We start from the raw sequence: 57,031 nt of genomic DNA, 5'->3' as shown, positions 1-57,031 counted from the left end.
TCTAACTTTTTATGTAGCATAACTGGTTTCTAAAAAGTTATGACCCATTGTTGAAAAAAAGAAAGAAAAAAACAGATGACTTACTCCTAATACTAGTCTAAACAGTTTATGCCACATGCCACAAATTATTATTTTAAACTTAAAGTGCAAAAACAGTCATTGGAAAAATAAATGTCAAGTCACCTTTATTTATATACCGCTTTATACAATACAGATTGTGTCAAAGCAGCTTTACGGTGTCAAACAGGAAAATAGTTTGTCAACAATGCAAGAGGACAATAACAAACAGTGACTTTTCCAGTTAAAGTCAGTTCATTGATGATTCATTGATGTCACCATTCAGTTCATCTCTCTTCCAATAGGCTTTGTATGCAATTAAGCCACCAATATTGTCAGAAATTAAGCATCCCCAACTAAGAAACCAGGCTCATTCTGGGGGTCTGTTCTCCTCTGTCCAGACAAGCAGCAGAGGTTCCCGTTGTCTTGTCCCAATGGCCATCTAGTTGACAAGGTCTTTGCAGGGTATCTGTCTCTCGACCTCATCTAGTTGACATTGTCTCTGCTGACATTCAGGGTTGTAGAGGTCATCTCTAGGTGCTGATCCACCAACTGGTCTTGAAACAGACTGGATCTGGTGGTTACGGTGACCTCAGAATAAGCATGAAACAGATTAATATTAGCGTAGATGTCATTCTTCTTATGATGTAGCAAGTACATCGGGTGTTTTGGGAAGTGTTCCCGGTTCTGGTTGACCTAATTAATGCAGCATAAAAATCCTTTAACGGAATTGAAATACAGAAATGTGACAGTGTTTTATGTTTAAACCAGATTAAAGAGATGGGTCTTTAATCTACTGTAAGTTAAAACTGACAGAGTGTGTCTGCCTCCTGAACAAAGTTAGGTAGATAGTTCCAGAATTTGGGCACTAAATAGGCAAAGGATGTGAAGGACTATAATGCGATATAAGCTCACTCAAGTATGGAGTCGCTAAACCATTCAGGGCTTTATAAGTAATAAGCAAGATTTAAAAAAAAATCCTTACAACCTTAAATAGGAAGCCAGTACGGAGTTGACAGAACCGAGCTAATATGGTCACACTTCCTGGTTCTAGTAAGAACTTTAGCTGCTGCTGCTTTGGACCAACTTGAGTTTGTTTATTTAAGCGCGCAGAGCAACCACCCTATAAAGCATTACAATAATCTAACCTTGAATGAACACTTGAATTAATGTTTCTGCATTTAACATTAAGAGCATAGGTCGTAATTTTGATATATTTTTAAGATGGAAAAATGGTTTTTTAAATGCTAGAAACATGGTTTTCAAAGGAAAATTGCTGTCAAATAGCACACATAGGTTTCTAACTGATGATGAAGAATTGACAAAGCAGCCATCAAGTGTCAGAAAGTGTTTCTAGATTATTACATGCTGTGGTTTTTGGTCCAATAATGAACACATCTGTTTCATTTTGTTTTTGTTTGTTAGTTTTTTTTCAGAATTTAACAGTAGGAAATTATTAGTCATCAACTATGCATTCTGTTAGTTTTGCTTATTGGTATGTTTCGTCAAGGCTGCAAAGAAATAAAGAGCAGAGTATCATCAGCATAACATTGAAAGCTAAAACCAGGTTTCCTGATGGTATCTCCTAAGGGTAACATGTCAAGGGTGAAAATCAGCGGTCATAGTTCTGAGCCTTGTGGTACTCCATACTGTACTTACAATCGATATGATATCTCATTATTCATTGCTACGAATTGATGACGGTCAGATAAGTAATATTTGAAACATGCCAATGCAATTCCACTAATGCAAACATAATTTTATGGTCTACTCAAAAGAATGTTGTAGTCGGTAGTGTCAAACGCAGCACTAAGATCCAGTAGCATTAATAGAGCCATACAACCACAATCAAATGATAAGAGCAGGTCATTTGTAACTCTGATGAGAGCAGTCTCAGCACAATGATGCAGTCTAAATCCTGACTGGAAATCCTCACAGATACCATTTCTCTCCAGGAAGGAACACAGCTGAGAGGATACTGTCTTTTTTTAGTATTTTTGACAGAAAAGGGAGATTTGAGATTGTCCTGTAATTTTCTAGGATCAAAAATTACATTTTATCTGTAATAGTATCGATCTTGGAAGTAAAGAAGTTCATAAAGTCATTACTGCTGTGCTGTTGGGAAATGCCTGCACCTATTGATGCTTTATTTTTTTTGTAAATTTAGCGGTTTTTAATAAATGCCTGGGGTTGTGTTTCTTTCTTCTAAAAGAGATGAAAAGTAAGCAGATCTAGCTTTTTAAGAGCTTTTCCATAAGAAGAAGTACTTGCCCTCCATGCAATATGGAATACCTCCAATTTTGTTTTCTTCCAGCTGTGCACCATTTTCCAAGCTGCCCGTGAGTATGCTCGTTATACCATGGTGTTGGACTGTTTTCTTTACACTTCTTTAAGTGTAAAGGAGCAAACATATAAAAAAGGTCTAGAAAAGAGAGTCCATAGTTTCTGTTACCACATCAAGTTTTTCTTAATGCTAATGGCTAATGGTATTTTTCTGTAGAAGTGATGGAAGGAGTCGAGTTTGCAGCTTTAGCTATTTGGAGTACACACAAGCCTAAATAATGATCAGAAATATCATAACTCTGCTGCAGAATTGTAATGCTATTAACATCAATTCCATGTGTTCATTCTTATTGAACTATTCATTAGTGCCACAAAATAATTATGAGATTAATAGTATTTAAATTAATCAAAGCCAAAATTGTCTTATCCCCCATAATAATTAATGATTCAGCTGCATTCAATTGAGTATTCAGGTAATATGGTTTAAAAAAAAAACAATAATAACTTGTAATGTTATTGGAATGTACTGTAATAACTACTTGGAATGATGCATTTCCCCACATATCCCAAAAAATACAATAACAATATTTTAAACAATATAACATGTTTAGTCCTTGAGGCAACATCAGTTTTAACAGAAATCAAAAAAGAAAAACAGATGTTTTTACATCACATGAAAACAAAAGGTATTTTTATCATTAGAAAGAACTATAATGGTACCATGACAATGGACAAAAAATAACTGAAATAGGCCTAAAGTTCAACTTGCTTTGTAAGCATGGTTAAAAAAATTAATGTTTTCAACGTTTTTAAGTCAATTAAATAATTTAATTGGATTGATATAGGTTCATACAACATGTGTCATATTAATAAAACATATCTCATTCACATTGCTAGCAAGAAAGAAAACAGCAGTAAGACAAGATCCTCAGCTTTACAAAACTTCGATGTCACTGTTTGCCCTGCAGGAGTTGTTTATTGTTGAGAAATCCACCATAACCAAAGGTCCTTGTCTTTTTTGTTGCAGCAAAGTCTCTTCTTAGTCATCATTTTAACTAGTTTCAAATAGTTAATATGTCAGTGTCACAACTTCATGAATACAATTTGCCTCAGCATTCACTGTTCACTATAAGTTGTTACTTAACGATTTCAAGTTAAAATCTATTATCCAGTTAAAACAAAATGTACAATACATTAGCACAATTCTCATAAAAAGTGTAATAGACTCTTTGCTCTGAAAAAAGCTTGCAGAAAGCTCAAAGTGTTTGATGTTCGTAATACATTTTTTTTTTTAAGATATGATGAATCAGAAAAGAATTAGCTTATTTGGTTCAGTTCTCTTATTTTTGCCCTTAAGTGCCTTTTACGAATTTTGATTGTCCACTTAATGCTGAGTTTGGCAAAGTCTGCTGCTTTAAACAGAGCCATGAAGACGCCACACAATATGGCTATGGTGTTCCACGGGTTTGCTGTGACTATCTGTTCAAAAACATAAGGCACAATTAATTAGACCCTCTATAAAGCACTGGAACTAAACGTTCAGACAATTTGATAAGCAGTTTAATATTTAATAATGTGCTCACTTACATCTTTTACTTGCTGTATAAATGGATCTCGCCATTGAAACACAACAAAGAAAAGCTCATTGGCTTGCTCCTGTGGAGGCCTCTTGTCGATGTACTTCACAACACTGGACTGAAATAAATATGGAAAATTAACCAAATATTCATTATTTGTGGATAAGATTAAGAATCAGCTACTAAAAAACCTAAATTGGTTGACCACTAATCTAATAATTATGAAGAGCATGATCTCTACATTTTCTATGGTGGTTATGAATCTGAATATTATGCTGAAGTTGACAAAGACTACCAGCCAATAGTCACCAATAGTCCTATAAATAATATATTACCTCCTGTCTAAATTCAACTGATTCATTTCTTCTGCCTGACGTCTTGACCAAAGACATTTTGACCCATGTCCGAAAGCCTCCAGAAAAGGTCCACATTGAGTAATTCCTTTCACAGTTCATCATAAAAGCAGCTTTATCTGAGCTGGTAAGAAAAAATGTATTTTACAGAAACAGGAAAACAAATCTGAGTCATGGTAGACATTTCAATATAGCTGTACCTTTCAAGCATGTCACTAAATTTGGCAAAAATCATGTAACTGATTGCGCTGAAATCCTCTTCCGTTTCATTCCGGCTGAACTGGAGGAATATAAGTTCTCGGTTCCTCACATCAGTCGGCCCTCTGACAACTATGGCTCGCTTCTGCCACAGACATGTTACGTAAATGGTTATTTACAGTACAATTTCTTTTAAATACATTCGAGAAAGATCTAAAACATACTTGTGTCTGGTTTGAATATGGCCCGTGGTAAATAACCTCCTCTTTTATACAGTTTCTTTCCTCTAGTATGCCCAATGCAACGAGAGGTGGAATGTTGTCATGATAATGATGCACGCAGCTTAATAACTGTGCCTTCCCAGGATACAAAGCTATTCCTGTTTGCAAAAGAATCATGAAAAATACTGTAAATATAGATACTGAGAGATACCATTAATAACAGTGTATTATAGCTCACCTGGTGCAGTAAACTCCTCAACCTCTTTGTATGAAACAGACATGACTGGATGGTTGAGCTTCTCCATGAAGTCTGAAATGGTTTGGTAAGCCAAGAACACAGCGACCGTAGTGAGCAGCAAATAAATGAGGACAAGGATGACTGTGAAAACATTCTTCAGGCAAGCTTTGTTGAAACCAGTGGGCATTAGATTGTTGTCCACAATGTCCTCATCTGCAACATTTAATAAAAGTTTATTTTAAAGCAATGTCTTTAATAAAACACACAATAAATGCATTCAAATAAATAAATAAATAAATACAGACTTTATTGTAACAGAAAGGAAAATTTGTCCTAGAAAATATCTATCTTTGCAAATTAACCTTAAATGAATATCTTAATATATAAAACTCAATTGCACCAACTAAACCATCACACAATATAACTATAGCAGTTTGAGAAAACGAGGAAAAAACAAATCCAGTTAGGTGCAGTTAGGTGAAAGCTGTTTATTTTGTGATTATTGTGCTGGCAGTTTTCTTTTATTTCAGCAACTTAAGACAAAGTGTATCATACAATCAAATTTTGGCAAATTAATTCCTGAAGATGATGATATGAATATATTAATGCATGCAATATAAATCAATCAATCAATAATCAGCAAAATATCTCAAAATATAACCATAGGTTTTTTGTCTGCATACATAAATCTAAATTTAAATCTTGATCTACATAAACAAAAAACTTGTATGTATTACTCTCATATTTTTAGGAAATAATTTCAGACCTGGTGAAGGGTCACAGCTGGCTTGATCTTGCTCCACTTCAGAAACATCATTGTTCTGGTAAGACCCAAGTGGCCCAGCACAGTCTTCACCGTTAAACTACAATGCAACAAGTTACATTAAAAAAAATATAGACATACATATATATATATATATATATATATATATATATATATATATATATATATATTCGCTCTACGCCCAGTTGCTGTTGAAATGAAGAGCTGCGGTCAGCTGTTATCACATGACTGCAGATGTTCATATGCACTTTCTGCGTTACTACGATCGCAAGCAGAAACCCCGATGATATGAGTCCTGCAGGATCTAACCGCATTTCACACTTCAGTTTCATTACCTCCTGATAAGATCGCGAGTTTTCCCTCCTCAGCATTCTGCTTCGCCTCCGAATATTTGGGGCATTTATTTTATAAATTTGCCATCAACTTTCAGGAGCAGGATCCAGGTTCATTTCTTACGGATCGTCCCGAGGAGCTGGAACGAGGCACAGAAAAATGGCCAAAAAACATGCCAAGCGTGACATCACAGTTAGTTTGGGGAGGGCTTGGGATACAATCCTTGATATTTTTCTTTAAAGTTTAACGTTACTCAGAATCTTCCATAGGTTCTGTTTTGCAAATTTCTTTCGCATTTGGTTTCCCTTAATGTTTTCTCTTATGATTAAAATCACACTGTCGTATATTATAATAACAATTAATATCCATATCCTTTAATGAGAGGACAGTTCTTTCTTGCATAAACAAAGAAAAACTATTTTCGCATCAGTGCTGGGAAACTTTTATTTATCTATTTTTTTTTTACGCAGAGTATAACTTCTGTATGTTTTAAGTAAATGAACCGTTGTCATTCACTTTCGCGTGACTGTAATGTCATGAAAGACTGACAATGGCGCGAGCCAATAGCATTCGACAGCGAGCTGTGACGGAGCATTTCATTGGTTGAAACTTTTAAAGAAATACGCCCCTTTTAGTGATCGAGTCGCGAAGTCATGTGAGTCTGACAGTTAAAAAAGATTCAGTTATTATGGGATGAAGGATAATTACATTTCCAGGTTAGCATTAACACAAATATATATATATATATATATATATATATATATATATATATATATATATATATATATATATATATATATATATATATATAAACCTATAGGAGGAAAGATGATGCATCTTCAGATGTCTATCACTTCAACACTGGGCACACCATTTGTGACAAAATTTGACACTTTTTATTTTAAGTATAAATCAGTTGAAGAAATGAAATGTTAGGATGAGTAAGCCATGAAATTTACAGCTTTTGTATAGGTCTAAAACAATTAGCATATAAACTGAAAGAAGGCTTAGCCTACATGATATCCTAAGCAGCTAGCCTTGTCTGAAATATAAAATTACACAGTTTTCGCTCTATCATTTTTTTATTTGTAATTGCATGAGTACAGGCTAAATGTACAAAGGCATCATAATAGAACAAATAAGCTACAGTAATAAACTGACGGTAGAAATATATGTCAGTTGCACAAATTTCCATGTTGCAAAATGTTTTGGGGTTCAGTTGTTTCATTTTTCCATATAAATATTAAGATACTTCAAAACATAACCTGCATAAGACGTGGTTTGGATTTGTTTTTTTCTGATGCATGGACTTTACAAAAAAAAAAAAGATTTAATGTTGTTGTAAATGTAGAGATTCATAAACTTTGTGGATAATACCCTATGAAACTTGGGGAATGCACTCTTTTAAAGTCCCGAGGAGGACCGTGCTCAAGAGGAGAAGTTTCAGTAGTGCGCGTCACTTCCGGACCATCTCACGTGAACGGAGAAACAGAAACTCGCGGCTGGAAGTTTAGAAAATTCCGAAGCAGAAGTTACAGTGTTACAATCTAAGTCTCGGACCAAAAATAACGATACATTAAAATGTAAGACCGTAATGTCCTCAAGCACCTCTCACAGAATCTATTTCAAAACAAATTAAGCATTTACAACTCCGATTGTGAAAGCTGATCCAAGATCAGCATAAAATAGGCTGGATGGAAACCAGAACCTCCTATGACAACAAGGAAACTGCCGCCGCATACTCGGTTCCTACAACATATAAAACTCAACACGACAGTCCACGATGTTTTATGCACCTATTGTTGTATTATACAGCTTACTAAGTATTTGTTCAACAAATGAAAGTAAAATAAAACACGCATCAAAACCGGTGCGTCTGTTTACCGAGGAGGAGTTACAAAGATACGATGGGAGCGAGGTAAGCTACGTGTTGTGTCACACAATCACTGAACTTGTCGATATTTCTTCAAATCTTAAATACAAACTGCATTTACTAAACATCTTTTTAAACGCCCCCCACCCCCACAGGAAGGACAACCAATTTACATGGCCATTAAAGGTGTTGTGTTTGACGTCACAGCGGGAAAAGGTTAGATGTTTTATTCAACATAACATTCTCCAGGCTTTTGTGTGCTAGAGGAAGTTATCAACGTGTTAGAGGAACTACATCTATCAGTTTGAGAGATCAGTGTTTATTAGACAAATGCTTTGTTCCTTATTTTGCTATTTGTGTAAACCACTTGGCTACTAACTTTCCAACAATGGAAAAAAATAAACTGGGATTCCCAGGGCTATTTAGCATAAAGTTCCAGGAGCCATGGGAATTCTTATAGTGAAAATGTGCGGTTATGTTAAGTTCTACTCTCTTTCATCACCTAGAAATTGTAATTCATGATGGCAGTCTGTATAGATTTACGTAATCAAGAATGACATGGCCGTTTCTTGTTCAAAGTGTGTGGAAACCCTGTTGTGTTTCTTTTATTTTTAGAGTTTTATGGAAAGGGAGCACCTTATAATGCCCTTGTTGGCAAAGACTCAACCAGAGCTGTGGCCAAAATGTCCCTTGACCCAGCAGACCTCACTTATGACACTGTAAGATGGGTATTTTAACAAATTCACAACTGTGCCACAGAAGAAAAACATTTGTTTCAGTTTCTTAATATAAACCTGAATTCTGGATTCCACCAGACTTTTTTTTTTTTTTTGCACTAACTTTTTTTTTTTTTTACACTATTTCTATTTGTTAGACGGGCCTCACTGAGAGTCAACTACAGTCTCTTGAGGAGATATTCAAAGGTACATACAAAGTAAAATACCCCATCGTGGGATACACCAGCAGACGCGTTCTCAATGAGGACGACAGCCCCAATATAGACTTCAAACCTGAAGACCAACCCAGTTTCATTAAAGATGAGTTTTGATGCATATACTAATTGTCTTCTAATAAAGCTATCTAAAAGTCCAATCAAAAGTCTGAATCATAGTTGTTTGTGACCTTTGTCTTTACTCTTAAGTGGGCATGTGTACATTTGAGGTTGTCTGGTGGTCTTTCAGCCTACAATCATAGAAAACATTATGATGCATACTGTCCCACGTGGGTTTTTCCCTGGTGGGCTGCTGTGAATGTCATTCAAAGTGGCCACCTACAGGTGTGATTAAAAAAAAAGACATAGGCTTTTTTGTTTGACACATTTACATGTATTAAATGATGTTAAATAATCATTTTAAATGCTCGAGGCGTCTAAGAAGTGTCTGTAATTGTAAACGCATTAAATCTCTTGGTTTCTATCACTGTACATGAGGGGAAAGTTTGGTGATTCACTTCACTTAGAAATTGAAATTGCTTGTGGTGAGAGGTTTTTATATTACAAATTAAGCGTTAAAATATCATTTCACAACAACATTTTTAGTCAAACGCCAGCTCAGTCATAATTATAGTGTTTGTGTCTAAGCTTTAAGAAATGCCCTCAATGACCAGAAATGTTTCCCGTGAATCTGAGAGAGAGAGATAGAGAGAGAGTTTGTTATTTCAGTTTGTCGGACTGTCATATTAGTGTCATATAAGAAATCTAAATGCAATGTGTTTATGAATTTCTGAAGAAACACACAGGCAGGTGTCATCTGGTCTAAAAAAAAAAAGAAAAAAGTTTAATGTGGGTCAGGCAGTTGGAAAACAGCTGTTAAAAAAATTAAGTGTATATTCAATGTTTTTGTATTTTTTTTTTTTTAGGATTGAAAAAAAAAACAGTATTTGAAAAAGAAATCTTTTGTGACAATTATTTATACTGTGAATTTAATGCATAGATTGTATTTGTTTTATGAAATACATATTTTTTGACTGAGGTATGTGCCTAGGAAAAAACAAAATCAAACCTAATGAGAAGTGTTCACTGGTATAAAAAGTGTGACAAGAAATCTAGTTCTGCCCAGTAAAGATGAACTTCAAACTTAAGATATTGATTTTTGTAAACTCCACATGTTTGACTTTTCCAAAACATCAAAAAGCTCCTGATGAGAAGGCAGTGACCTACATTTCTGAGGAGACTGTAAGCAGTAGGTGGGAATGCTGAAAACCATTTGGTCAAATGCAGTTTTTTTTATTTTCATAATGAATTGACCTATTATGCATATCATGTAAAAACATGGGGGCTGGACGTTTTCATGAACGATAGTGAGTCAGTCGGCAAACACTGTCAGATTCAGAGTCTCAAAATGATAGTTTACTTTTTGTGACTAAAAATCCCCCGGATATCATTAACATTTACAGCAAAATAGTGAATCATTGTAAAAGCGCCTTTACTGTAAACACTGGCCAAGATTAATTATATTTCTATTTACCAGAAAACCTTCAGAGACTAAAGAAAGAACTCTGAATAACTGTCCTGCATTTTATCTAACAAGTTAAATGCAGCTGTTAATGATTGCTGCCTCCTGTCATAGACTTCAGGAGGGTTCGCCAACATCACCATCTCCCTCTAACCATAACCAGCTCCATCTGACAGACAAGCTGACTACCAGAGACAACACATCAGCTGTCATCAAGAAGGCCCAACAATGCCTTCACTTTCTCCGAAGGCTGAAGAAAGTGGAACTTCCTATATACTAGCCATGACCCTGTTTAACAGAGGGACACCTGAGAGCCTGTTGACCTATTGTATCTTGCCTGGTTTGGCATCTGTACAGTGGAGGAGAGACACAATCTCAGCTGGATTGTGAGAACAGTAGAGAAAATGATTGGTGTCTCATTACCACAGCTACAGGACTTCTACACAGAGCGCTATGTGCAGAGAGCTGGTGGCATCCTGAAAGACTGACTGTACACAGCCATTTTATGGATTGATTACATCAATGCAGTCAGGAAAAATATACTGCAGCATAAAAACTCGGAACAACTCGGCTGTTAAACAGCTTTCTTCCTACAGCAGTCAGGCTGCTAAATCAGCGTTTGTGACTTTATTGTGGTTATTTTTTATTATTATATTTTAATACATTTAAAGTATTTTAAATAATTTTACTAGAATATTTATGTTTTAGTATTTCTAAATAATTTTTACTGTTTTACAAGGCACTGAACCGTAAGCTGTGGACGTGTGAAACACAATTTGACAAATAAATGACAAATAAAGCATCTATCTATTTAAAGATATTAATCTCTATTATTTATGACTTCACTTCCATGTCTGTTTTATTCTAATACAGAAAGATGTAACATGATATACATGTTTTTGAGCCTGTTGATCACGTAATTTGATATGAACTTTCTCTCACTGCCGTAGACTTTGTCACCCGCGTGCTACATGCTGCATTCATGCTCACATGAGTGACGTAGATATCACACTTTCCACCCTCTGCCACAACGGCTTGCCATTTGTAGCTAAAAAGGTGTTGATGGTGGGAGTCCGTGATGCTGCTTCCTGTCTCCATTGCACATCAGAATTTCCCCTCTGCCCGCCCACTTTCATTTTGTGTAGAGCCTGGGCTGTTTCACTTCAGTCTGTCCGAGTCTCTTGATAGAGTCTGTTCTGCTCCTGAGTCAATGTAGATCGTTGCTTTCTCCAGCCACCCACACCGTTTGACCCCTGACTGAATAGTTTAGAGTGGTGAGTAACATATTTATTTACATGTATTTTATAATATAGTGATGTGTTATTGGTTATTTTTTTCAATGTTTTGAAACTGTTAGCTATAATGGAGTTAAACATTTTATGCATACATTTTTTTTTACTGTAATTTATATTACAGCTTAATATTTTACTAATAACTGTCATGTTTTAGAAGACTAAAATGTATTTAATTTTATTTTTTAATGCATTATTTGTGCCATGAACTTCATGTGTTGATTTGAAGTTTGATTTTATCATTGCATTCCGTATTTAAGTTGTTATAGTGCTATAATAATAAATAAAACCCTTTTCACCGATCAGGTAATCTGAGCTAGAGGACTGCATCTGTTGGTCATCACAATACAACAAACCTATGACGGTGCTGAGTGGTCACGGCGTGGTAAGTTATCACCTTCTCCAAACAGTTTCACACACCTATTGTCTCTAATGTCATCATGGAAACTGATTTCTACGTATTTGAATTGACTTACTTCCCTAAATCCCATTGACAGGCTTTTGTTCTTTCTCTTTCAGCCTATTGTCAAATCGTTGACCCAAAGCAGCATGGACGTAATCAGCATGCCAGCCAAAGATGTAAGTATATTGATCCCAAGATCTTGCGCATACAGCATTCCTTAAAACCTTCTGATTGATAGATTAGTGCAATTATGGATTCTTTTGAGGCTGAGTTTTGAGAACAAAGCCTACAAGAGGATGCTACAAAGTCCCGACCTGTTAAATGTCAATAAATCTCACTTATACATGGTTTAGATGTGATGTTTACAAAGCATTTGTTCTGTTAAACTCTTGTTGCACCAACCCAGAATCCCCCAGTTACTGTGTTTAGTTCTGTTTTTTATTAGATATACATCTTAAGTGCTTTGCTTCATCTGATTGATTGCTTTCATTTCTATTAGGTTCCAGTGAATATGGGATTCTCCCTTAGTCAGCAGACTAAAGCCAATCTGACCAACACCTCCCACACTGGTAAGCTAAAAGTCTCACTTCTGTTCTTTGAAATGTCATTGCTCTTTAATAGGTTCTTTTGCAATCTTTATGTTGAGAAGAAAAAAGAAGAGGAAGAAACAAAAATAAAACTAAACTAACAAACGAAACAAAAACAAGTGTAAATGCAGCTTACTGTAAATTAGAATATCAGAATATGTTGGTTCTTTTTAAAGAATATAGTGATTTTTACTGTCTGTTCATATTTAGCAGGAAACATCAACCAAAGGCGCTGGAAGAGATTCTTCCATCAAGTACAGAAAAAGAACATGGAACATCCCCAAAACACACTGTTTGGGCGACCCTTGTCTGATGTCTGTCAAAAAGATGGGTGTCCTCCCAAAGCAATTATGGTAAGAATTGTCATTTTGTGATACCATAGAACTTCAATGCAAAATCATACACAAATCTGGTATTATGTGTATATGGTTTTAGTATTTCAAATGTCTTAATTTCCTTTGCAGGATATCTTTACATTGCTGCTGAGAATGGGTCTGTACACTGAGGGGGTGTTCAGAAGGGCCGGGAATGCTAGGGCTCTCAAAGAGATCAAGGCGCAGCTCAACGAAGGGATAGAAGTGGATCTGAAAGAGCATTCGGTCTTTTTGCTTGCAGATCTTGTCAAGGTAAGGGACAACCTTGTGCACTATGATTTAATTTGATGTGATTAACAGCAATTCTAAAGTCGAGAATATGCATAATTGATCATTAACACCTGTCTATTATGTGTATTTTGATTTGCAGGATTTTCTTAGACAGCTGCCTGGCTGTTTGCTAATGGTGGAGAAGTACAAATCCTGGAAGACTGCAATGGAAAAGGAAGGTCAAGAGCAGAAGTGTGCTGAACTTAAAATGTAAGTTATCTATATATTTGAATAAAAAGTGTTTAGTGTACCGGTAAATAAACTGTAATTGTGACCAGGTTTCCTTCATATTTTTCTTTAGGGTGATCAACACACTTCCTGAGCCGAATTTTCAGCTCTTGAAGCACTTTATGGTTCTGCTCTACCACATAAGTGAGAATGCAGATAAGAACAAGATGAGTTCCTCCAATCTGGCTACTTGTGTTTCCCCCAACTTGCTCCAAACAGACACTATGGAAAAGATGGAAGAGGTAAGTGTAGAGATTTCTGAAAATCTTGACCTTAAAGACTTCTCAAATGATGTGGCTAAGAGCCAGAAAACAACAAGAAGAAAAGCTTTAAAACTAGTTTCATATGCAGACTTATTTTGACCTGTTTTCATGAGATTTCATAACCCACGTGATCTTTTATGTTGCTGATGTGCCCTTTGATTAATTCTTGTGTATCTTGTATTTGCAGGTGACGAAACTCACTGAGTTTCTCATTGACAACTGCCCTCAAATATTTGGTGAGGATGCACTGACACTCTTTGGAGACTCTGATGAAGATGAACTCAGCGATAAGCAAGGTACATTTTTTAATATTTTGTCTTTGCCTATGCACTGGAGTTACCACTGCAGATTCATTTCAATGGGGATGAAGAATTAACTTGGTCTCTTAATAAAATAAACACACAGAGATAGTTATTGTTGAAGTACAGTAAAAGTATAGAGCTATGAAAACAGTATGGACAGTATAGCTCATTTGATCTTGAAATATACAGTACATTGGGAAATATGCGATTGTTGTGAATCGTAACTAAGATATCTTCCGAACTCTTTTTATCAAGAGAAAACATGCAGGAGACTTTTACTGAAACAAACTGTAGACATCCATTGACCAATGAAAATTTGATAGAGGCGGGTCCAGTTGCACCTTCCAAAATCCAATTGGCTATCCAATTCCCACTTGATTTCAAATTGAGGAAGCTATTTCCACAGCCTCAAAACATCTTACTAATTCCCATCTGTCCAGGTTCCGCCAATGCATAGGCAGTCTTTACATACAATGGCACATATTTAGCAAGGCAAATGTAAGCAAAATACTTGATAATTAATTGAGTATAATTAATTAATAATTGAGTATCTATCCTTGGTTTCTCCTTCAGACTCTATTTCTTCGCAACGTCACGACTCTGCGTACGACAGTAATGACCCTGATGATGACGTGGACTCTATCAAATCCGCCACTGAAGAGAAATCCCAGAAACTTTCCAGCGCAGAGGAACTTTGGACAAAAAAACTGATTCGCAGACGTTCAGAACCAGTAATCAACCTCAAAGAGGGAGTTCATCAGCACCTCGCCCTCTCCAGGAGCCAGACAGAAACAGACTTTTATGACAAACTCTTAACAAAGCAGATCTCTGATGACTGTATTGTGGTTAGAGCAGGCAACAGCTTGGGGAAGACCTATGGGGCCAGGACATCCTCTAAAGACTCGTATTGCTCTTCAAGTTCACTTGAGAGTTGTTTCTCCAGCTCTTCGGAGAGCTCTATCCATAACAGTCCTCTTATTGGGTCTTCATGCAATCAGAGAAAAGCCCTTCAACGCAAACATTCCTTCCCCACCCGCCAATCGGCACCTGCACCTAATCGCTCAGAGACCCCCAAAAGACGCTCCCAGTCCATGAAGAGCGCACACATCAGAAGCAGGACTGTCTTCGGGCGAAGCGGCTCCACCAAACGGGCCATCGAGAGAGCCCTACGCCACAGCCAGACCCTACCTGAGGTACTGAAACCTCAACCGGAGCCGAGACGCTTGTGTAGCAAGGAGGTTTTTCAGCAGGTGGACAGCAGGATACCAAGCGATCCTCCAAGTTATCAGCAAGCCGTTCAGGACAATTCCCACACCGCTCTCTCGAGCCGTAGCTCATTGACTGTACAGGATGCCAGATGTCTGTCAAAGAAAACGTGCAGCTACTCAAGATCTTCAAGTGAAGAGACATTGGGATTGTCTTCTGGGAATGAACATTTCGATATCCACAAAAGACACAATAAAGAGAAATGTTGTGATCGTATGAGTGGATTCTCCTCAGAGTTGAGACAGAGGACCACATCTGAACCTGGGTATGAAGCATCAATGCCAGTTTGGTGCAATCAGGAAGACCTCAGAGAGACATATGTCTGATGTACGGTTCATTTTTATTATTTGTTTTTTACTTTTTGGTGGAGGGGAAATGTCTTTTGCATATGACCTCATAATGAGGCGTTAACATTTCAGGGCTTCAGGTACAATTCAGTTGTGCTGAATATGTTGAATTTTATTCTTCATTTTTGTCCAGTCTTTTGTGACAATGTGTTGTTTATGCCCTCTGTGCTTTGATTCTACAGCACCCCAAAACCAAAAATGTGACTGAAAGGCACTTTGAGGAAATTTCACTACAAAGATTTTAAGTTTAATGTGCAATGTTTGCAGAACTAATCTGCATGCTTAAAAACAATGCAAATGTATGTCTTCTCATCTTCTCATGAAATAAAGACAACATAAAGCTAAATTCACGTTGCCATACACTTTATGAGTAACTAAGAAAAAAAGTATTTAACAATCATTTTATTATTATTATTTAAGAAAACGCAACTTATAAAAAAAAATATTTAAAAAATTCACTTTTGTCCACAGTGAACCCAAAACCTCACACACAAAATTAGTTAATGTAATTGAAGTAGATCAGGGGTTTGCAAACTTTTTCATGTCAGGACCCACCTTGAGAGCCAAAAACTATTTAAAGAAATGAGAAGAAACATTATTTTAGGTCACAGAATTTCCTTTGGTTGGCTGATTTATCCGTTTCAATTGCATTGTTTCAAGACTTATAAGAAGGCTATAAAAATAGGAATGTACATATAAGGCATGCTGTATACAGATAAATCATAGGCTATGTTGTGTTCTTAGTCAAGTAACCTTTATTTATAATTTTTTATACAATACAGATTTTTTCTTCTTCACAGTATTAAACAAGAAATTAATAGAATCAACGATTCAGCATTGAGATATCTAGTAGGAGCAGTCTAATGATTATATTGAAGTGATGATTTATTTACATGGATCAGTTCAGTGAGTGAGTCACATGTTGATTCAGTAGCCGCTCTAAAAGATTCACTGATTCACTGATTTAAACCAGTGTCTTGTGTCCTCTTAAATGAACTGGATCATAAGAGTCATTTGTCGAGCCCGATCAAAGGTTGAATTTACAGCTGCTGGCACGCTTTAACTCGAGTGGTCTAATGTTAACTCATTTATCGTATCTATCGCTGGGACGAGACTTTGCCACCATCAATCGAAAATGACTCACAAAAGAGTCTAGTGCTCACTGTTCAGATCGCTCGCGAGCACAGCGCGCGTCTCTGTTTTTTTTCTTCAGCTAATCCTCACACAAGACTGACAATGCCTCCAAATCCTGCAAGTAGTTCTTTTCTTTTTATTAAAAACATAAAGGTTAAGTACATGAAAAAAACGAGCCTACAGTTTCATAAATGGGAACAATTATGTAAAATGTCTGTATTACTCAAGGATTTTGACAATGATCTTTCTAGGCTACAATATCCCATATATTAATCCATGCTTATTTCTAGAATAATGTTATGTTTAATGTTGATAAATTTGTAGAATCCTGTCTTGTTTTGAGGTGTGTCTTACAATAGGCCTCTGTCATAAAGACTCCCACATTAAAAATAAGTTTCATAGCTTAACATCAGTTTCATATTTTATTTAATAGTTTTGTAATGTGTTCTGATTAACAAAATCCATGATGTTAAAACAAAAGAGAGTCTTAAGTATATATATATATATATATATATATATATAAAGCTACAATTTATTACTATATTACCTCTATATTATTATTATTTTGAGAAGTAATTGTTATTTATGCCTATAATTAGTGTTTATTCTTGAAATTATATTATAATTTTTATATTCCAAGTATAGTGATTACCTCAAACTTTAGAAGGATACTACTATTGATTTGATGGTTAACATGAATGAGTCTTTATACATTAACTAGACTTAATGAGGATAAGAACATGCTGCGTGTTCATGCTGCGAAAGTAAAAGATTAGCTAGATGCAGAATGTGCTGCTGTAAATATATTTTTGACTTTAGTATTTGATTAACAGGATTTGATATCACTCTAATTATTGTCCTTAACATTCAAGATCGATAACTGGTAAACCAGCTTATTCATCAACTTTTTAAAATTCTTTATTATTTGTAAACATTTTTAGATCTTTCAGCGAATGCTGAAATGTATATTTTATTCTTTACGAGAAAGCAGTCTAAAATATATAATAATAATAATAAAAATACATAAAACATACTATAAATTTTCTGCCAGGACAATAATTTCACAGACATTTGTGCTAACTTTTTGCATTTCTGAAAACATAATAAAAAACATAATAACATTTTATATGGAATAATCCTTATCTATAAGATAAGAGAAAAATACGGTAATAAAGCATTGCCAAATTTGTTCCCATGGTTGAATAGCACATTATTATTGTAATAATTTATGAATTATTTTGTTAAAATGAAATAAAAAACTCTGTCTATTATCAAACAATACACTTTTTTAGAAAAGATGTATTTCATTTAAATTTGATTGATTGAATTGTAAAAAAGACATCATCCTCAATACAGGATGATCACAGACATACTTTAAACCCTAACTGTATGATTATTGTTTATTCAGCTTTCATGAACTAATGAAGGGACTCATGGAATATTTGTACTTATGCTTTTTAAAATTATTTTTAATTTGAAAACATTACAAAACCATTAAAATTAACTAGAGAAAAAGGGTGATAAACAGAAATTGTGACTGGATATAGCATATAAACACATATTTTCTCTTATACAAACGCATACATTTTAACCAGAATGTTCATGTCCGTTTCCATTTGTGAATTATCCAAATACATTTAATAAATCTAATATAGGCCTAAAGCTTCTTTCAGCCTATGAAGAATTACTTGAGCACAAACACTTATCTGTGATTTGAGGGCGGTGGGTTAGCACCCTTCAGGCAAATGAGACGTGGAGGTTTAGCCGTCACACTGTGTTATGACGTACTTTGAGTCTTTCCTCCTGTTAGATAAATTTGCAGTCCTGATGGTTGCTCATGGAGGTGGCGACTGCTGGATTAAACACTAGCACTCACGCAGTCGCAGCCATTGTTAGGCCAAATCCAACCGAGAGGACAAGCTTTGAAGATTAGAGATTATATCTGCCATGCTGCCATTGGGATTACTGTTTATTTTCTATAAGGACAAGCTGAAGTTGCCAGGAATAAGCAGCTTTTTTGTCACTTAGAGACAAAACCCAAAAGATTTTTGAAAGCATGTGCTAATCAATCTATAATGCGAATTGTGCATGTAGTATGGTTATCATATTTAGAGTAGTGGCAGCAGTCATAAACTCCTTCGACAGAGTTGCAAGCCTATTGTGCCTTATCTAAGGGCTTGCTGATAAAAGTTCATTTTCATTAAGTAACATCGTACTCTACTCAGAAGATCAGAGACCTTGTACTTTCAAATTTATTGCAATTTTTTATTTACATTGCTATACGTGAATTCTAACTAAAACTGAGATTGAGAATCTAAGTGGACATATTCACTGGTTTGTTGATTTTCACAATAAATTATAGTGAATTGTATTACTTAATAAAAACATCTACATTTGACTGTGAGAGCACCATAGATTTTCACCATAATTTCAGTGGTTATTCCCAATTAAATGTCAAATGTCATGTATTGTTATTTTTTGTTGTGAAATAAAATAAATATATATAATGGTAATAATAATGATAATGTAGTGTGAAATATTTAATTAAATGAACATTAAAAAAAATCTGTTCTGCTGTAATGGGATATTTAACATTTCTGTACAAATACCAACACATTTTTGTCTTAATTGATTCCACTGCTTGATTCAGTGACGATGGAAAAACACTCACTTATATTTGTTCTCTGCAGATCAATGTCCGTGTCAACACAATGGACAGCGAGCTGGAATTTGCAATCCAGTCGGCTGCAACAGGCAAACAGCTCTTTGAGCAGGTAAGCAACAGCCAAAGGCTCCTGAAATCCTCCAGAATGATTTTTTTTAAAGCTAAACCGGTGAGACGATGTGAAGAATCACCTGTCTTATGTAGTTTTTAACCCTATACCGATTACTGTATCGTACACACATTTCAAAGGCCTCTGAATCCGAAACATGATAAAAACTTTACTTCAAAGGTTATATTTCACTTACTGGACTTTAGCAGCTTAAGCTTTACTTGATTATTCATACATTATTTATTTATTTATTTATTTTTAAATGTGAGTATCAAATATGATATATCAGCCTTTGGTGGAACATTTATTTGGACGTGTATTATGATATTTTTTGGAGGTATATTAAGGATTAATGTGCATTTTATATAGGTAGTCAGTTATACTCTTGTAAAGATCTCACTGATTTACTTTGCAAGTAATTTCAACTTACTTTTCTGGTCATATACTGTAAATATCAGCAGATTCACCAAATTGCATACTTTAACTAGGTTTGGTCCTCTGAATAAGAATGTATCAAATATGATACTTTGATTTCATAAGTCAGTCTTTACAGGGTTAAACCAAAGGCTTAATTCCCTCCACTTGGAACATGTTTAGCTTCATTCTGCATGCTGGGAAATAACTAAAAGTAATAGCAAAATATTAAGTAGAGTTCCTATTCTATTCAATTAAGACGAGACTCCCATTGCTTGACCTAAAACACAACGTCATGGTGTTTATCAAGGGTGATTAGATGTATGTTTTAAATGTATGACAGTTTGTTCTCATACATTTAGAATTGGGTTAGTCACTTTATCGTCTGTGTTGATCTGTTCAGGTGGTTAAGTTGGTGGGTTTGCGTGAGGTCTGCTTCTTTGGCCTGCAGTACACAGACACCAAAGGCTTTCTGACATGGCTGAACCTGGACGACAAGGTATTATTGATTTTTTTGAAAAAAATATATACATATTTTAAAACCTCTTCCTGCACTATATTGTTAGACGAGGAAAAAAATCTTAATATTAACAATGCTCGGATTAATGTTAATAATACATTAATAATATATTAATAATACGTTAATAATGCATTGATGTTAATGGTATTCACAGAAAGTTCTACGATTGTCTTAATAACAATTTGCAATCTGCTAATATCATACATGGCACACGTACAAGTATTTTATTAGTGGCATTGCTAAGACAACCAAGCATCAGTATAATTATCATCCATTTACTCATAAGTATTAAACTTTGGTGCATAACTGGTCTTGCTCCATTTGATATGAATGATACCAATAAATTGTGTAGCGTAATGAGGAGGGAATTGATATAGCTCTTGATTTTTGCATGGCAGACGATAAAACAGACAAAAGAATCCTATAGATTTACTGGCATCCAACTCATATCAACAGACTAAAATATCATAAATGTAGGAGTGGGCTTTTTTGACTTGAGTAAGCATTTAACCACCATAGCAAACATTCAAAATACCCTAGAAACTGCACAGGGATGTTTCTAAGTATAGGTTATCTATAGGTGGAGATGTAGGTGTTAGCCTTATTTTACTACTCTTACATTTACTACTCTGAAGGCTCACCTTCTGACATGTGATTCAACATGTTGCTGAATGCTTACAAAATTTGATTAAGACTGTTGCTTATAATGCAGTAGGGGGACTGAAAATTTGTATTTGTGAAAACTGGCTTTTGTGAGCAAACACATAGTTTCTTGGAGGAACCTAAAATTATTTTTACCTACCATTTCATATTACTTTCATCACCACTTTTGGATTCGCTGAGTTTTGTGGGCCACATCCCAACATTCATTCTTCATTCTGATTCTGTAGGTGTCCTCTCAAGAGGTGAAGGAAGAAAACCCTCTGCAGTTTGAGCTTCGGGCCAAGTACTACCCTGAAGAGGTGTCTGAGGAGCTGATTCAGGACATTACGAAAAAGCTTTTCTTCCTGCAGGTGAAGGAAAGCATCTTGAGCGATGAGATCTACTGCCCCTCAGAGACAGCTGTTCTGCTGGCCTCCTATTCTGTTCAGGCCAAGTTTGGAGACCACTCACCAGAAGCCCACAGACCTGGATACCTAACGAGTGAGCGGCTTCTGCCTCAGAGGTGAGTGGGGAGACTACTCAAAAAACATTCATTCACTGCTTTCTAGTGCTCAGAAATTACTCGCATACAGCAAGTGGTGCTTGTTCATGTTCCTGGAGGTCTAAAGTTCAGTTCTAGCCCTGCTCCAACACACCTGTTTGTAATTATCAAGGGTTCCTGAAGATCTTTATTAGCTTGGTCAGATTGGGGTTTTGATTGGGTTTGGTGCGGCACCTCGCAGGAAAGTATGCTGAAGATCTCTAGGAATATAACATCTCGGTTACGTATGTAACCTTGGTTCCCTGAATAGGGAACGAGATGCTGCGGTGACGTCACCACGTATGGGAACACCTTCGGTGTGACGAATGTCTGAAGCCCTATACCATCTCGCCAATCCTATTGGCCAAATAGCGCGCGGCACCGCCCAACATGCGTACGCATATATATACCTGGTGCCGCGGGCCATTTACCTCAGATTTCATGAATAAAGAAGAAGAAGAAAGCTATCAAGGTACGGCACGGCCAGAACCGCAGCATCTCGTTCCCTATTCAGGGAACCAAGGTTACATACGTAACCGAGATGTTCCCTTTCATAGGTCACTTCGATGCTGCGGTGACGTCACCACGTATGGGAACGCTATACCATAACGCCTGACGTACCTGATAGGTTGGATCCAAGGAAGCATCTGCTCAAGCGGAGAGAACCCGGGAGCCAGGAGCCATCCTCACATCCAGACTGTAAGACCTGATAAAAGTGCTCGGTGAGGACCAGCCTGCCGCAGCACAGATATCATCCATAGAAGATCCACTGAGAAATAGGCCAAGGAAATAGTCTCCACCAGCCAATGGGACATGCGCTGTTTCGTAACTGCATGGCCTTTATTCTTATGTCCAAAACAGACAAACAGCTGGTCAGACTCACGCCATGGGGCAGTACGATCCACATAAGTCTTTAACGCTCTCACAGGGCAAAGACTTAGATCCCCAGACTCTGCCGCAGCAGGGGAAAAAGCCTCCAGGACCACCTGCTGAAAATGAAAAGGATTAGACGCGACCTTAGGAACATAATTAGGCCTAGGTCGCAACAACACTTTCACAGAGCCCGGTGCAAACTCCATGCACGAGGGTGAGACAGAGAGAGCCTGTAAATCCCCAACTCTCTTGAGGGAGGATAAAGCCATGAGAAGAAGTGTCTTCAGAGTCAGGATCTTATCCGATACAGTTTCCAGGGGCTCAAACGGATGCCCTGACAATCCCAGTAACACAATGGATAAATCCCATGAAGGAACTCGCACAAGGCGGAAAGGTCTCAACCGTCGCGCACCCTGTATTAAGCGAGAAACCAGTGGATGACGACCCACTGAGACACCACCTATATACTCATGGTAAGCTGAGATAGCTGCCACATAAACCTTCAGGGTGGCTGGTGTCAATCCGTCCGAAAAACGGTCCCGAAGAAACTCCAGTACTGAAGCCACAGGGCAGTAAACTGGATCCACATCATGAGTTTCGCACCATGTCATAAACAGTCTCCACTTGAAAGCATATAAGCGTCTCGTAGAAACTGCTCTAGAGTTTAGTATAGTCTCGGTGGTTTCAGCAGAAAGACCGGGACATATCAACTCACTCCGCTCAGAGGCCACGCCCACAGATTCCACAGATCTGGCCTCGGATTGCAGATCCGTCCCTGTGCTTGCGATAATAAATCCCGTCTGAGGGGAATCTCCCACGGAGAGCCCGCTAACAGATTGATGAGATCCGCAAACCACGGCTGTGTGTGCCATCGCGGAGCCACCAGCAGCAGCTGTCCCACTCTGTCCCACCGTATTCTGCATAATACCGATGGGATCAGACGAATCGGGGGAAACGCATACAAACTGGTCCTGGGCCAGCTGTGAGCTAGCGCATCCAGACCCAGGGGTGATGGAGGGCATAGGGAGAACCATAGCGGGCAATGCGTAGTCGTGCTCGACGCGAATAAATCCACTTTCGCTTCCCCGAAAATCCGCCATAGGTGATTCACCGTTTGGGGGTGTAATCTCCATTCCCCCTGCTCCAGAGCCTGTCTGGATAGTAAATCCGCTCCGAAGTTCAGTCGTACGGGGATGTAAACAGCCCGGATCGACAGAAATCTGTCGTGAGACCAAAGAAGAATACGTAGTTTCATCCACCACTGAAACGGGCGCATGTGAAGCAAACCCAGATGAATTACGGGAAGCGCCGCCGCCATTAGACCTAACAGTCTGAGGCACAGTCTCACCGTCACTGTGTGACCCGCTCTGAAGTGCTGAACGCATGACGCAATCGACTGAGCGCGCGGGAGAGAAAGCTTTGCTGTCATCACGCGAGAGTCCAATTCTATTCCCAGAAAAGTAATCCGTTGAGAGGGGACTAACACACTTTTCTGGAAATTCGTGCGTAAGCCTAGGCTGTGTAAATGATTCAGCACAATATCCCGATGAGAGTGTGCTTGAGTCTGAGATTGCGCTAACACCAGCCAATTGTCCAGATAGTTCAACACACGGACGCCCCAGAGCCGCAATGGGGCCAGAGCTGCGTCCATGCATTTTGAGAACGTACGGGGAGCTAACGCTAAGCCAAAGGGAAGAACGCGGTACTGATACGCTTTGCCCTCTAAAGCGAATCTGAGGAACTTCCGGGGTCTTTTGATGATCTGAATATGAAAATATGCATCCTTCAGATCGGTCGTGACAAACCAGTCGTTTGGTTGAATCTGAGACAAAATAGACTTTACCATCAACATCTTGAATTTGCTCGACCTGAGTGCAAGATTCAGACGGCGTAAATCCAGAATGGGTCGTAATCCGCCGTCTTTTTTTGGTACCACAAAATAACGGCTGTAAAACCCTGACTCCATCTGAGAGGGGTGTACTTCTTCTATAGCCCCTTTGCTCAGTAGAGCTGACATCTCCTGTCTCAGCACCGCTATATCCATTGGTTTCATCACCGTGGAGAGAATTCCGCGGAAAGGGGGTGGGCCTTTCCGAAACTGAATGGTGTATCCGTGACAAATTGTGCGTAACACCCATTGAGAAATGCCGGGCAAGCGTTCCCACGCGGCCCGAAATAATATTAGTGGTCTCAAAATGTCCGTTTCCTGCAACGCTGTTGCACACATAGAGATGTCCGGGCACGAAAAACTCACGGTGTTCGGGCACAGGGGAAGTATATGCATAGCAGTCGTTGCATCTCGTTGTACGTAATCCTAAAACGTGTCCACGGCAGGAATTAGGCCAACAGATTGAGCATCGGGCTCTGCCGCTAGCGGAATAGCGGCGGCTGTGCGAGTCGTCAAGACGGGCCGTTCGAGAACGACCCTTTGAAGCGCCCCTCGAGCTCTGAAAACTGGATCGTGCAGAGTGTCTGAGGAAGCGTTCGGTGTTACAGTTCGCTCCAATGCTGTTCGAGGCGCTGTTTGCGGCGACACAGTCAGGGTTTGAGCGTGGGGACTGCAATGAGAGTGTTGGATGCGCGAAAGCGATCCAACAGCGCTCTCTAGCGGAGGGCACAGTCCCTGGCAGGCAGCAAAAAGATCAGGAGCTGCTGTTCGGTGCCCGAGAATGAGAGGCATTGGCCGTCGAACTCAGGTTCAACCTTTTTCGTTGGCGTTGTTGAGCCGGTGGAACAACCCTAGGGCCCCAATCCTTGCGAGGGGGCGCCATAGGTGAAGGCTCTTCCCGAGAGGCCACTCGCTGGCAGTGAGAGGAGGTGTTGTTTCGCTGCTCTGAATTTCTCCACCACTGAAGTGACAGCCTCTCCAAACAAACCGTCCTTAGACACAGGGGCGTCCATGAGAAAAGATTTATCCTTCTCCTTTATGTCGGTGAGATTAAGCCAGAGGTGGCGCTCAACCGTAATTAATCCAGCCATGGAACGGCCCACTGCTCGAGCAGTATGTTTGGTAGCGCGAAGCGCCAAATCAGTTGCTCGCCGTAATTCCTTAACCGCCTCAGGTGTAATACCCTCCCCTTCATCCAATCCTTTTAACAGCTCCGCTTGGTAGGCCTGAAGGACCGCCATAGAATGGAGCGAAGCAGCCGCTTGGCCAGCTGCCATATAGGATTTCCCCACTAAACTGGACATGACTCGACACGCCTTAGAGGGAAGGAGGGGGCGAGACTTCCACGCCGCGGCCGAATTAGGCGCAAGATGCTCGGCGAGAGTCTCTTCCACCGGCGGTATCGCTGCATAGCCATGGCCCGCCATATCAGAAATGGTGGCGAAATCCGTAGCCGCAGTGTTTGTGATCCGCGCCGAAAACGGCTGTTTCCAGGACCTCGAAACCTCCTGGTGGAGATCCGGGAAAAAGGGTAAAGGCCTCCGGGGCTGCGCAGGTCTCCAACTAGTCAAGAAACGGTCGTCCAGCTTCGAAGAAAGTTGGGCCTCGGCCTTCTTAACCTCCCATTCCAGCCCCAATGTACCCACTGCACGGGAAACCACATCCAACAGCTCACTGTAGGAGGGGGAAACACGCCTCTCCTGTCCACTAGGAGGGAGAGGGCTCGTGTCGGCCGCGAAGTCCTCAGACCCCAAGGCCGCAGTGGATAGAACGTCGTCATCATGGCGGTCACAACCGAAGGAGACGGCGCTACATGCCTCCGGTGTGGGCCGTAAATCCTCACAGGAAAAGACGACAGGCTCAAAAGTTTTTCTGTGTATTAGGGTAGGGGAGAGCGAGCGATGTGGAGAATAATTTTCCAGCGCTGAGCTGTCCTCAAACTCCATGTCACACGTGTCACCCCAAGCTATCACCTCATGCGGTGCCTCGGCAGTCGCAGAAGTGGTGTGGCGGGGGTTAGACACGGCGACATCGGAGAACACATCTACCCTAGAGCGCAGCACTCTGAGCCACAGGCCATTGCAATGGGGGCATGAAGAAAGGCCGCTAAGCGCCTCCTGTGCATGGTGTAAGCCTAGGCAAACTACGCACCTGTCATGAGTGTCCCCCTTAACGATGTACCTAGTACACGGGTCCTTGCACTTTTTGAAGCTCATCGCATCCGCGGAGAGGAGTATACTGCTCGTTGATGATCGCTGTGAACGCGAGATAATAGGGCACAGAAGATTCGCTTCGTACTGAAGGGATGAAATCTGAGGTAAATGGCGCGCGGCACCAGGTATATATATGCGCTATTTGGCCAATAGGATTGGCGGGATGGTATAGGGCTTCAGACATTCGTCACACCGAAGGTGTTCCCATACGTGGTGACGTCACCGCAGCATCGAAGTGACCTATGAAAGGGAACTGAGGACCCTTTAAGCCTAAAGGTACAATTTGTAAGAAATTTGCACTAAAATATCCAAAAACCACTAGGCTAGTGTTATATATTTTGTCCAGCTGATTACTAACAATATCTCCAATGTTTTCAACTACTTGTAAATCATGAGAAAATTCCCATTCTAAACAGTGACACGGGGCAGTGCAGTCGCCTGTCAATGACGTTAGTTACGCTTTTTTACTGCCTTTACGGACGTAGAAACCACATGACATAAGTTTCATGGACAAATGCGGAACTAACTAGAGAAAAATGCAAATCTCGCTTGTGTTTTTCTCGACAAGTGAGTTGTTTTGATTCGTATCTTTACAGAAAATGTATGCTATTATAGCGATCAACAAGATTAGTATTATGAGGCATACACGTCAAACGCGAGGCATCGCGTCTCTAGACCCACGCGAGGACGCGTCTGATCCATAGTCTGATCGCATCTTTGCATTGACTTTGTATGTAATCTACTCACGCAAATCGTTGAACTCATGTTAAATCCATGATTTATCTTTCAGTCTGATTGATGGCCGTCAGCGGTTGGGTAGAAGACAACAAATCCCATCATTCCATGCTCCTTCTTAGCGTCATCAAACCACGCGATTGTTACTGTTTTGATAGTGCGCCCTCTAGTGGCAGGTCCTACAACCTGTACCTTTAAATTGCTTAATTAGAAAAAAAAAAAAGATTTAACACAGATTAAAATCAAGTTGGCTAAACATATTTTCATTAAGAATGTAAAAGCTGACATCATTTGGACATGTGAGGAGAATGCAGAGTTTTGTATTCATTTAGTAATTCAAAACTAAATGATCAGAATTCAGCTAAAATAACAGACTTCTACTATGTTTAATAGTAACTTGTTACAAAAAGTATACTTTATTCAGAATTTTACTGAAATCGCTTCACTATTGTTGCTATATATTCATGTAAAAATGAAAATAACCATAAAAATCTACACTTATCTATGCTTATTGTTGGTGCTGCTTCTAACCATCTGAAATTCTTTTTAGGTATGTTTGAGAGACTTCTATTTAGCTTTATTAAAAACATAAACAAACATTTACAATGAAGCTACTTAATATTCCACCACATGTGAAAATTTATATAAAATTGCAAGTGTAACAAGTATATTTATTTATTAATTTATAAAAGTTTCCAGAAAAAGAAATGCATGAAAACACATTACATATTTTAAATATTTTTTTAGAATATAATAATCTTTATCTACAAAGAATTTGCAACTGCATTTGCATGTTTTGGCCACTTTCAATTACTGATAAAGAACTCTGACGACTCTAAATAGACAGAAATTATTCATATTTTGGCCCCAAATATATTTATGTTATATGGTCACAACACTTTAGTCATATGATTCGAAGATTAATCATGGATTTATTATTGTAAAAGTAGTAATAATGTTTTTGTGGATTGATTATAATTTGTATAAACACAGTTTTACTACAAATACTACAGTTAAACTATGGTTAGTGTAGCAAAACAATGACTTATTTATGGTTCCCTTGGTTTAACTATAATAACCATGTTTTTTTGGATTTAAATGTAGTAAAACCATGGTTCATGTTTCAAAATGGAAGGTGTGTTGATATGATATTCTGTGTTTTCAGAGTGCTTGACCAGCACGAATTTTCTGAAGAACAATGGGAGGAGAGGATCCAGATTTGGCACGAGGAACATAGAGGCATGCTCAAGTGAGTTGGACTTATATGCTGCCATTCAGCTTGCCTTCATGTCGCTCCACAAAGTTATAATTTCTTTACATTTTTCATCATCAGGGAAGATGCCATGCTGGAGTATCTAAAGATCTCACAGGATTTGGAAATGTATGGCGTCAACTATTTTGACATCAAGAACAAGAAAGGAACAGACCTGTGGTTAGGCGTAGATGCTTTGGGACTTTACATCTATGGAAAAGAGGAGAGGTAAACATTTTTTTGAGCAGGGCCTGATTATTTAGAAACAGTGCCAGCGTGGCACCTATCATGACTGTGTGGTTAATGAAACAAGCCAAACAAGTCAACACTAACACATTGTGCTTTATTGAGAGGTCTTTGCACCTAAGGACTAATGGCCTGCAAAGTCTGTGATTTTTCTAATGTTTGTTGAGAAACACAAAAAAGACAATTAAAAACTGTCAGTTGCATGAAATACATTTTGGTTGTTCTTCATTACTTAGGTTGACTCCAAAGATTGGATTCCCTTGGAGTGAAATAAGCAACGTTTCATTTGATGACAAGAAGTTCATAATCAAACCCATTGACAGAAAAGCTCCTGTAAGTATTTGCATCAATCATTTTATGTATTTTTTTTTTTCATCTGAAATTATTGTTTGTGTGGGCCAATGGCAAATAACATCTTAGAAGATGAAGAAAGGAAAAGTCTTTTAAAAATCGAGATATTATGAAATTAACTCTTTGTATTAATGCTGGTTTCCATGTGGCTTGGAAAAACTTTTATACTTAAAAAAAATTATAATTTCAATTTAATGATTAAATGATAATTGTCATGTGGAGTAACTATTTCAAGTTAAAATAGTAAAATAATGTATTTTTCTAACACCTTGAATATATATCTTAATCTTTATTTTCTTAAATGTATAAATAAATAAATAAAATAAAAAAATATATATATATATATATGTTATGCGTCCATGAATGTTAACATTCTTCATATGAGAAGTCTATTCAAATGTTTGTTTTTTTTTCAATCATAAAGGCTGGTTGGAATATATTTACCATCTTGTGACCCATTCTGATCTCTCTCTTGTTCTTACAGGACTTTGTGTTCTGTGCGTCTCGTCAGTGTATGAACAAGCACATCGTGGAGCTGTGCATGGGAAACCATGAACTTTACTTGCAGCGCAGGGAAGCTGATACCACTGAGGTGCAGCAAATGACGGCTCAAGCCAGAGAGGAGAAACAGCAGAGACAGATGGAGAGGTGAGGACACAATGTTCATTGCTCAGAGAGCGTCATTATCAATGACCAGCAAGACACCAGCTCAGGGCAGATCATCACTCATTTAAAAAATGTATTGGCCAATAAAGGATTTGTCTTTTTGTGTGTTATTTATTTTGTATTTTTTTTCCATTTGTGAAGATTATTTCCCCCCACAAAGAGTACATAATTAATTGTGTTTTCTACCTGTTTTTTTTTTTTATTATTATTATTCCCAGAGCCGTGTTGGAAATGGAGGAAGGGGAAATGGAGGCAATGGAGAAAGAAAAGGAGCGGGTGGAGATAGAGAAACTTCACCAGTTTGAAGAGCAGTCCAATACGTTTGAGAGAGGCAAGAAAATGTTTCTACATATCTGATCTCTTTAATATAGTAATACATATTTTCTTGGATAGATAGATAGTTGAAAAAACAAACATAATCATAAAAAACTTTGCATTATTACATTGCATATTTTACTTTGTAAAAAAATATATATATATTGTCACGGTGTGGGAGAGAAGGTCGTAAACGAGGAAGATGATGATGATGATACAAAATCTTTAATAATCTTCATAGGGGTAATCCATGAGGAGACGGCAGAAACAGAAGTACAAATCGACGAGACCGGACAACCAAACACTGAACTGAATGCAACTTATAAGGGGAACGATAATGAGGGTAACTGACCAGACACACCTGAACATAATGAGACAATCAACACGAGACAAAAACTAGGTCACGCAGAGAACATGAGGAATGAAAACACAAGACAGTGCTGTGGTGTGGCATATTTATGTATTGTATACATTTCATTGATTAAATGTATCTTTAAATATTTAATATTTAAAAACATAAAGTGAGTGACTGCTGCCTCCCTATGGTTGATTTTGTGTATTGTTCAGATCTGAAAGAGCAGTTTGAGAGCCCACGCATACTGAAGGAAGACAGAGAGCGGGTCGAGGAGGAAGCTGAGAGACAGGAGGCGCTGATGGATGAAGAACAACTGGCCAGGCAAGATGAGGACCAGATGAAAACTCAGGAGCAGCTAGTGAGTGGGGGACACCTTTACACACACAAAACGCACCTTAAAGGGGTCATATGATGCTGCGAAAAAGAACATTATTTTGTGTATTATGTGTAATGCAATGTGTTTCAAATGAATCAGTCTGATTTGGTGAAATGGTTTGACTGGCACACTAGACTAGACGAGACAAAACCATTAAAACACGTTAAAAAACTAGGCATTTGTTTCATCCAGTGGGGAGATAATTACTGATTTTAATGGCTTATACTGTCTTTTGAAATCGCATCATATGACCCCTTTAAACAGTGAAAATCTACATATTCTGTGATGGATTGTTAGTGAACTGAAGCTTGATTTTTATTCATGTATAGGCAGCAGAACTGGACGAATACACTGCAAAGACTGCCTTGCTGGAGGAAGCCAGGAGAATCGAAGAAGAAGAAGCCAGTGAATGGCAGAACAGTGTGAGTTTTGAACAGTATACTCAAGTGGTCAAAATTTGGGATTAATTTAGATTTTTTAATCCGTCTTTTGTTGAAGTCATAAAAGTGGAAAATAGGGATAAATTTTGTTCTTATAATGGACCTCTCCAATTCTCTCAGGCTGAAGAGCTACAGGACGATCTGGAAAAGACCCGTGAGGGCTTGCAGCACGTTATGTCGTCCCCTGTGGCAGATGCCCCCATGGCTGCACCCATGTCCCGTACCATGATGGAGGAACCCTTAGGGAACTATAATGATGATCAAGAGGAGAACAACAGCATCTACAGTGCTGAGCTCCATGTGGAGGCCATAGAGGACCACCTTAATGAGCAGGAGCACATCTCAGAGGCAGAGAAGAACGAGCACATACAGAAACAGCTCATGGTAACTCGCCTGTTACGTTTTTTGGGGATTATGATTTATTTTAGAATAAATATTATTTATATTATTTTCAGTTCATTCACATACATATACATACATAACACTTACATGTACTGGAGATTTTGATTCATCTGAGTGATCCACTGAATCTTCTGAACACCTGAAACACATCCAGATTCGTTCACTGATTTGTTCAGTAAGTGGAGGTTATGTTTAATGTTTTGAGGATTTTGAAGGATTATATCATTCATTCAGGAGATTCATTTAAAAAAAGAGTTTGTTCACCTTCAAATACACACATAACACTTATTTGTAGTAGGGATTTTTATTCATCTCAGTGGGTCATTGAATCTTTCCAACAGAGTCAAGTTTTTTTTTTACACCTAAAAACTGATCAGTTTATGTTAGTTATATTTCTGTAAGTGAAAGTGAAGTGAAAGTGAAAGTGAAGTGACATTCAGCCAAGTATGGTGACCCATACTCAGAATTTGTGCTCTACATTTAACCCATCCGAAATGCACACACACAGAGCAGTGAACACACACACATACTGTGAGCACACACCCGGAGCAGTGGGCAGCCATTTATGCTGCGGCGCCCGGGGAGCAGTTGGGGGTTCAATGCCTTGCTCAAGGGCACCTAAGTCGTGGTATTGAGGGTGGAGAGAGAACTGTACATGCACTCCCCCCACCCACAATTCCTGTCGGCCCGGGACTCGAACTCACAACCTTTCGATTGGGAGTCCGACTCTCTCCGACTCTCTAAGGGGTGGTGTTAGCGCAGTGGATAAGACGCATGCCTGTGGTGTGGGAGACCCGGGTTCGAATCCACTGTGAACCGTCAGTGTGTCCCTGAGCAAGACACTTAACCCCTAGTTGCTCCAGAGGCGTGCGACCTCTGACATATATAGCAATTGTAAGTCGCTTTGGATAAAAGCGTCAGCTAAATGAATAAATGTAAATGTAATGTAACCATTAGGCCACGACTTCCCCCAATGTGACTTAACAATGTAAGTCACATTGTTACACGTGTAGGTGGTGACTGATACGTTTTTTATTTTTTCATATTATCATTCGTTCAGGAGATTAATTCAAAAACATGGATTTGTTCACTGTTATTCTTTCAGGATTCATTATTATCAGGACTCAAACCAGTGAAAAAAAAAAGAGATTCAGATTTGTTCAATAATTTGTTCAGGTACTCTTTCTGTAGTTTACATGATTACAACAGTATTTTTTTATTACAACAGTAGGCAAGTGTTTTTATTTTTTTTTCAGTGAGTCACTGTATCATTTATTAACCAGTTTCTGCTCAGAAAACTACAACGATTTACAATTTGTTGACAGTTTTAAGGCTTTATATCCTAAATTACATTAGTCTGTTCAATAAAAGACATGATTTATTCATACAGTTTGTTTACGAACAACATTCCACATTTATCTGATTCCTTCATGGATTTATATCAAATCACCGCTTTCATATCAAGAATCCATGCGTTCAGTTACGACACTAGTATGAATTATATTTCCCCTCCCACTTTTTCATTTCCATTGACCCATTTGTATGTACATTGTGACTAATTCTTAATCCTAAATTGCTTTTAGGCCCTGAACTCTGAGCTGGCAGAGGCCCAAGATGACACTAAGAAGACTAAGAACGACGTTCTGCACAAAGAAATTGTAAAAGCCGGGAGGGACAAGTACAATACGCTGCGTCAGATACGCATTGGCAGCACCAAGCAGAGAATAGATGAGTTTGAAACCTTGTAATGGCTGATAAATTCTCCAATTAACTTGCCACAAATGGCCTCACTTTATCTTTGCCATTGAAAAGACTGGATTATTTATACAGTCTGTACACACTACACAGGTAATGTAGTTCTTATTTCTGAAAGATATGGAAAACACTCTTATTCAAGGCACTAAAATGATATGTGTGTGCTGCCTTGAGAACACTCTTGAGATCTTATTTATGCTGACTGTGCCAAAGGCTTTGGCTTGTCATCTTTTATGGGAACCTTTTAATTAGTGCTACCTTAAGATCTTTTGCATTGAAAATGAATGTGGAGCAGCATTATGGTTTTATGTTTAAAAAGGCAGAAAAACAAAAAAAGTGCAAATATATAATGATAGAGAATTATGGATAATTATCTAAAACATGAATATGATCAAATAGTGGCCATAACAAACAAGTCAATGTTTTTTTTTTTTTTTTGATGAAAGAAATGCTGCAGTGTATATTATATTAGATTGTACATTGTCATTGTAATATTAACAAATAATTACATTCAATTGATTTGAATTAAAACTGCTGTCCAGTTACTGTGGGACATACAATGTATTGTTGTTATTATTATTTTACATTGAAGTGTGTTTAAAAAAAAAAGCAGCCTAGGAACTGGTTGACAAAGACAGGAGCACAACACGTTGACAGCGGGATTGTTCAGAATACCAGAAAGGTTTGCGTTGTCTGTTTACCCAGATGTCCTCCACTTACGCTCTGACCATTAAAAGAACTAGTTTCATTCGCAGTGATGCGCAGATAGGCCGTGAAAGGCAAATTGTTACGCAAAAGGTGCACCTGCAGGAGCCCACAAAGGACCACTGATATTTACTCAAGGACTAGAATGTTAATTATGTTGCTAGACATCAATTTATGAAGCCTGGAAACCATTTGTTTAAATATGCGCAGGGTTGAATAAAACAGTGCAAGTGGTCTGGATTACTGTGTTCCACTGGAAAACGTTTCAGCCATTATTAGCTACAGTGGCTTAGTTAGTTTCCTAAAAGCCTCCTATAAAAAAATCTAATAAAAATCTTCCGTAGACTACATGTGCAGTGTTGTGAACACAAATGAAATTGGTAAGACATTGGTCTATGATTCATTTTCTTACAGATAGCCTTGATTCATTTCCTTACTAAACTTTTTGTAAACTTGTTTTCTTTCAATCAGTATAGGTTTCGTATTTATTTGTGGCACTGATTTTGCACTGATATGCAAAAGTTTTTGAGTGAAGAAAAGCATTATTTGTATATAATTTTGGCAATGCTTACTAGAAAAGAGGTGCAAAAGTTCAGATCAGTAAGGCCTATGATTGATCCATTCCAAAAAAAATAAAATTGTAAAAATTTCAAATAAAATACAAAACCTGTGTTAACTGAAAGTAAACAAATTGATAAAAAATAAAACGTGGTAATATAACCTGTTGAGATATTTAGAAGTGTGTTTTTTATTTAATTTTATTTCATTTTTGTTATGCCAGTGATTTTTGAATGGGAATACCACAAATGTAACAAGGTGGGAAAAAAATCTCCAAAAAGTATACACTAAATTAAGTTGTTATGACCTATGTGAGCAAAGTCAGTCAGTTTTGGTCCATTTTTTGGAAAAAGAAAATCCTCTCTGGGTCAAAATGTAATAGTAATATAGAGAAGAAAAATAGAAATAAAATAGAAAAGTAATAGTCTACACTCTTAAAAGGGTCTTTGTGGCTGCATGAAAAGGCTTTAACATCTATTGAACCTTTCAAATAAACAAAAGGCTCTTTATATAGTTGAAAAAGGTTATTTAGGTTATATTCTGCGGCATCACAAAACTGCCCATCGTAACCTTTTTTTAAGCGCGCACTTCCCAAATGTATTTAAACAGCTCCAAAAAGTGACATACTATCAGTAATTACGTAATAATTAGAATGTAATATGATCGATGACGCGGGACAGTTTAAACCTTTCTTCGTTCTCCCAGTTTACCAGTGAACTCAAGCTAACTCGAAGGAACAAATGCCCAAATAAGGAGTGTGTACGAGTCTCTGGGGGTGGTGCTGAAAGAACAGCTCCTCTAAACACGACTTCTTTTATTATTTTCAGGAGACCCTCAGCTGGATTCTTGCTGCTAAGGGGGTACAAGGGAGCTATGACAAGCCGTGAATCAGGAAAGTTCCCATGCCGGACCGGAGCTTTGAAAACTGAGGGATATTTCGAGGCGATTATGAGAAAATGAAGAGACAAAACGTGCGGACACTCGCCTTAATTATCTGCACTTTGTCCTATTTGCTCATTGGAGCGGGAGTCTTCGACGCTCTCGAGTCAAAGCAAGAGAAAAGCCAGAAGGGCATACTCGACTATCGAAAATTTCTACTTATGCATAAATACAATCTCACCAGGCTTGACTTTGATCAGATTGAAAAGGTCGTGTTGCTTCTGAAGCCTCACAAAGCCGGAGTCCAGTGGAAGTTCGCCGGATCTTTTTATTTCGCCATCACTGTGATAACGACCATAGGTAATTTTCTCAGCTCTAACTGATGAACTTAATTTGTCATTCTAGTCAAATTATGTTTTATAGTTTCTATATAGTTTCTAGATGGCTATAAGTTAACTTTTGGTTTAGAAACTGTTTCGTTTAATTTTATTCACATTTTAGTTTCACAGTACCTATTCTCTCAAGGTGTGAAAAACACAGCAAAACGTATACTTTTATCAGTTTCAGAAAGTTTTAACTAAATCGCCTTTATGTGGAAAGGGAAAATGCACGAACAATCAAATTTATTTATTTAGTTTTATTAGATTATTTATTTAGATCATAGCATCATTTTAGTGTCGTCTTTTACTGATGCTGTTTTGTGTTCGTGTGGGCCACATTGCCTACTGTTATTATTTTCCGAGAGGACAATTTCGATGAACTTAAAGTCATCATTTGGTTTTCCATTGCACCACCTATGTTATTATCAGCACAGAAAACAAACAGGTCAAATATCGCGTATATTAATATGAATAGAAACTCTGAAATATAAGCTAGTCAGCAAAATCCCTATAAATTTTTTTTATTTTCACGGAAAAGTTCTGGCAACCAGTAGAACGATTTTGAAACTTAGAATTAACATTTTCTTGTTTACTGTGTGTATGAAATAATAAAAAAAAATAATTCAATCAAATTCGATTTAAATCTTGGTGAAATATGTCCACTACGATTGACTAAGTGATAAAATGAAGTAAGATTGTAGGATGTGAGCGATAAATTAGAAAATTATGAAGAAGAACACTCCATTTACAGTCATCATTGAAGTGCTTAATCCTGTGCTACTGTTCATGGTAATTTCGGTCACTACTTCCGGTGGATTCATTCAAAAATGGTCATGAGTTATTTTTAGAAGAGCACCATACAAAATGCTAATGTATTCTCTCTGTGTTTTCAGAAGCTGAAGACAATGATATAGCATTGCTTGTGTAAAGGACAATTACAACTAATTGTATTTCCTTGTAACCCTCAAAGACCACAAAGAGCTTTTAAGAGATAAAAGCAGGAACAGAGATCCTGTAAGGTTTTAGCTACATAACAGTAGATTATTATTAAATAATATCAACTTCATTGTCCTATTTTGCTTGTTGAAAAATTGATGCATGAGTCTATTTGATACCCCAATACTGAGAGCTATTGCTCAGAGCTTCAACAAATCTCCAGGCTAATGCCGTATTAGTCTGCCCTCATTGGGGAGTTTACAGCATAATCATAACAAAATTGGCATGGCTAAGTGTAATGAAAGTCCGTAATAATATTTACAGGATTTTAAAGAACATCTAGTACAAATAAGCGTGGGGTGTGTGTATCTGACGAATAATTTGATGATTCTGGCCGATAACAAACTGTGAAGTCATTGAAAGGCTTGTTTACCTTATTAAATTTGATTATGACGTATTAAGAGGCTGTTTAACAGGCATACGCCCCCAAAGATCGCAAATATTATTCTATGCAAAGCTGAGTTACGGAACCAATGACCTATTTTATGATAGCTTACATTACCATAGTCTTATGTGACTAGCATGCATTTAAAAAACATATAAATCAGCATATATGCCAGTTAAATTAGTCAGATTATGTTAAAAGTCATGTCTTCATTACGATTGTGACCAATCATTACTCATATTATAAAAATAGACATTTTTATTGTTTAATCCCATTTCTGAAGATCTACATGCAGAATTCAGTCTCAACCCTGATCCAACAAACTTGTCTGTAATGATCAAGGCTGTGTCTGAAAGCTGAAAAAAAACTGCCTTCATAGGCAGCAATCAGAAGAAGGCAACAAGGCACGTCGAATCAAATGATCATGTTACATCCTGTTGGCTGAGATACTTTCATCTGATCAATTTCGGAAGGCGGCGTGGATGTATCCTACTCTGATATCCCACAATTGTTTGTGTTCCATTTTGTAAAAGCTGAGCCATTTCAGTGGATGCAGGGTCTGAAAAGGTTAAGGTTTACAGACATCTAAACATACAACGTCGCATCAAATCATCTATGAAAACATTGGATTTTTTGAAACACTCATCTTGTGCTGCTCTTCTTCCCAAGGTTATGGCCATGCCGCCCCCAGTACGGATGCTGGGAAAGCATTCTGCATGGGATACGCACTTCTGGGCATCCCCCTCACCCTGGTGATGTTCCAGAGCCTGGGCGAACGCATCAACACCTTCGTCCGCTTCCTGTTGCACAAAGCCAAGAAATGCATGAGCCTGCGGCGGCCGGAAGTCTCCATGGCCAACATGGTGATCATCGGCTTCTTTTCCTGCATCAGCACCTTGTGCATAGGAGCAGCTGCCTTCTCCCATTACGAAGGTTGGACCTTTTTCCATGCCTTCTACTACTGTTTCATCACCCTCACCACCATCGGATTCGGGGACTATGTAGCCCTACAGAAGGACAACGCTCTTCAGAACGACCCTCATTACGTGGCCTTTAGTTTTGTCTATATCCTGATGGGCCTCACGGTAATTGGTGCTTTCCTCAATCTAGTGGTGCTACGGTTCATGACGATGAACACAGAGGACGAGAGAAGAGACGCAGAGCAGAAGGTGCTGCTCTTCAAAGATAAACCAAGAGGTCGAGTTTCACGGCATCCGGAGCCTCCGAGCCCAGCCGCTGTTAGGCGAGATAAAAGGAGAGGGCTGAAGAGCGCCTATGCTGAGGTGCTCCACTTCCAAACGGTGTGCTCTTGCCTGTGGTACAAAAGCCGAGAGAAGTTGGTGATCCTCCCACAGGATCTGTCCTTCACCGATGCGCTAATGGAGCAAGGAGACGTATCGCCCCACCACTTCTTCGAACCCAGCTCTACAGGCTGTGTGTGTAACCCTCAACGCTGCTCAGCCATTAACACTATGTCTGCTGACCTGAGAAACATCTCACCTTTCAGGTTCTTCTCCAAGAGACGTAGATCTGTCTGAATCACCTCACTTTCTTATACAGTCACTGTAGATCTTTAATGAGTCATATGAGTTATTTTCATAGCATTCACATGAAGAGTCTTGAACGGTTCGCGCTAGATTGAAGTAGACTGATGAAAGAGTCTTTTTGCACCAGCACATCTATATTCATTCAACACTTTGATGGCTCTTTTGAGAATTCAAATGATCTTCTACTTCAAATAGTTCATTTGCACCCTGATAAGGTGCAGTAATTTAACAGTTCTTTACTAAACTTGACCAAAAAAAGTCTGATCTGCAATGTTATGTTCAGATGAAATGCTTATGGTTTTAAAGGTGTGAATTTGTTAATATCCATTCCTTTTAGGCTTTGCATTGCAGGTTTCTGTGCTATTCAGAATTGGACTGATAATGCCTTTTAAACTTCAATTCTTGAATTTACGTTGAATTTTGGAATTGAGATAGCAAACAGAATGCAGAATTGCAATTTGAACTTGATTGAGGAAGTAGGCTTTAAATTAATTTAATTCAAATAAATTATCATTGATTTATAACAGGGCCTAAAAGCATTAAAAGCATCTATAGTTTTCACAGTGTTGCGATGTTGAGTAAACCACATCTGACACTCTTTATTATGTATACTATCATCTGATATTTTTGCCAGATTGCCACTCCATTACTTTAATGAGTTCCCTATAATATACTGTGCTACTGTAACCAGACAAATGAAACACCTATCAGGTTTTTTTTTGATCCAGATGGCATACCGACATGACTCCTGCTTTCAGCCCAGCTCTGTACAGTGTGTTAAGAGAATAATCTGACCTTTTGAAATTCTGAAGTATATTATCCTGATGGAGGTCACATAGAGTGATAAAACAGTATTTGGACAGGCAGCAGATGACTTTGTTTTTAATAACTTGGACAGAGTTGTCTATGTAACGGTGATATCAGACTCAACATCTCGGCACGGAAAATTTAATAGACTCTTGAACCTGAGGTATTTAATTACTTTTGATGTTTAGCACATAAAATTCCTTTGAAGACAAAGTGTAAATATGACCTTGGTCTGAACTAAGTTCTAGGAAAAACAGTAGCTATCGCATACGGACTCTCCAAGTGCTCTCAGCACTGATCTGGACATCATGTCCTGTGTATCCTCCATGATTCAGAGAGGCCTTGCTGATCAGGAGTGTGTGCCATCTTCTCATCCTGCCAAGGAGAAAGTGCTTTGTGCCCAAGACTTTGCCTTCAGCTATTAAACCTGCATGACACAGTGACAGAAGGAACGCCATTACAACAAATGCCTGTATTGCATTGCCCCCCCCCCCCCCCCATTGGTGGCGGCATCTGTTGCTTTTCCTTCTACTTTTTTTAGTTTGGCATCTACATCTATGTAAAAGGTAGAAAATATTTTTGACCAGCAGGTCAGTGGGGGCAGGGCAGAATGTACATTTGTTTCTATTTTTGTCCTTACCAAAGAAAACAGGGCAAAAATAACTCTTTGCCCGAGAATAGCAGATTTGTTATTGCCCATGTGAAACTGATATGATCATGTCAAATGCTTTTGAAACTATGGAAAGGGATGTACTTTCACAGTTTATACTGTAAAGGGTCTAATAAGAAATATGTTCCAAATTCAATCATAAATCGTTTTTGTAGAATATGTAACATGCTGTCACTTAATAAATAGTTTCCGAAATAATTCAGGAAATAATTTTAATTCGTCCAACAGTTTGTAAAACAAACCTAATGTTTTTTTGTTTTTTTTAATCCTTTCAAAAACACTTGGTTGACCTCTGTAGTCCCTTAGTCACTTGTTAGCAACCGTCTTTTTCAAGACAAGTAAAAGCTTTAAAAAAATCACAAGAGGGCATTACCTATGTATTTTATGTTTTGAAATAAAACATGAAAATATCTTGAGCTCGTGTTCACCACAGACCTTATTTCGGGTATTTAACCAAAATTGCATTGACTTCACCCTTACACACACCCTTACACACACACACACACACACACACACACACATTCCTGTACATCTATCAAAGTGAGGTCCGAGTAATTTAACCTGCAAAGCGAGGACCACCATTTCTGCTGCAGTTAGAGATAAGTGTATACTATGTTTGAACACTAGGAGTGCTCATGATTCAAGTTTTCACCTCAGTCTCTTAAAAAAACAAAAGGAAAGAACCAGCATTTTACCAGCGGAGTGAGGACTTTTTCATGGGGGCGCTATTGAGTTCATTTCTGACTGAATTGTTTTAAACGACCTTTTATAAGCTTGTATTTGTTTTTTTTGTTTGTTTGTTTTAGTGTTGACAGCTCTAAGTCTTTATTCAACAGAACTAACTTCAGCTGAATAATGTCTTAGTTTCTTTACTGCTGCATTAAAACCGATTTACACCATTGATCATTATTTTCCTGTAAAGCTGGTTTAAAAAAAAGTGCTAGAGAAAAAAAAAGGTAACTTGACAATTAATGCAAGTTTCAGATAGAGGTTCATAAACAGTCTACCCAAACATTTATGTTCAAATGTTCAATTTATTCTAATGAGATGAACCAAATTTTAGCAATAATATATATATATATAACTACCCAAAAGCTACAAACAAAACTGCAAGAGATGCCATCTCCAGTGACCAGCTCTACATTTATTTTGATTTAATCTCTAAACAGATGGTAATCTCAAAAATGCTGTATAAACTTAAAGGTAAACAGAACAACTGGACTGCAAGATGTTAAGCTTTTAAAACATTATTTTTCGTGAAGCAGATTTCCTTTTTAGAGTAACAATTGAGTTGTAAACGAAGTTCTTAACGTCTTTCCAAGATCTTTCCTTCAGGGACTTTTCCTCTTCTAGGCATTTCATGCAGTCCAGTTTTCCAGGAACCCTGCGCTCTGCCATGAACTTTCCTAGATGTTTGTTAACGGCCCTTCTCTCTTCTTCACTCCATGCTCTCTTCAGGATTATCCTGGTCGTCTCTACAAATGACAAAGACAATATAGTTCATGTACTTAAAAACAGAGACCAAACTGCTTTTGCTTGGCCACAGTCACAGAAAGTACCTACATGTAGAGCTACATGAGTCGGTCAACAAATAATTAAAACATCCTGCCGTTTCATAGCTTAAAATAAAGATTCAAAAATCCATGTCATGAGCCCATTAATATATAGATATATTACAAAGAGTAGCAGGATTCAGGGAAAGATGAGCCTCTACAGCATTTGTGTCTCGGTGTGGTTTTCTGCCAAAAAAATGAAATCAAACTGTAGAAGTAATGGAAAGAAGGCTAAAAGACAGAGAACATAAAATAGAAAGCAACTGATTTACTTTCATAACTGGACATTTAATTGTAAGGAAACAGCCCATATGTGCTGAATCACACAGTCACATCTCTACAGACATTTCATCTATAAATGTTTTTGGTAACACTTTAGAATAACGGTCCATTAGTTAATGTTAGTTAACAACTTTAGTTAACATGATCCAAGCAAGAACAACACTACAACATTTATTTATCTTAGTTGATGTTCATTTAAACATTTACTAACGCATTATTCAGATCAAAAGTTGTGCTTGTTAACATTAGATAATGCACTGTGAATTAGCATGAACTAACTGTGAATAACTGGATTTACATTAACATGAACAAACAATGAACAATATATTACTGTATTTATTCATCTTTGTTAATGTTAATGAATTAACTACCATTATTCTAAAGTGTTACCAATGTTTTTTTTGTTTTTTTTTACAGACTTTTTAAAGTTTTTAAAGAATCAACTGCATTGTGAACCGTGATTTCAGTATTGTATACTGAACCGAATCATGAGATCTGTAGTTACATTAAAATATTTGTCCTAATAATCATTAGATTTAGCAGTTATCAGAATAATTGTCAGTTGCAGTCCTATTGCTGAGGGATGAGCGCAGGTTTCTCATTTGCTTTTACTCTGTCCAGCTAATCTAAACCCTGTAGCTCTGGCCTGCTTACTGAGAGCTAAAGGACTCTCCAAATCATAAATGCTATTCATCTTATGTCTTTTAATAGTTACATTTTTAATCTCTTTAAATGATTAGCTTTAACTAATGTGTAAGCACTGGTCCTACTCGCTAAGATTAAACTTACCCTTTAGTTTCCCTCTCTTAGCCAGTTTTTCTGCTCTTTTCTTCATCATCTTCGGTGAGGGCCTCATGACCCGGCTCGCTCCCGGACTGTGATCTGCAACAGACAAGCTTTAGTTCCTGTTCCTGTAAGAGCTGACAGAGTTCCCAGCTGTAAGCAGCAAACCATGCTTGAACATTACACTACAGCTACAGGGGAGCTACATGGAAACATGCAACACATTGTGGCTTCAGCCCAAGAGTTTTACACTCCATGAAATAAAAACTAGAGAAAGATTAAATGATCAACTTCACTCTAACATATCCTTGATTAGTAAATGGCTGGTTCCATTAGGGTCCTATAACTAAAGGCAGGTTTAATTGAAATGATCATTTCGCCTTGATGAAAAACACTATTAACTCACCATCTACATCTGAACGTCCATCCTCACTTCATTTGGCAGGTGTTTTTTGAGGGGAAGAAAGGTCAGAACATCCATCTGGAAAACAAAAGGTGACATCTCATCTTCTGCAGTCAGTTAGGGTTAGGACAGACACTGAAAGTGTTTTAGGGGTGTAACGGTACGCAGAAATCCCGGTTCGGTACGTACCTCGGTTTTAAAGTCACAGTTCGGTTCATTTTCGGTACAGTAAGGGAAAGAAATGCAAACATTAAACTGCAGGTTGTTTATTACTATACACTTTTTTTAACAATTTGTTTACACTTTTTTTTAAATACTTTTTAAATAAAATATATATAAAATAAAAAAAGAATAAGAAATAAAATACTGCTCAAACCAATATCATATACAACCCGAATTCCGGAAAAGTTGGGACGTTTAAATTTTAATAAAATGAAAACTAAAGGAATTTCAAATCACATGAGCCAATATTTTATTCACAATAGAACATAGATAACGTAGCAAATGTTTAAACTGAGAAATTTTACACTTTTATCCACTTAATTAGCTCATTTAAAATTTAATGCCTGCTACAGGTCTCAAAAAAGTTGGCACGGGGGCAACAAATGGCTAAAAAAGCAAAGCAGTTTTGAAAAGATTCAGCTGGGAGAACATCTAGTGATTAATTAAGTTAATTGATATCAGGTCTGTAACATGATTAGCTATAAAAGCTTTGTCTTAGAGAAGCAGAGTCTCTCAGAAGTAAAGATAGGCAGAGGCTCTCCAATCTGTGAAAGACTGTGTAAAAAAATTGTGGAAAACTTTAAAAACAATGTTCCTCAACGTCAAATTGCAAAGGCTTTGCAAATCTCATCATCTACAGTGCATAACATCATCAAAAGATTCAGAGAAACTGGAGAAATCTCTGTGCGTAAGGGACAAGGCCGGAGACCTTTATTGGATGCACGTGGTCTTCGGGCTCTCAGACGACACTGCATCACTCATCGGCATGATTGTGTCAATCACATTACTAAATGGGCCCAGGAATACTTTCAGAAACCACTGTCGGTAAACACAATCCGCCGTGCCATCAGCAGATGCCAACTAAAGCTCTATCATGCAAAAAGGAAGCCATATGTGAACATGGTCCAGAAGCGCCGTCGTGTCCTGTGGGCCAAGGCTCATTTAAAATGGACTATTTCAAAGTGGAATAGTGTTTTATGGTCAGACGAGTCCAAATTTGACATTCTTGTTGGAAATCACGAACGCCGTGTCCTCTGGGCTAAAGAGGAGGGAGACCTTCCAGCATGTTATCAGCGTTCAGTTCAAAAGCCAGCATCTCTGATGGTATGGGGGTGCATAAGTGCATACGGTATGGGCAGCTTGCATGTTTTGGAAGGCTCTGTGAATGCTGAAAGGTATATAAAGGTTTTAGAGCAACATATGCTTCCCTCCAAACAACGTCTATTTCAGGGAAGGCCTTGTTTATTTCAGCAGGACAATGCAAAACCACATACTGCAGCTATAACAACAGCATGGCTTCGTCGTAGAAGAGTCCGGGTGCTAACCTGGCCTGCCTGCAGTCCAGATCTTTCACCTATAGAGAACATTTGGCGCATCATTAAACGAAAAATACCTCTACCACGAACTCTTCAGCAGCTGGAAATCTATATAAGGCAAGAATGGGACCAAATTCCAACAGCAAAACTCCAGCAACTCATAGCCTCAATGCCCAGACGTCTTCAAACTGTTTTGAAAAGAAAAGGAGATGCTACACCATGGTAAACATGCCCCGTCCCAACTATTTGGAGACCTGTAGCAGAAATCAAAATTGAAATGAGCTCATTTTGTGCATAAAATTGTAAACTTTCTCAGTTTAAACATTTGCTATGTTATCTATGTTCTATTGTGAATAAAATATTGGCTCATGTGATTTGAAAGTCTTTTAGTTTTCATTTTATTAAAATTTAAAAAACGTCCCAACTTTTCCGGAATTCGGGTTGTAATAAAATATAAATAAATAACTATGATTACAGTGCAGCATTACCAATCCCAGCTTGTAGGCCTGCTCATATTTAATATATATATATATAACTGTTCATGCTGCACTTTACACTTTGGAAAAGTTTCAGTTTTTAGACCTGCTCAGATTTCGTTATTGCGTTGGACCGATCTGAATTAAGAGCAAAGGTCTGTTTAAATGCCGACGGGAGCTGCGTTTTAATCACAATCATTTTTCTCCTAGTTGTAGTGATGTTCACACTCGCGTGATGCCTTTTGAAAACCTTAGGCCGGTGACACACTGGCATATTGCACCTGTCAAACATCGTCTATTTTGCCGTCAATACTGTTGACGGTGTCCTTTATCAGTAGGCTTTATATTTATGCTCAACATGAAGCATAGATATTGTTGTAGTGAAGACAAGATCCTGGTCTGTCGGTGGTCTCCCTCTATGTCACCCACAGTAGCAGCAGCGTGCCATCGCCGCGTCAGGAACGATTCTGGTGTGTAAAGATACAGAAAACGCGAAGCAGCCGTCACGCAACTGACACGCAGCAGAAACGCCACGCTCACGCCACGCAGCCAGTGTGTCAACAGCCTTAGAATCAGCTGCAGGGCGGGATTTACGCTGAACGCGGAGACTTCCGCCACTTAATATGTTCGTTTGGAAACACGAAAATGTACCTATCATTCCGCACACAAAATATTGCATTCGGTACACACGTGCACCGTACCGAAAGCCCTGTACCGAAACAGTCCGGTACGAATACACGTACCGTTACACCCCTAATGACTATCTGTAAGAAGAAATAATACAGGCACCTTTTCAATGAGGAACCCTACAAACACACCATTACTTTTATTATTATCATTTAAAAAACCAAATTCTCAACTAAGGAGCAGTTCAAGGGTTAGTTCACACACAAATGAAAATTTGGTCATTAACTTCTCATCCTCATGTTGTTCCAAACCTGTAAGACTTTGTCAACTTTCTGGGTCTAGAAATTGTCAGCTGCGTAGCCGTCTATGGAGGAACAGAAAGTTCTCAGATTTCATTCAAAGGATCTTCAGTTGGGTTCTGAAGACAAACAATCATCAAATGAGGTTTGGAACAACATGAGGGTGAGTTGTCTAGAAGACGGTAACATACCGTTTCCTTTGCTTGTCTGTTTTCTTCTTTTGTTCCTCATGACCTGGCCCGCTCCCGGACTGTGATCTGAGACAGACAAGCATTAGTTCCTGTTACTTAGTGAATCAAAGGTATTTGTTGGAAGTTGGATCTTCACCGTCCATGTGTGCTGAAGTGCTGACAGTAAAATCTGACCAAAAGTCTTTAACTAATGAAAGGCTGAATTTCTGTAAATGGACTCTATGCACAATCACTTCAGGATTTTGTCTCCAGCAGCTCAATTACATTCTGTGTTGCGTGCCAGAAGCGGTTTTCACTATCGGTCTTTACTGTGGGGATATATCACAGGAGAAGACAAGCTTCTACACTTGGTTTACAAGAGCTTTACGAGGCAGTGAGCCGTCACTCTGAAGTGTAAAGAGTTTTGAATTACATCAGCTTTGTGGGTGAGTATTCTCATGCAATATCCAACCAGCATATCTATCCAAATCTCAGCTTCTGAAAGTTCATAGCTCTCTTTTCATTATTTGTATTGATCCATTTAGTTAAGACCTTTCCATATATTACTTTCCTGTTTCAGCTGATGTTTGTTGGTTATGACAGAATGTTCCTGACTGAGTAATGTGTCAGTTTCCATAAGAATCGTGTAACAAGGAGAGATCAGTGTGAGGGTGACAAGTTTCAGGTCAGTGAGGAAGGCAGAAGACAAATACTTTAAGAATAGGAAGAAAAAAAATAGCTGAAGTCTAAATTAAATGCTCATTTTATACTGATGATTTTGAGGATTCCTAAATCTTTACAAAGACGATTCAGTAAATAGCTTCACAAGAGCTAAAGTTTTAAAATGTAAGGATATAGTACTCATTACAGTATTGTGTATGTTTAATATATGTTCACATAGAATTTGAGTTCATAACTCCAGTCATAGATGTATTCAATTCTCTTCACAGGTTGTGTTAAAGGACACACTCCTGTAGCAGAAAGCACATCACTGGCAGCTTGACATCAGGAAGAGCAGAGCTGCCACAAACACACAACAATCCTCCGCTTGAGTCAGTCATCACATCCTTTTCAAATAAAACTTGATTAAGTAAGGTATCATGTAACAAATGCATAATGGACAATCTCATTTAAGTAATTATTTTATTAGCTTGGTTTAAAAATGATTAATGAAAGATTCTGCTGGATTCTGATTAGGCTCAAGATTACCATCGCTGCCACTTAATGTTTACAGCCTTGACTCATCCGGCTGCTTGCTTGTCTATAGTGAACACTGACTGCTACACAAGCAATTGTTTTACATTTACACAACAAGTTTGTAAAGGATGTTTAACACTATTAAAGATGTTTATATTTACATTACTGCAATGCAAGAAAGTGTTCTCATTGTGCTGTTCTGTTGTATTGTTGTAAATGGTTTGAGGGTAGCAAAAGGTACACTCACTACACTAGAAAACCTGCACTGTTTCCCTGAGGGAATAAATAAAGTCTTAAAGTCAACAAGTGCTGTCTCTAGTCTTTAATTCATGGTTCGTGCTTTTATTAAGGCAACTGGTGCTGAAATGGAGTAAATATTCCACTGCAATAATGTGGGTAAAGTACACACGACAAGACTTTAAAGGGCTAGTTCACCCAAAAATCTAAATTATGTCATTAATAACTCACCCTCATGTTGTTCCAAACCTGTGAGACCTCTGTTCATCTTCTGAACACAGTTTAAGATATTTTAGATTTAGTCCGAGAGCTCTCAGTCCCTCCATTGAAGCTGTGTGTACGGTCTACTGTCCATGTCCAGAAAGGTAAGAAAAACATCATCAAAGTAGTCCATGTGACATCAGAGGCTCAGTTAGAATATTTTGAAGCATCGAAAATACATTTTGGTCCAAAAATAGCAAAAACTACGACTTTATTCAGCATTGTCTTCTCTTCCGTGTCTGTTGTGAGAGAGTTTGTTTGTCATATCCGGTTCACGAACGAATCATTCGATGTAACCGGATCTTTTTGAACCAGTTCACCAAATCGAACTGAATCGTTTTAAGCGGTTCGCGTCTCCAATAATCATTAATCCACAAATGACTTAAGCTGTTAACTTTTTGAATGTGTCTGACACTCCCTCTGAGTTCAAACAAACCAATATCCCGGAGTAATTCATTTACTCAAACAGTACACTGACTGAACTGCTGTGAAGAGAGAACTGAAGATGAACACTGAGCCGAGACGGATAACGAACAACAGACACGGAAGAGAAGACAATGCTGAATAAAGTCGTAGTTTTTGCTATTTTTGGACCAAAATGTATTTTCGATGCTTCAAAATATTCTAACTGACCCTCTGATGTCACATGGACTACTGTGATGATGTTTTTCTGACCTTTCTGGACATGGACAGTAGACCGTACACACAGCTTCAATGGAGGGACTGAGAGCTCTCGGACTAAATCTAAAATATCTTAAACTGTGTTCAGAAGATGAACGGAGGTCTCACGGGTTTGGAACAACATGAGGGGGAGTTATTAATGACATGATTAGGATTTTTGGGTTAAGTATCCCTTTAAGGAAGCAATAACTACAAAGAGATTTGATATAGTCATATAAATGATTATCATTAAATTTAAACAGATTAATATTTAATTATTGTTTGCAATACATAGGGAAAGATTTCTGCTGCTAATGCACTTAGTTATAAACCAACGCTATGGTGGAACTGCAGTCGCTGGCTTACAGTCTAGCGGAAATAGAATTGTGCATAGAGTCTATTGGCATTCTGCACTGTGTAATGAGACTTGATGAAAAACACTATTAACTCACCATCTACATCTGAACGTCCATCCTCACTGCATTTGGCAGGTGTTTTTTGAGGGGAAGAAAGGTCAGAACATCCATCTGGAAAACAAAAGGTGACATCTCATCTTCTGCAGTCAGTTAGGGTTAGGACAGACACTGAAAACAATGACTATCTGTAAGAAGAGATGATACAGGCACCTTTTCAATGAGGAACCCTACAACCCTGTGCACAAAAAGTATTCTCGTCACTTCATAACATTAAGATTAAAGGGTTGGTTCACCCAAAAATGAAAATTACACCATAAATTACTCAGCCTGAAGTCATCCTAGGTGTATATGAGTTTTTTTCCCTTTTCGACGAATCCAGTCGGAGTTATATTAAAAATTGTCTTTGCTCTTTCAAGCTGTTTCATGGCACTCAGCGGGTGTTGCATTGCTTCAGTCCAAAAGAAGTTAAATAAAAAGTGTCCATCCATTTAAAAAAAAAAAAAAAAAAAGGGTCTCACATGGCTCCGGGGGATGAACAAAGGCCTTCTGTAGTGAATCGATGTGTTTTTGTAAGAAAAATATCCATATGAAAAACTTATGAATCACTTTAATCTAGCGTGCGCTCACTGTTGTACACAGAAGCAGCTCTGGGCGGATGATGTATGGAGGTCAGCGCTGCATATGAGCCGCTTAGAAGTGACACGCGCGGAACAGCAGCAGAGATCAAAACTAAACAATGGTCACTAATTGGAAGTACAAAATGTGGATCTGTAAAGAAGAATGTTGGAGGATTTCAATATAAAAGGAGACTGGATTTCCTTTTCTAAAGTATGGAAACTTTACTTCCTTCACTCCTGTTAACAAACACTGGTATTCACGAGACTCATGGCGTAGCACTGACCTCCATACATCATCCGCCCAGAGCTGCTTCTGTGTACAACAGTGAGAGCATGCTAGATTAAAGTGATTCATACAAAAAATACTTATTAAATTAATTTTTACAAAAATGCATCTTTTTTTTTTTTTTAAATGGATGGACACTTTTTATTTAACTTCTTTTGGACTGAAGCAATGCAACACCCGCTGAGTGCCATGAAACAGCTTGAAAGAGCAAAGACAATTTCTAATATAACTTCCAACTGGATTCGTCTGAAAGAAGAAAGTCATATACACCTAGGATGACTTCAGGGTGAGTAATTTATGGGCTCATTTTCATTTTTGGGTAAACTAACCCTTTAAATGGTAAGACTTGTTTCTGTAATCAGGCTCTCAAAGTATATCAAAATTTGGATTTAGATTTATCAAGCCAATTTATCTGTTATTGGCTTCCAAATGTAAAGAATTAACGGTTATCAGTATCAGCTAAAATGTTCATATTTGTGCTACCCTAGATTTTATGAATACATAGTTCATTGTGGTGCTTTTGTTTTGAACTCCATTTTACTGGTAGGTGGTTTTAACAACACAAAGTTGAAATCTAAACTTTAAATCTTACCCTCATCGGCCTCTCTACTTCTCTTCGCTCGTCCTTTTTTTGTTTGTCTCTGTAAACCAGAAGCTGATGTGGGACTTTCACCTATAAAATCAAATATTATTGCTTGATTGCCCTAAAGTCATAAGTACATTCTTTTGATTAAAATAGCTATAAATGTACTGACAAAAATAAAGTCAATGGTGTTCTCTTAAAAATGAGTCTAGTAGCTAAAGCCAATACTTAAAATATATACAATAGAATTGCATTGGCGATAAAACATACATAACATACCGCACACTGATGGATGAAGCGTGTTAAGGTTCTTTCCTCGAAAGCTCTCAGTGCCTTGCTCCATTGCGAACAGAAGCTTACTTATCTTGGCAATTTGAAATGTTTTGTCAGTCTGTCTGTAAAAGTCCCGGTGTACTCTGATGTCATGACCCATGAACCGTGCAACTTGCTCCAGCTCTTGTTCACTAAGGTCCAAGAGTTGGCAGAGTGTGGCAACCTGTTTTCTTAATTTAGTTGACCTTAGGAGTTCAGGGTTTTCTGCTTTGCTTTCTTCTGCATATTTACGCAGACAGTCACATCCACGTATGTTTGTCATCACACCAGGTCTTGCAAAGAGATAGGGATTTTCAGCAGGTACACCAGCTTCTTCTCTCCTTTTGACCAACAAATCGATCGACTCTTTCATTCTCTCCGTCAAGAAAACTGGAACCTTCTTTCCTCTTTTCCCCCTGATTTCAATGCGGGTTAATATCTTGCTCAGCTCCTTTTCTAGTGGTGACAAGGTTTCATAGATGTCCTCATTAATGGCACTTGTGTTTGCGTTCTTGTAGATCTCAAGAGTCAAGCGTGATGCTTCCCCTTCCCTCCGCTTGTTGAAAATAATGACCTGTGCCAGAACAGTCTCGTTTAATGCCTTGTATGCTCTTAAACTCATTTGTGGAGTCAGTTCCTCTCTTGCTTTGTCTTCCACCAGCCTGAGATGGTCTCTCAGAGCAATCACATTTTTGGTGAGGGGGATGTCATCTTCTTTATTCCATTTGTTTTCTTGTATGGTTTGGTGAGCGGAGATAGAAACACTGTTCCTCCAGTTTTTTTCCAAGAGTTCATAGAATTTTTTTGCTTTCTTCTCTGCCAGATCATCGTCATTCATAAGAGCCTGTCCAATCATGACCTCCACAGCCCCTTTAAGGCAGAATCCAATTTTGACTGCTGTTGAAGGCTTTCCATATTCATTTTTGCCTGGACTGAACTGTGTAAGACGCTTGGCAATATTGACAACGAGCTGAAATCTGGATGGTACACACAAATCTTCTAGAGCGTTGACAGTCTTGTCCATATCTTTAGCAACTAACATGAACCGGCCAAGCTCCCGCATTCTTTGAGCAATGTACTGGTGCCTCGACTTCACGCGGCCATGTTTTGCATATAACGATTCACCATACTTGCAAATCAGAGAATCCCTTCTGATGTGAAATGACACATCGTCCTGTCGCATGTTGTTGATGATCGACTGACATCCATCGGAGGAGGCTGATATTGGAAGCAGGCATGCAGCACGACTCTGTACTCTCCCTCGTGTACTTTTTGTCTCACTTTTCACGCATGACTTCTTGGTTTTGCATGAGGACTGATGTCTCCACAGGTCCTTTTTCCTGAACATACCGAAACAATATGGGCAAGGCAAGTAATCCTTTACAGAAGCTTTTTCAGAGGGCTGCTTCCATGTAACTATTTGTCCTCTGCCTTTCTCCAGAACTTCTGCATTATGTTTAAAGTCTCCTTTATTGCGCAGCTGTTCCAGAAGTGTCTTTCTTTCTTTCGATCTTAATGGAAAGCTGAAGGCATATGCCACATCTTTGACTTCTATATGCTTTCTCTCCAAATGCCTTGAAATCTTTGAGTGTGCCTGGCTACAATAAAGGCAATAATGTTTTTTGTCCCATGCTCGTTTACGGTCTTCCCTTTTAGTACACGTTTTTAGAGTCACAGCTGATTTGTCTTTATTTGCTTTGGTTTTCTTGTGGTGTTTCTTGTGTCTTTTCACATAAGTTATGGGTTTGTTTTGTTCTTTAATGGTGCATTTACCTCTTATCTGATCTTCATCACTCAGACTTCTGTCTGGTCCTTCAAGTTCCTCTTCACTGGACAGACTCTTATATGATGCATCTTTGACTGGACTCAAATCTTCACTGCATGATGATGCAATCTTGGAATCTGGATTGTAATCTGGATCTAATCCAGAACAGCTGGATACTTCAGATTCAAAGGAATCACTCTGTGGCTCCTCATCTTCCATATCTTTTGACTGCAAGTAAAAAACAGTTTAACTTTATAGAGACAGTTTACCATAACTAATATACAATAATTTTGAAGATGGACTATATGAATTACTGATACTAAATGATGTCAACTGTAAATGTGTATTATAACAGTACATTGCCAAATTGACAAAAGGGTTAGCAGGCATATGACTTTTGTTTCTTTCTTTTGCTAAAATATTTCAGTTGCAAAATTGCAAAGTCTGTAAAACGAAACTGCAGTCTAAAGGAATAGTTTTAATGAAATGTGAAATAAAACACTTGAGGTCAGGAATTGGATACTTGTTATACACTTCAAATTTTGATTCCTCTTATTGATTCCTTTGTCTGCATTTTAATGTGAATTTAAATCATTCTCGTACAAAAAGACTGTGCTGCGCACAGATCCAAAGCCACTTCTCAAACTGTATGTTGTGCAATACTGAACTGAGTTCTCTATACTAACCCCAAACCATTGCTTGACATTTATATTAGTTACAACCCTCTACGGACACCTTGGAAATTGAATCGCCATTGGCTAGTAAATATTTTAGTTTACTCACCAGACTGATTGAGATATATATATATATATTTAACATCAGTCAGTCAAGCTTTATAATAATCAAGTATTATTTAATATAACTTAAGTAATTAGAAGTAAATTTGATAACCATGTTTGAATGCATATTAGTCATTTTAACTGAACATTTTAACTTGAGAGGTGGTTTTTTTCTGTCATTCAATGTTTCTGACAAAAAAAAAAAATGGGAAAAAACTAACAAAAACCCTTATAGGATAAAAATGATGCGAATTCTAATAAGAAGAACTATTAAACACACTAAGGATTAATGAGCTGCTGGATTCATGAATATTAATCAGGTTTTGTTCGTTCGCTTGAACTGATTTGCTGAAATCAAAACAGGGATGATAATAGCTGAGCGCCAGCCAATGGGATTGCCATTCGCGCAATAACTCCACCCACTACCGGAAAACCCGGCTGTTCTCAAAAGCTGAAGACTTCCATAGGAACGCCGTTATTTTGACAGGAAAATACAACAAATAATATTGTTTAAATGTAGCGAGTTAATTCATTCACTCTCTCTCTTTCTCTCAGTTTCTGTGTGTGAGAGAAAGCGACAGCGATTTGTGCACCTTCACACCAGAGTTTACAGTACAACAAACACAGGTGTGATGCACATCCATTGAGGTGAACTGAGAAATATCACAGATCACTTGAAGGAGAGAGAAACTCTGAAGCCCTCAGTCAGAGTGTTTGCGAGTGAAAATATACCTGTGCTAAACTTAGCCTCCAACTCACACTGCCGAGTTAAATCTGACAATTGATTAGCCATTGGCTAATATTAGACATCATTTAGTCACCAGAATGAAGATTTAGTCGCATATGTGAGTGATTTACTCGCAATGTAGAGGGTTGAGTTAGGCTTGTTGTTTTGTGGTATTTTTGTTAAAACCATAGGCAGAAGTTTTTTTTGTGTAAGTTGATTTTTGTTTGAGCTGTAACAAATTGTTTTGCAAAAAGACTTTAAATAAAATAAAAAATTAGAATGATATCCAAGATGTTTTTTTGGAATCACTAAAATTCTAAAATACCCAACCATGCTGAACGATCTCATTTACTGCCTTGTATGCTCTTAAACATTCAAAATGTTTTTGATCTGCCTGCATTGACACCATTGTATACAAACTGAACTGAGCTGGACGATGACATCACAGTTTTCTTCAGAACTACTGTATAGAGAAGTGACCTAAAATAATAACCAATTATTTTTTACAACAGAATGAATCAATACTGAACTTAAGATGGACAATGACACTTTTCTTCCTCTATCACTGTAAAGCTGCTTTGACACAATCTGTATTGTAAAAAGCACTATATAAATAAAGGTGACATGACGTGACTAGAGTTAAACTCATTTGCTGCGTCAGTTCCTCTCTTGCTTCATCTTAGGGCTGGACGATAGAACCTAAAATCAAAATCTCGATTAATTGAACATTTTACCTCATTACCATTAAATTAACTTTTTTTTTCCTCGCATATCACTAACAAGGTTTGTGCTGTAAATATGCTCAACTTTTAAAAGTGGGATATTTTTTTCAAATGAAAGGGTGCATTTCTTACATTTGTCATTTTAAAATAATTGAAGGAACCCACTCACTTTCAGCAGCTTTTTGGTCTTTGGGTCGTACAATTTCTTACAGATTTCTGCTTGTTGTAAATCAGATACAGATAAATTAGCACAGTATCAGTAAGCATACATTTATCTAAATGTATTAATAAGAGAGCGATTGCGTGTGAATTAGTCATACTGTCTCTCTATTAATTGCGAAGCTGTGGGTTGTTGTTACTTCAAGCTACTTTAGTGATAAATCACAGGACAGCACTGACAATGAGTTTCTGCGCTCCTGAATGTTTCTCTGTGCACGCGATCTTCACGTGATGCCTCGGTCTAAAACTGCACATAATATTGAGAAGGTTTAGTGAAGACGCAAGCAAAAGTGATCTAGTTTCAGGGCTCGCACACGGTCAGAGACATGATGTGGCTCAACTCTCTGTAACAGAAAACAGCTCACGAGCATTGAAGTGAGGTGTTTTACATTGTAAACGGGACACAAGCCAAAGTGATCTGGCTTCAGGGCTTGTGTGCTGGCTGTATGTCTGTGCATAATAACAGTGATTAACTTACATGTACAATAAACTGTAAAACATGTAAAACAAAAAAAACTGCCCTAACAATACTGAACATCCAGATCATATAAACAAAGATAACTGCTCCTGAATCTTTCCTTGGGCCTGCAAACGGCAGTTTATGTGACAGGATGGAGTCATGTGACTTCTAGGTTTCTATATTAAGTTCACAAACATCTTACATTAAAACTCACCACAAATTTGTTATTAACAACTACTCAAAAAGTTTGTGTAAATGCACATACCTGTTTTGTCCCTCCACCCATCGCTTCCTGGACACCAAAGAAAAGATGAAAAAAAATACATATTTTAGTTTAAATGAAATAATTCCAATCAAAGGCTACATACATTTTAATTAGTAAGTTATACAGCACTAGCAGACAGTTAGCATTCAGTTATTTATATCAAAGACCTTAAGTATAGTAATATACTACATTAAAAATCACATCCATGCTTAGCCTGTTCTGTACAACTGACAATGTATCATTTGGTCACAGAGAAGCTGATACAAAGATACAAAGGCCCTTCAGTGACTTGTCAGTTATTACTGCAGTTCAAGTTCACTCATCCTTAGTAATTATGCAATTCATTACTTTTCTACTCGATTTTAATTTGTTCTTAAAACTTACTGTAGTTCTAGCTATTTCTTTGCTGGCAAATAATATGTACAAGCAGCGCGATCTCTAACACCCCCCCTCCCCCATCACTAACCTTCACGAGGCCTGAGATCATAAACTCATACCTGTGCTCTAAACCCCTCACCCCTCCCCCCACCAGCGCGATCTCTAACACCCCCCCTCCCCATCACTAACCTTCACGAGGCCTGAGATCATAAACTCATACCTGTGCTCTAAACCCCTCACCCCTCCCCCCACCAGCGCGATCTCTAACACCCCCCCTCCCCATCACTAACCTTCACGAGGCCTGAGATCATAAACTCATACCTGTGCTCTAAACCCCTCACCCCTCCCCCCACCAGCGCGATCTCTAACACCCCCCCTCCCCATCACTAACCTTCACGAGGCCTGAGATCATAAACTCATACCTGTGCTCTAAACCCCTCACCCCTCCCCCCACCAGCGCGATCTCTAACACCCCCCCTCCCCATCACTAACCTT

At 38.1% G+C, this 57,031-nt stretch overlaps 6 protein-coding genes across 8 annotated transcripts in view; 4 read left to right on the top strand and 2 right to left on the bottom strand.

Annotated features, from left to right (window-relative positions):
* Positions 1-3,392: 3,392 nt before the first annotated feature.
* LOC132111745 (proton-activated chloride channel) lies at positions 3,393-6,307 on the bottom strand. The gene is made up of 8 exons (XM_059519332.1): positions 6,047-6,307; positions 5,694-5,790; positions 4,928-5,140; positions 4,693-4,847; positions 4,471-4,613; positions 4,253-4,394; positions 3,928-4,035; positions 3,393-3,819 (listed from the first exon to the last, which is right to left on the bottom strand). Exons 1-8 carry the CDS (start codon positions 6,080-6,082, stop codon positions 3,658-3,660), a joined length of 1,056 nt encoding a protein of 351 aa, XP_059375315.1. The 5' UTR covers positions 6,083-6,307; the 3' UTR covers positions 3,393-3,657.
* A 1,208-nt stretch (positions 6,308-7,515) lies between these two features.
* LOC132111753 (neudesin-like) lies at positions 7,516-9,015 on the top strand. Its single transcript, XM_059519344.1, has 4 exons — positions 7,516-7,962; positions 8,073-8,133; positions 8,533-8,636; positions 8,792-9,015. Exons 1-4 carry the CDS (start codon positions 7,828-7,830, stop codon positions 8,963-8,965), a joined length of 474 nt encoding a protein of 157 aa, XP_059375327.1. The 5' UTR covers positions 7,516-7,827; the 3' UTR covers positions 8,966-9,015.
* Positions 9,016-11,898: 2,883 nt separating this feature from the next.
* On the top strand, positions 11,899-16,048 carry LOC132111729 (T-cell activation Rho GTPase-activating protein-like). Of its 3 annotated transcripts, none has more exons than XM_059519308.1 (9): positions 11,899-12,047; positions 12,182-12,241; positions 12,565-12,634; positions 12,866-13,005; positions 13,117-13,278; positions 13,397-13,506; positions 13,598-13,766; positions 13,975-14,083; positions 14,663-16,048. In XM_059519308.1, exons 1-9 carry the CDS (start codon positions 12,021-12,023, stop codon positions 15,679-15,681), a joined length of 1,866 nt encoding a protein of 621 aa, XP_059375291.1. In that variant the 5' UTR covers positions 11,899-12,020; the 3' UTR covers positions 15,682-16,048. The 3 variants fall into 3 exon arrangements, with proteins under 3 accessions (XP_059375291.1, XP_059375290.1, XP_059375292.1); XM_059519307.1 differs by having other exon boundaries at positions 12,863-13,005; XM_059519309.1 differs by having other exon boundaries at positions 11,968-12,047; positions 12,160-12,241; positions 12,863-13,005.
* A 3,451-nt stretch (positions 16,049-19,499) lies between these two features.
* On the top strand, positions 19,500-34,008 carry LOC132111755 (radixin-like). The gene is made up of 12 exons (XM_059519345.1): positions 19,500-19,610; positions 20,428-20,523; positions 21,435-21,709; positions 28,602-28,685; positions 28,770-28,916; positions 29,171-29,267; positions 29,770-29,933; positions 30,170-30,282; positions 30,834-30,979; positions 31,327-31,419; positions 31,558-31,821; positions 33,423-34,008. Exons 1-12 carry the CDS (start codon positions 19,548-19,550, stop codon positions 33,585-33,587), a joined length of 1,707 nt encoding a protein of 568 aa, XP_059375328.1. The 5' UTR covers positions 19,500-19,547; the 3' UTR covers positions 33,588-34,008.
* A 1,674-nt stretch (positions 34,009-35,682) lies between these two features.
* LOC132111744 (potassium channel subfamily K member 3-like) lies at positions 35,683-39,315 on the top strand. The gene is made up of 2 exons (XM_059519331.1): positions 35,683-36,096; positions 38,167-39,315. Exons 1-2 carry the CDS (start codon positions 35,814-35,816, stop codon positions 39,033-39,035), a joined length of 1,152 nt encoding a protein of 383 aa, XP_059375314.1. The 5' UTR covers positions 35,683-35,813; the 3' UTR covers positions 39,036-39,315.
* Positions 39,316-51,665: 12,350 nt separating this feature from the next.
* LOC132111942 (uncharacterized) overlaps positions 51,666-57,031 on the bottom strand; it is a 6,573-nt gene continuing 1,207 nt past the window's right edge. Inside the window, exons 2-3 of the mRNA XM_059519549.1 lie at positions 51,796-53,214; positions 51,666-51,677 (exon numbers count right to left, since the gene is read on the bottom strand). Of these exons, the coding sequence (XP_059375532.1) occupies positions 51,666-51,677; positions 51,796-53,214 (1,431 nt within the window). The remainder of the gene's footprint in view (positions 51,678-51,795; positions 53,215-57,031) is intronic.

This window comes from Carassius carassius, chromosome 31, assembly GCF_963082965.1.
Source record: "Carassius carassius chromosome 31, fCarCar2.1, whole genome shotgun sequence".
Lineage (NCBI taxonomy): Eukaryota > Metazoa > Chordata > Actinopteri > Cypriniformes > Cyprinidae > Carassius > Carassius carassius.
The sequence above is the reverse complement of the archived record's forward strand: the minus strand, read 5'-3'. Positions and strand labels throughout refer to the sequence as shown.

Coding starts and splice junctions, on each gene's coding strand:
- LOC132111745 (XM_059519332.1), bottom strand. CDS start 6,082: ATGCTGAGGAGGGAAAACTCGCGATCTTATCAGGAG. Junction 4,614..4,692: donor CATATTCAAACCAGACACAA/GTATGTTTTAGA, acceptor TGTCTGTGGCAG/AAGCGAGCCATAGTTGTCAG. Junction 4,395..4,470: donor TTTAGTGACATGCTTGAAAG/GTACAGCTATAT, acceptor TTTTCTTACCAG/CTCAGATAAAGCTGCTTTTA.
- LOC132111744 (XM_059519331.1), top strand. CDS start 35,814: ATGAAGAGACAAAACGTGCGGACACTCGCCTTAATTATCTGCACTTTG. Junction 36,097..38,166: donor CACTGTGATAACGACCATAG/GTAATTTTCTCA, acceptor CTTCTTCCCAAG/GTTATGGCCATGCCGCCCCC.
- LOC132111753 (XM_059519344.1), top strand. CDS start 7,828: ATGTTTTATGCACCTATTGTTGTATTATACAGCTTACTAAGTATTTGT. Junction 7,963..8,072: donor AAAGATACGATGGGAGCGAG/GTAAGCTACGTG, acceptor CCACCCCCACAG/GAAGGACAACCAATTTACAT. Junction 8,637..8,791: donor CAGACCTCACTTATGACACT/GTAAGATGGGTA, acceptor TCTATTTGTTAG/ACGGGCCTCACTGAGAGTCA.
- LOC132111729 (XM_059519307.1), top strand. CDS start 12,021: ATGACGGTGCTGAGTGGTCACGGCGTG. Junction 12,242..12,564: donor TCAGCATGCCAGCCAAAGAT/GTAAGTATATTG, acceptor CATTTCTATTAG/GTTCCAGTGAATATGGGATT. Junction 13,767..13,974: donor CTATGGAAAAGATGGAAGAG/GTAAGTGTAGAG, acceptor TTGTATTTGCAG/GTGACGAAACTCACTGAGTT.
- LOC132111755 (XM_059519345.1), top strand. CDS start 19,548: ATGGACAGCGAGCTGGAATTTGCAATCCAGTCGGCTGCAACAGGCAAA. Junction 20,524..21,434: donor GGCTGAACCTGGACGACAAG/GTATTATTGATT, acceptor CTGATTCTGTAG/GTGTCCTCTCAAGAGGTGAA. Junction 31,420..31,557: donor CCAGTGAATGGCAGAACAGT/GTGAGTTTTGAA, acceptor CAATTCTCTCAG/GCTGAAGAGCTACAGGACGA.